Raw genomic sequence first — 72,089 nt, 5'->3', positions numbered from 1 at the left:
ACAGATTTCAATTCCAAACGCAAGATTTCTAGATCCCATCCGTCTTCTATCTTCTAGAATCATATGTCTTCTATCTTTTTAACACTCCATACAAAAGATTTCAACCCATTCCAAGCACGAATACTCAAACATAATTATAAAAGCATCCATCCCTCTTGTTCCAAACAACAGTTAATCGATTCGCAAGTCTTCATAATTTCAAGTATGTTCTCTCTCCCAAATTTATGGTTGAAATGCATGGTAGATGTGAAGGTTTATGTTGTCCTCACATATCTGTGATTCTCTTATAGTTTTTGATTTATCCATAAGAAAACAACATATTACTGAACTAATAAAGAGTTCACATTTTATGAAATTGAACTTTGTTTATTTATCCATAGGTATACAACTCATACCAATTGCTAGAGGTTATGGATGAGTTATCAAACATGGTAGTCTGGATTCAATTACCCATCTATTTTTTGGAATGAAACAGGAACATAAATATGGCCCTGCTAACACGGGACCAATATTTATATTTTGTACTGTTTTAATGCTTTAAATAGTAAGTGACAAAAATTATAGAAAAAAATGCAATTGAATACAGACACAGACACATGTAATCTTACATTTAAGCTTAATATTACATGCAGGGTGTCTGTTGTAACAAAGGAAACAAATCAAGTAATTTTTTTGTCAAAATCTTCTGAACTGAAACACATACAATTATAGCTTTCTTCAGTGGAAGGAAGTGCTTTTTACCAACTGGTTTTATAGTGGATACCACCCTAGATAGTGCATTAGAGGAAAGTAGAATTGTTATGTTGATTACAGAAAAAGATGATGATACTAAAATAGCCAGAAACCTTTGAAACAAGCTCTTTATAGACTAATGTCATTAAGGCTTCATCATGTGAAGCAAGTATTAACTTAGTATTAGCATGGTAAATTATTACTAATAAACAACTGAAGTTTAAATGAGGAAACAACTTAATTTTAATAATGCGGAGTAAAAAATTGATATACTACTTCACCATTTCTGCCACAACATATTGTTATTTATCATTTGTAGACGACATTTCACTCTGAAAATCTATGGAGATACCCTAACACACCGACACAGCAAGGAGACAAATATTGAAAATCACACAACATGAATGTGTTGGTATAATTCCAATACCATGTTAATAAAATGGATATTCAACCTAACTAACACAAAAAACTAACTCAAAAGACATAATTTTTTTAATAACATAGAAGATAAATGTTAGATAACATACCCACGCCGTAACTACAGCTGAAATCAAATTACTAAACTTCAGTAATGATTAAAAAAGTAGTTAGGGGACCTGACCTAGAAAATATTTAATCATAACACATGTTTCCTTGACTCAGCTGTGAAATGAAGAATACAATTGCATTCCCAAATCCTCAACTTGCAAACCTTGAAATAAAAATCTCGAACTCCTAAAAAGTATAGAAACTAAAAGGTCATAAGAAGAGCATCAATAAGCATAGAGTCAAGGCAACACACCATCAATACAAACATTTAACGCTTCCAAAGAGTGAGGAACGATACATATAATAAATTCAAAGTGATAAAATGAAGAGATGGTAAACCTCACAATAGCAAGTAGAGCCAGGGGCACGAACAATATAAACACTCCATTGTTGATCCTTCAGAACAACACATCTCATCGCATTGTCCAAACCTACATATACCCTCTCATTGTTTGTTCTACCTTAATTAAATAGAAAACCATTAGGGTTTCAAGTTCAACAAAAGATGTTTACTAACCATCAATTACTCTAATAAATAAATAGAAAAATCACCCCACATATCTATTTAAGACTTAATATTACAACCTTTAGATGTACTTTTTTTATATTACTACTTATAACAGTTTAATTACAAGTATTAACAGATTAGTTTTAATCTATAATTTAACTTATTTGATTTAATTAATTAGTTATTATTTTTATAATTACCTTACAATTAATAAGTAAGAGAAATAAGATAATCAATTGTCATTATCTCTTACACCATTTTAGGGATAACATTAATAGAGAATCAATTGTCATTATCTCTTGCACCATTTTAGAGATTTTTTTTCCAATTTTCACACCCCCACCCCCACGTTCCTCTTTTACATAGAACTAATTTTTTCTCTCTCACCATTTTCAACGTTCGTCTTCTTCATTAAAAAAGAAAATCAGCAGAACTCACGATTGAGCCCCATGGATGTGGAAGGAAAAAAATAAGATAACATACTTTCCTTTTTGTATGAATTTTTTGTTATGTTTGATAATTGGAAGAAGCGAATGCTTACTTGTGCCCCACTAGAAGTGGATCTGTATTTGTTTTAAAATTAGCACATGTTTTAAAAATTATATGTGCAGGAAAGAATGTCAGATATGAATTCTGATTTTTTCTTTCTATTCTTTTGTTCTCTCTATCAACTCTTTTGTTGTCGGTAGCAGGCAGCTCGAGAAGAGGCGATCGCCAAGGTTTCTGCTCTTGAACTAGAGATAAGTGTTTCAATGCCAACAAATAATGAAATTCCAGTAAAAAATGCTTCTTCTCAGTCGAAGATTAGTCAAGCAAAGAAAACAGTTAGTCATGCAAATCAAAAGGGAAAAAAGAGGAAGGTGAAAATTGTAGAAGCGACTCATTCTGTTTCGGATTCAGATTCAGTTTTCGTAAGTGAGATTAAAAAGAAAAAAACAAAGCAACAAATGTCGAAATTGGTCAGTCTTCAAACCAATCAACAAGAAGAACAACAAGGAAGGAGGACTCAGAAATCCCAATTTCAAAAAAAAGCAAAAAAGTGGTTAGGATAAGTATTTTATTTAATTTATTTTTGAATTATTCAATTTAGTATTTTGTTTGTGTTAAAAATATTGTATTATGATTATTGTTGTTACGAAACTTATATTGATGTGAAAACTGTACGAAATTTGAATAATATTTGTATGAATATGACATTAATATATGATATATGAATATTGTATGAAGTGTGATGAAATGTTGGTATTCAACTGGTATGAAGTGTTATTTGATATTGGTATGAAATTGGTTTGATATCAGTAGCCCAATTAGTTGATTTTAGTATCGTTTGTTAAATGCCACAGTGCACATGAAATTTGGTATGATCTTTGAATAATATTGGTGTGAATTTTTTTTCAAATATGGTATATTGTTTTATTAAAATCTATGTACATGAATATGGAATGAAACATGAATAATATTGGTCTGAACTGAATTTTATATATAGTGTATGAATGTTGATACGAATTTAATTTAATTTTTGTATAAATTATGTGAAATAATTAATTTATAACTACTTATAAAATGAAGTTGGTATCAGAATGAAACATGAATATTGTTGGTAGGCTGGCAAATTCATTTGAGATCTCAATTACACGTTTTTTTCAAATTTTTCAATGGGATATCAGTTCGATACCAAGTGTACACCAATTGGGTACAAATTAACTAGTTTTAGGTTGACTAATTTAGTTGAAATCTCAATTACATGTTTTATTCAATTTTTCCAATGGGATATTAGTTCGATACCAAGTGTACACCAATTGGGTACAAATTAACTAGTTTTAGGTTGACTAATTTAGTTGAAATCTCAATTACATGTTTTATTCAATTTTTCCAATTGGATATCAATTAGATACCAAACGTATACCAATTGGGTATAAAATTAACTAGTTTTAGGTTGTCTAATTCGATTGAAATCTCAATTACATGCAATTTTTTTAATTTTTCCAATGGGATATCAATTCGATACCATATGTATACAAATTAGATGCAACATTAACTCATTTTAGGTTGGCTATTTTAGTTGAAATTTCAATTACAAGTTTTTTTTTCAATTTTATCGCTGGGACATCAGTTGGATACCAAATGTATACCAATTTCATACTAAGATTTGACTTTTCAGTTGATATCAATTGCATACCATCATTATCTAGTTTTTTTACTATATATTTGAAAAACACTTGATACACAAATAATTAACTAGTACACATAATAAATGTTCTAAAATTATAATTCATTAACTTAAAAGACAAAATAAATCAAAACATGAGTTTGTCACATTAAAATAACCAAAACAAAATAAAAATAATTATGTCTTTTTTTTTCAGCAAGGTAATTTGAACATGTCTTCTTGCTGTGTCCCTCCCGACGACATGTACTGCATGTAACCTTAGACCTCTTGCATTTCACATCAGCAAAACCTTTCCAACGTTCATGTTGTGGTCTCCCTACAATTCTTTTTGAACCAGACGACAATAATTTATGCTCCGACACTTTTTGAATTGCATATTTTCCTGCTCCATCATAAATTATTGTGTTAGTATTAGAGGATACAAAAGTACAAAAAACTTTACAAAACTATATATAATATGATAATACGCACTGAAACAATATTTTTTTGTATCAATTTATACTCCGACACTTTTTGAATTGCATATTTTTCTGTTCCATCATAAATTGATTATAATAACAACAAAATTATACACACTCGTCATTATTTTTTCATACAAATATCATTCAGACAGTACACTACAAAACAAATTTCATACAAAAATAATATTTCACATTTCATACTCACTTAATACACATTTCATACAACAATCATCATTGATACCAATTTTATGCATTTCTCATACCAAATAATTCATTACTCTCACACAAATTTATACACAAATGACAAAACAAATATAATCAATTAAATTTCAAATTTCATACCAAATTAAAACACTTTTCATACATTTCTTCAAAAATCTAAATAACTTTTTTACACATTAGTGAACACACTTTTATATCAATTTCATTACATTTATACTACCAAATTCATTCAACATTTTACATTTAATTTATTTTTTCGAAAAAAGAAAAAAGAAATCAATATTACAATTTTACTATACCTACTTAATCTACAACGATAAAACTATTTATATTTTATACATTTATACTCAAATCTTTCATATATTGCGCCTATTTCTCACGAAATCATGGTTTTAACAGTATACAAATTAATCAAACAACAAAAAAAAAGAAACTTACCAAAACGTATTATGAACAAGATTAACAAAAACGTAATATGAACAAAAATTAACAAAAACGAATTTTGACCAATCACTAAACAATAATAAATACCTGAAGGATCCCCTCTTCCACCATGTTTAATTAATATTGATATGTAGTTGTCCATCACAACAAAATCAAGATTTTTCAAAGAAAAAAAAACTTCAATTCCTCTACAGTGAGAAGATTTTTGGCAGAAAATTGAAGAGAGAGAAACGTTGAACAAAAAAAAAAGGATAAAATCAGAATTTTTAATTCATTTTAACTAATTTGAGTGAATTAAGGAAACTAAATATTCTTAATAAGTTTGAATTCCTTAATTCATGCTAGTTATTAATTATCTACACTCAATTCAAATTAAATTAACACCCTTATTTCTGTTTTTTACCTTTCTGCCTTCAAAAATGTTTTTTTTTTGTTTTTTTTTAAAACAAATGTTTTCAATTATTAAAAACAACTTTTTTTTTAATAAATTGCTAGAACCTGAAATTTTTTAATGTTACAACTTGAAAGTTTAAATCTATTGCTATAACTTGAAAATATTAATATAATATATGTCATATATGAAATCTTCACTAAATAAATGTCTCAACGATATATTTTTCCTTCAATATGATAAAGGGATGAAACATTTTGGACATCTTGAAAATATGGGTTATAAATTAATTATTTGTTCACCAACTAATTATATATATATTGTCGTACATTAGAGAACTACTTTACAATAATATGAATTTAGTATTTTTGTGCAAAAAAGAGGAGCAACTATTATGCTTTTAATTATTCAAGAGCATGGATAATAACACTGATGCAAGAAACAAATAATGAAGTTGCATTCTACGGAGGAATTTTTATTTTACTGTTTTAACATGTTAATCTCATTCCTATTGCAGCCAAGGGCGAATTTATGTATAAAAATTAGGTCATCGGAACCCGTGGTCATCCGATTAAACTCGATATATTATTTGTATAATTATTAAAGAAATATTAAATAATAACTTGTGGAATCCATTCTCAAAGTTGTTGGATGGTTCACTGGTTTAATAGCCAGATTTTATCACCAAGAAGACTTCAAAAATTTCCTTCTCACTCACTTTTTAAGTTCCAAAATATTTTTTCTTCTCTCTCTAAATTTGCCTTTTATTTTCCACACAAAGAACTCCAAGTCTCCAACTTCAAGTCAAGAATCTAGAAAAATCATCATTGTCAAAGTTTAAGGTAATTTTTTTTTTAATTTATGATTCCTCGTTTTAATAAACAAACTAACAAAATATAATTAAAAAAAAAAGTAAATATATCGCTTAGTTATTGTTATTATAAATTTTTTGATCTTATCTTTTGAAGTATTGGTGCACCCGTTTTCTTGAAATCTTGGATTTGCCTCTGATTGCAGCAGCGAACAAAAGCCACGACCTGCTTAATTTCATTCTTGAGTATTTCTAGGTTTTTGGTTTCCCACATGAGTATCGTGTATGTAGTTACACATTTATCGAGAAGGATCTAAATACCATCACGGAAGTTGAGAATCTTCAGCAATAAAACATGGATGGAATCCATCTGCAAAGGGGTGATGGAGAACATTGTGCTGATTTCCACTTATGCTCCATCAAACTATGGTACTGACAATCAGCGATGGCAGCCACACTACTTGTACTGTAGTTGCAATTCAGGTGTTTCTGCTACTTCTACTCCTACCCATGATACGTTAATCAAAGTCTCTTGACTGCTCGTAAATATACGAGTGTATTTCAATATATAATAGTGTTGTAGGATATGGTCAAATATCAGTGAACTGAATACAATTTCGTTTGTACTATACTTTGCATCATATTGTTATTGTTGAATCAAAAATCAGTTGATGATCTTATATACCTTGTGTTGGTCGCGCGGTTGTAGTGATTGGTATTTGTAGAATTAGGTAACAATTGAATGCAATCTATTCTTCAATCATGTTCGATGAAGAATTGTGTAACATGAGCTCACTATCGAGTGGAATGGAGAAGAAAATTGAAGAAGAAAGAAAGACAGAGTAAAGAAGAGATAATTTCTTGATAATAGTAATCTGCATTTCAGTACAGAGGGTATATAGTACCCTGATATAATTCATAAAATAAAGACACGTGTCCACTCTATAACAGAATGAGGGACTGCTTAGGAAAAGTAAATACGAGGATTAAATTGACAATACTAAAAACTTAAATGACTAAACATAATTTCAGCAATTGATAAAATAACAGTCACAACTGGTTTTGTGACACTCCATCCCTCTTAAAAGCATGCCTATCTCTTCAAGTATCAGCAAAATCTGGAAACTAAGACCTTAGGAATTAGTAGTCCTCCCATGTAGCTTCTTCAGGTAAGTTGATCCATTGTACCAGAACCTGAACTGCCGGTTTATTTCCCCTCTTCACCATTCTCCTGTCGAGTATGGTAGTCGGGTACACCAACGGTTGTCCATCAGGAGAACACACAGGGGGATCAATTGCAGGAGTCATTTTAGCACCAATCTTCTTCTTTAATTGAGATATATGAAAAACTGGATAAATCTTGGCCGTGGGAGGCAATTCCAACTTATAAGCAACTGGTCCTATTTTCTTCATAACTTGATATGGCCCATAAAACTTGGATGCTAACTTAAGGCTCTTCCTCACAGCTACTGAGGTTTGTTTGTATGGTTGAAGTTTTAGGAAAACCCAATCTCCAACATTGAACTCTCTTTCAGTCCTTCTCTTGTCGGCATAAACTTTCATTCTATTTTGATCTTTCTCCAGATTTTCTTTCAGCACCTTAGCCATAACCTGTCTCTCCTTCAATACCTTATCAATAGCCTCCACTTTGGATTGTGCCACCAACTCAAAAGTCAATTGTGGTGGATCATATCCATAAATGACTTTGAAAGGAGTCATCTTAAGAGCAGAATGATAATTACTGTTGTACCAAAACTCAGCTAATGAGATCCATTTATTCCATTCCTTCGGTTTATGTCCTGTCATGCATCTCAAATAAGTCTCCAGGCATCTGTTCAACCTCTCAGTCTGCCCATCAGTTTGCGGATGATAGGCATAACTATACATCAACTGTACTTGCAAGTTTTTAAACAACTCTTTCCAAAAGTTACTTAGAAATACTTTGTCCCTGTCTGATACTATACTCTTGGGTAATCCATGCAACTTATAGATAGTATCTAGGAACACTCTAGCTACCTGAGAAGTAGTGAAGGGATGAGAAAGAGCAATAAAATGCCCATACTTGCTATACCTATCCACTATCACTAGGATGGTGTCTTGACCTTCAGCTTTTGGAAGTGCTTCTATGAAATCCATGGATATGTGTTCCCAAGCCTTGTTAGGTATAGGTAGAGGTTGTAGCAATCCTAGATATGCTACTTGTTCATCCTTACTCCTCTGACAAGTATCACACTCTTGTACCAACGATTTTACAGTCTCAATCATATTAGGCCAATAGAAAACAACTTTCACCCTTTGATAGGTGGCCCATACCCCAGAATGACCTCCTAATCCATAATTGTGAATGTTTGAGACCAATTGTCTCCTAAGTGATCCATTATTTCCAACCCATGCCTTCCCTTTGTATCTCAATACTCCTTGTTGTAAAGTTACTTTATTACCCCCAGCTTGGTTAACACTTAAGCTTGTGATTGCTTGCAGAACTACTTGATCTCCTTCATAACTTGTCACTATCTCATCAATCCATTTTGGTTGTAACTTTGAAATCATCAGACATTGTGGCTCTATCTTTCTGGATAGGGCATCTGCCACTACATTGGTCAGACCCTTATGCTGCAAAGAGGTAGTGATTTTCTGATCTTGTAAGAACTTCAGACTGAAGTGATCAGTTCTGATTATGAAATGATGTGGGTGAAGATAATGTCTCCACTTATCTACAGCCTGAAGCAGTGCTATCAATTCCTTTTCATAAGTAGACAACCCTTGATGTTTCTTACTTGATGATTGGCTCATATAAGCTAAGGGTTTTCTATCTTGCATCAACACAGCTCCCACTCCAAAGTTGCTTGCATCTACCTCTAGCACAAACGTTTTAGTAAAGTCAGGTAATGCCAGTACTGGAGCTTTATACATAGATTCCTTCAATTTCATAAAGGCTACAGTTACTTCAGAGTTCCATACAAATTCTCCTTTCTTGAGTAAATTTGTCAGAGATTTGCTTATTTGGGCATAATTTTTGACAAATTTTCTGTAGTAGCCTGTCAAACGCAAGAAACCTCTCAACTCTCTCAAGGTCTTGGGTAATGGCCATTCCAGCATTGCCATTACTTTAGACTGATCAGTACTGACCCCATTTCCAGATATGATATGCCCCAGGTACTCTACTTGTGGCTGACCGAATTCACATTTACTTTGCCTAGCAAATAATTTGTTCTTCCTCAAGAGTTTGAGAACAATCTCTAAATGTCTCACATGATCCGGCATAGTCTTGCTATATACTAGTATATCGTCAAAGAACACTAGTATAAATTTCCTCAGTTGGTCCTGGAACACAGAGTTCATCAAAGATTGAAATGTTGTTGGTGCATTGGTAAGCCCAAAAGGCATAACCCTGAACTCCCATAGCCCATGATGAGTTCTGAATGTTGTTTTGAATTCCTCACCCGTCTTCATTCTAACCTGATGGTATCCAGCCCTTAAGTCCACTTTGGAAAATATAGTTGCCCTAAACAGCTCGTCTAACAAGTCATCAATCATAGGAATTGGGTACTTGTTCTTAACGGTGAGGTTGTTCAATCTCTTGTAGTCTACACAAAGTCTCCAAGTGGAGTCTTTCTTTTTCACCAGTAGAGTTGGTGATGCAAAAGAAGACTGACTCTTCACTACTGTTTCTGCCTTGAGCATGTCATTAATGATAGCTTCAATAGCATTCTTTTGGTCAAAAGAATATCTATAGGGTCGGAGGTTGAAAGGCTGAGCACCTGGTACAAAATTGATCACATGATCACAATCTCTTTTGGGTGGTAATTCTGTAGGCTCTTGGAACACATCTTTATGAACTGTTAGCAGCTTAGTGATTTCTGGATATACTTCACGTTCATCCTTGATAGCTAATCTAACACTCACCATAGACAATTCCGCTATAATTTCACAAGTACCACATTGGAGCATCCTTTTGAGTGCTTCAGTATCCATTGTGGTTACTTCAGAATCCTCTGTCTCTCCATACAATGTGACCATTCTTCCATCAGTCATAAAAATTAGGTTGTGTGGTCTAGTGTGCAAAATTACAGGGGCAACCATGTCTATCCAGTCCATTCCCAAAATCATGTCACAACCTCTTACTTTCATTAATCTCGTATTGAAATTAAACTGTTCACTCTGCATCTTCCATCCAAACGATGGACTTTCCAGTTGGCAACTCATTAGTTGCCCATTAGCCACTTTGACTCGCAAGGGTCTTTGCATTTGTTGTATGGGCAATCTCAGTAGTTTAACAATGTGAGGGTCAACAAAAGAGTAAGTAGAGCCACTGTCAAATAAGATTGTCATTGGCAACTTTCTAGCATAGCCTACGATCTTAATTGTAGACACAATTCCACTAGAGGTACTCAGTCCCAACAGTGCGTTTAAGGATACTTCATCTGGTTCTTCTTCCTCTAGAGTATCAGGTACATCCCAAAACTCCTCAGGTTGCTCTACTTCTCCTTCAACTTCAACCCCATCAATAGCATGTAATCCCTTCTGCTTGCACTGATGACTCGGAAAATACTTCTCCTTACACTTATAACAAAGACCTTGTTCCCTCAATGCCTCCAAGTTAGGTGGCAACATGTTTGGCTTGAATGGAGCCCTAACTTGTGGTCTTTGATTATGGTAAGTTATCCTCAATGATGACTGATTTGGAGGAACAATCGGGGGTCTCATAGCATTTGGTTGTGGGTTTCTGGGATAGGTAATGGCTAATGGCCTTAGGTTGGGTACTAACGGAATAAGTGCCCTGAATGACTCTTCATACAACTTAGTGACCTCATAAGCATCCAGCACAGTAGTGGGATTAGCCAGTTTTACCAACGGCTTCAATTCTGGTCTGAGACCACTAATGAAGCTTGCTACAAAGTGAGTTTCATTCAACAAGGGCTTAATTATAATCATGTAGCTAGTAAGCTCTTCAAACTTGTCCTGGTATTGATCCACAGACCCCATTTGTATGAGTTGTTGAATTCATCAACAATGTCTTGGGGCCTAATATTTCCGAATCTCCTGCAAACTTCAGTGCAGAACCTTGGCCATGTCAACCTTCCTTTCTGGTTGACTAAAAAGCTATCAAACCATATATCCACCCTTTCACCAAGGTGGATGGATGCATAACTAAGCTTCTCCTGTTCACCTATATTGTATAGTTCGAAAAACTTTTCACATTTCCTTAACCAGCTCTAAGGATTACTGCCATCAAATTCTGGAAAATTAATTTTTGGTTTGAGAGATCTGTGAGGAGAGACAGATTCTGGAGTATGTATGATTGGAGTGGGGAGTAACGGGGGAGAAGAAGAATAAAGGGGGTTCTGAAACAAAAGAGGGCTCGAAAAGAGAGGTGCTGGGTGGAAAGTGAATCCCCTACCTACTTCAAAAACAGATGTAGTGAATGGAGGTTGAGAACCTACCATATGAGAAGAGGAACTTACCATCGGAGCTTTGCTATGCGAAGTCTGGCCAGTTTCCAAATGGAACTGAGTTCCTTGACCTCCTTCTGGTGTTGCATGTGGAGTCAAATCAGTTGGGGTGGTCATGGGAGAGCTATGAGTGTTCTGCAATCCCATATTCGAAATGATAAATTCGAGTTTCTTGTTTGTCTCACAAATCTCATCCAGCTGAACTTGAAACTGGGAGTGATTTAACTCGAGGGTTTCAAAATGTTTGCCCACATCACCCACGAAAACAGAGAGTTGGCTTCACACCATACAGATATCGTCTTGCAAGCTCTAAAGCTCCGGAGGTGATGACATTCCGGGAAGCGTCGAGGTACCAGGAGGCTCTGATACCATTGTAACAGGAGCTTACTATCGAGTGAAATAGAGAAGAAAATTGAAGAAGAAAGAAAGACAGAGTAGAGAAGAGATAATTTCTTGATAATAATAATCTGCATTTCAGTACAATGGGTATATAGTACCCTGACATAATTCATAAAATAAAGACACGTGTCCACTCTCTAACAGAATGAGGGACTGCTTAGGAAAAGTAAATACGAGGATTAAATTGACAATACTAAAAACTTAAAGGACTAAACATAATTTCAGCATTTGATAAAATAACAATCACAACTGGTTTTGTGACAAATTGCAATTTACTATGAAGAAACCCATCCACGTTGGTCTTCAAGATTATGGTGACTTTCTTGATTTTCAATTTCTTATGAGAGGTATATTTATTAGTTTTATTTACTTCAGTAACATTTCATTATTTGGGTAGGATTAACATCGGCTTAGGAAAATTAAAGAAATCATTTCATACACCCAAAGATAAGCAAGAAATAAAAGGTTCTCTAAAAAAACACTCAAGTATCTATACTAACTGAGTCCTTATAAGTGCACCAAAAGTCACTAGAAATCGAAGATCCCGATATGAACATATTTTCCACACCAAAAGTATGCACATAGCAGTCAATAAGCTACATCCCATTGAACAAAACTTTAGATTACATGCATGCCTTTTATCTTAGGTTTAGGTTTGAAGATTTATATATAACTGTACTTCATTTGTTTATTTGGTAAAGTCATTTTTCTTGTACTTTGTGAAAGATGTAGAATTTATTTATTTGAATAAAAACTTTGTGAACTTCTAAAAGGAACCCTTTTGAACGCTAAGCTTCATAAATTCAAGTAGTTAGAGCAAACTGATAGCATTAAAATGACACATCCAAATTTGCAGATGCTATTCATCACTCTTAGTGGTAATTTATGTAAGTATCAACAAAGAAAACAAACGCTTAAAGCTAATTAGAAAATTTCCTAACTTTTAATTGATAGTGAACGATTCTCATTCACATCGTCGCATCCTTTATAGTTTAGCTAAATTCTTCTGCTTGCTGTGACTTTATTACATTCCTCTTCTCCCTTAAGTCATCGACTTCATAGCGGTCACTAAAAATTTTAATCAATTTTTATAGTGATGATGATGCAGGGCTACTAAAACAGAAGTCTCCAAATTCGGATGGTAAGTTAGATGCTTAGGTAATTAGGGAAACCTAACATCACTGAAGGTTGCTTTTGAAGCTTTGGTCGGTGTAGTTTCTTAATCTTTCATGAAGATCATCTTTAGAATCACAACATCCTTTAATAATACAGAATAAACAACATGTAAATGTGATCTTTTACTTTATTCCAATTTGTTTAAGTTGCCAAGTTTAACATAGTCATTAGTTTAATGATTGTTCAACATCTAGCCTTGGATCTATAGTAGTTTTAACCATGAAACAATTTCATAAACATCTTGTCAGTGGATGCTTTAGGCAGAATGATTAAAAAGGGGATAGTGCCTCCCTACCCTCACAATGTAGGGGACTATTATTCTTCTTATAAATAAATAAGTGTATCTAATCAAAGACAAGATAGTTGTCAACAAGTAGAAGTGGGTTGTGGAGAATTAAATATGGAGAAGAGAAACTCCTTAGAACAAAATATACGGGCTCTTCTAGGTTACAACAATAATATTTATAGAAAAAAAATACATAGAGTGTCCCCTACCTAAGGCCTTAAGATTAGATTTTTTATGACAATAGCTTCGCTTCTAACAAGACAAGGGAGTTGTGGATGCTAAGAAAAGAAAGAAAGCAGTGTGGTGGAAAAAACTTTACATGATCTTTGTGCAATGTCCATTAATATAATGTTGCTAACACAAATCTTGAAGGATAAAATTCATGTATGTGCACGTTAGTTTTCTCTTTTTCAGAAATTGTGCTATGTTTTTCCTTTTTGGCACAATTTGAATTACTCTGTAGTAACTTTCTGGTTGAAAAGAAGGACTAACATGCACATACCAACAATTTTTTCCTTCTAACTTGCACTTCATATCTCTTATTCTACTTGATTTTCCTAAAATCAAATACACGCAAGCATAAAGATTAATGGTATATTGAATTCTCTTCCTCTCAATGCAGTTTCATTGCTTTGGCTAATTTATATTAATTAAGGAAAACGAAAATGTAGAGTGAGTTTTTTCCTGGTGATTACATATTGAGAATATGACTATCAATTGAAAAATCCTTGATAACTTATGTTTGATAATTAGGTTGAACTCGTCATTTACTACACCAGATATTTTCTCGAACAATGGGATTGATCTAAAACACCATCAATAATTAAGGTTTGCATTTTAGGAATTCCAAGAGAATCAACAACATCAAACACAACCTGACACCGATGATCGTCTCACGATAAATGCTAGGATCTTGTGCTATAGATCCACTTGAAATGAAAAACCTACAACTTATTTTTGTACTTATATAGAAGAGCATAACTTATAAATGTTGGGATCTTGAGATATAGATCGGTAGAGAAATGCTTGATCATATGCATAAAATAACTGAATACTTTTTCTTTTATCTTTTGACAGATGCTCTACAACTTAAAGCTAATTATTTCACTTCTTCGAATTTGATTTTATTATTTTAATTAGTTGAGTTGATATTTAGGGTCACTGTATGGATTCACACACTCCTCTTTTTTTGGCTGATTTGATTGCAGGTAGGGTGAGAATTTTGGCTTAAATATGATATCAGATCAGAATGTAGCATTTGGTTTAGGTGTTAACTGGGAAACTCATAAGAATGTGAGATTTATGCTTATGCAAGGTAATCTTTGTTTCTTCACGATTACTATGTAGTTAAGTTTATTTCAATTTAGACAATCTTAGTCATTCATAGCTCATCAGTCATTGGTATGAAGATTGAAGCTTAAAGGTGTTGTCATCCTTTAAGTTTTCGGTTTATTCTTTTGGTGAATTCAACTGCCAACTCCCTAAGGAGTAATCTTGATATTCTCATTTGCTGGTCAGGTTGGTAATTCGCTTTTCACTGGTTTACTGGTTCTTTCTTTTTCTTGTTCAAAGTATCTTTTATAGTTTTGAATCGATATTTAAACTTAGGAATAACTTGCGCCTCCAACTAATGGAGACACCATGTTAGTGATAATTTTTTCCCTTTAGCATAAGGATATTCCTAGGATGATTGAAGTACGAAGTCAATTGTCTTTTGTACTCTATGTAGTACGTATGTATTTGCGTTAGACTATGCTCATGTCTATCTGCAGATATATAAAGTATTTTTCGGCATTGGATGTTTAAAATCATAGCCTACTATTTAATTAGCCTTAAACAATTCATCAATACAAGTTAATATGATTTGGCATGATCTCTATCGTTTGATATGTGATGAATTTGAATGAAATGGGACTTCATGTGAAGTTCAGGTTTTCAATTTCTCTCAACTTCTCTTGAAGTATGCCCTATCCTTCAATTGGGTTATCATTTATTTTGGTTCAATAAACTTTCAAACTTTCTACTGAATATGCCCTCATTTTCATTCTTGGACTTATTAGATTTTTATTTACCAAAAAATACTGCAATTGGTACATTTTCATTTAATTACATGTAGTAGATTAATAATCTAGCAACAATGGTATTTGTGTGTTGTTTTCCGAATTACATAAAATTTACTTGCTTGTACTACTTTTTAGATCAGTTGTCTGTAATATGGTCATTACACATGACTGGTTTTTAGCAAACTCACCAAAATGATGAAACATTTGCGTTTGAAAGTTGAGTCATAGTTCAACTTATATGTGCTGAGTTGAGTATTTATATCAGAATTGCACTGATATGTTCTAAATTGAGTTTTTCCTTTTGTTTCTAGAATAACCATATTATTCAGAATGTTTGGCAATGACCGTGAAGCTTGACTAATAGATATGGTTCCCCTATAAGGAGAATGCTTGCCCTGTGTTCCTTGGTAGCACAAATATAGGTCTTGTATGCCAAGTCCTGTAACTCAAAGTTGAAACTTAGTGTACAAGATAGCTTAAATCTCACAAATTTATAGGCAAAGCATATTAGTCACTTAATGTAATTCAACGTTCCTGAATTGTCTTTTATTTCTCGATGATTATTTCTTATAATACATATGACTTGTCACACCATTGCATGAAACATTTGTCTGGTCTCCTACTTCATCTATGCTAGATTGAAATGTATGACTACTCTATCTGTTCTTTCCTACTAAAACTCGTCGAGAGTTTTCCCCTTCTTCCACTCTGCCCCGAAGATTAGCAATACAGGCTTCACAACCATCCCTGCATCTTGCATTTTCAAAAACGTTTGGTAGTGACTGTCAAGCTTGACTATAGAGATGGTTCCCTTATAAGAAGATGTGTTCCTTTGTAGCACAAACAAAGGTCCTGTGTGCTTAGTTTTGTAACTTAAAAGTTAAAAGTTATTGTACAAGATATAGCTTAAATCTTACAAAATTTAATAGGCAGAGAATATTAGTCACTTGATGTAATTCATTGTTCATGAATCATTTTTATTTCTCGGTAATTATTTCTTATACTTATGACTTGAAGCTAACATGATTACTGATTTCTCTCTAGGATGATGATAACCCTTCTTTGTCAAATGCTTTCGAGATGTCTTTAGACTCTTCAACGTCTGAATATTATAGTTGTTGACACCCAATTTTGGACTTCCACAATATAAATTAATCACCGAGCTTCTTCAATTTCAAACGATTTAAAATAATTAGTTTTATAAAATTTCAAAATAAAATAAAATAATATATATATATATATATATATAGTTTGAAAGTTATTTTAGAATAGTTTGTCACTTTTGTAATTTTTAAATAATAATATGTTCTACACAAATATGTATATAATTACCATATTTTATGAATATTCAAAAATCGTCTCAAAAAGAGTTTGTTTTAATTAAATATTCAATTAAATTAATTTGGTTTAAAGTATACTCATAAGTTATTTATTTTATTAGTTTAATTATTCTTATTTTATGTTATTTTATCTTATTTAATTTTGTTGATTTGAAAAGCGCATTTTATTAATTTACGTTATTTAAGTTATGGCTATAGTTTTAAGTTGATTGGTTTATAATCAAATTAATTATTTTATTTCGTTAACATTAAGAAGCTCATTAATTAATTTATATTAATTCATCTTATTTAGTTTTTAGTCGAATCACCTAATGAAACTCAATTTGACTAAATCAATAAGGGAATTCGTTTAGCTATTAAAGGGTCAAATTGTGGGCCTTTTCAGCAGTCCACTCTTTGTTTCTCAATTCCCAGCCCACTCCCTCAATCCCCTTTACTTTCCAGTGGCCCAACTCTCCAAGCCTCAACCCAGTATAATTAAAATCGCCCCAGCCCACATCTTTTTCCCTGACCCGGCCCACTCCTCTTTTCCTTCACAAAATAACCCAGCCCAACACATACAATAAACAACAGCAACACAATACCAAAATCAAAATCAACTCCTACACTGTTCTTCTTCTCCAACAGCGCGTGCAATTCCCAGAAGAACGCAGCAGCTGGCAACGAACCGACAAACCAGCAGTCCAACGCGTGAACAACAGGGGCAGCGGCCCTTTTGCTGCAGTAGCACGCGTTTCTCCCCTTTCCTCTTTCGTAATGGAGCGAAAATTTTAGAAAAAAATATGTCTTCTTTAAATGGTGAAAGGTTTGGGAGTTTGAATTTTGAATTGGGTCTTGTCTCATCCGAATTTTCATCCTTTTCCCTCCATTTTCCGAAACCTAATTTTCCCTTCTATATATTTGCTCTTTATTCACTGTGAAGAAGAGAGGAAAAATTTTTGGGAGTAAAAAAAAAAGACAAAAGAGATACATAGAGCTATATAGGTTTTTTTTTAAAAGCAAAGATAAACTTGAGAAATCAAGTATTGTAGAGTGTATTCAGGAGTTGGTTTCTTTTTCCGAGACATTCTTGTTGCTCGTCGGAACTCTCGAAATTCTGTGTGTGGTGGTGAAGTCATCGCTCCTCAGTTCGTAGCCTCATTTCTCTGGTCCGAAGAAGGTAACCTCTCCTCCTCTTAAATTTGTTTTGCCATTTTGACTAAATTTAGATGTATGTTTATGTGAATTTAATCCACTGTGGGAGTTGATTTGGTAATTTGGTGGTTCCTGCATATGATCTGTTTCTGCTCCTTTGTGAAAGATATGGTTATGTATTGTTTTAAAATGGTGCAAAATGGCAATTTGGGATCTTACCACTAGCTATTGTTGCTTTCCCTTGTTCTTCACGGTGTAAGGCATATTACTAAGATATAAATCGATTTAAATGAAGCTATAATAATTTTGGTTGCTTGTCTTTTATTTGTTTCTTTCTTTTACTTGTTGTTGTAGATTCTCATTAACACTAGCTTAGTCCCATGAAGTGTAAACTCTACTTTCGTTTTGGCTGGAATATTGTTCACATATTTTATGTTTTCCACTCTCGATTTGAGGTTATTACAGCTTCCTGCTTTACTCTTGTTTATAGTCTTGTAGTCAAGATTTCTCACTCATTCCATGTCATTGGGTTTAACTGTCATTTCATTACTAATATATATCTCTCCATTCATTGGAACTTGTTAGCCTAATAGTTATTAAAATGCATTTTGTTGCTCTTAGTGGCCATGCTAAATTTCGAAATTTCTGTTAGCCGTCTCATGTTAGCATTCAAATTAATGTGCTTTACTTCTTTCATTTATTTTGTCATTGTTGGGTTTGTTTATTTATTATGGATTTTCTTCATATTTATTAGTAAGTCTCTTTCCAAAAAATGACCATATCAACTCTATGTTGAAAATATTGTTTCTTACTTCATCATCTTCACCTAATGCATAGAAACTATATTTAAATTTGTCTTCTTAGATTTGTATAATAATTTTAAGTCAAATCGCCGGTCAACCGCAAGTTAGCGGGCATTCCGAGGGCCTAACACCTTCTCGGAATGTACATTGAACTTCAAACCCTTTTGTTTTCAATTGATTTTATCTGTTAAAATCTTTTGAGAACCTTAAGTTTTTTCTTGATTTTTACTAAAAAAATTAAGTGGCGACTCTGTTCTTTGGAAATTCGATTTTTCTTAAATCATAAGTTTAATCGATTTTTCGAAAATTCAGTCATTTTTCTTTTAATTCTCTTTTCGAGTAAAACAATAGTTATTCTAGCATTTATAATTGCGAAAAATTGACTTGAGGCTCACTGCATTAACATGGGAAGTGGCCAACATGTTTAAGCAAACTGTTAGCAGAAAATGCTCTATCAAAGATATCATAAACAATGAGAAGTTCTCTTGCCATTTTGGAGTTGTTGACTTGAGGTAAACTAATGGACAAGAAAGGTACCTGAAAGCTGAAATGAAGGAAAGAAATTTGATGTTATTTTTCAATTCTTTGGTTTTCATGGTTACATAGCTATGTTTTGTTTCTAAATTGGATTTTTAAAATCAACCATTCCAATAAAATCATGTGGAGGTACTTGGTCATGTTTGCTACAACATTTTGGTTGTTAATTTAATGGTAACATGGCTACTGTGACCAATTTGAAGAACACGTGTCTCAATTTTCTCTAAAGAAGCTTTTTAAGTTCGAAAAGAGAATTACTATATGAACATATGTTGAGATTTGTGTAATGCACAAAGCAGATGCATTTGCTTTCTTACATATATGCAATAATATTATCAACTTCTTTCATTGCAATGACATTGTACTACTTATTCACTAATATGAAAATCAAGTCTTTTATATGTTGGCACCAATTTTTCTAAAAATGATGATTCTTTGATGTTGACGGGCCCTTTCATATATAGGACGGATATACATTTAATTTATAACTTTTCGGTTCTTGTACACAAGTTTGTAATTATGATCCAAGTATGAGAACATGAAGATAACTTTTGAATGTGCTACTAAAATAGCTTGTGTGCAAAATTAATTGTATTGGGCCCGTGCATAGCACAGGCTTGCTTATCATAAAAATATATAATATAGAGATTTTGTTTACCAACCGAGAAATTTCTTGAATTAATATAAAGATTTTGTTGAGCAATTTATGAAAACTTTGAATAATTTGGGTTTCTAGGTTTGCAGAAAAACGTGAAGAAAGAGAAACTGGGAAACATGAAAGGTGGGGTTTGAAAACGTGAAAGATGTGTAAAGAATGGTAATGGATAGTTTTGTATTTGTTTTTTTTATTTTTAATAGATTATTGGTTTAGAATTTGGTCCAATGTTGGACTCTTTTGATAAATAAAAGGAAATATAACTAATAAAATCTGGATACAACTTATTTTTGAAAATATTGATATTCTGACATTTTAAATAAATATTTTAAAGTGTAGTTATTTTGACTAATTAAATTAGATATTATGACTAATTTACTAATTTTCCCTATCCCTATATCCCTATATATAAGCCAACAAGAGAGGACCAACACAACAATGACTAATTGTACTAGAAGATTCAATGCAAGTTGTACTATGTATTGGGCCCATTTCAATTTAAGAGAGGACAAACTCTGCATTGTATAAGCAACAAGAGAGGAGCAACACAACAATGACTAATTGTACTGGATTCAATGTAAGTTGTACTATGTATTGGGCCCATTTTAATTCAAGAGAGGACAAATTATGCATTGTAGTATTGTACTAAAGAAACATTAGGATCGTTTGGTAGGCCGCATTAAAAGAAATAGTTCATTTATTATGTATGATATTATCTAGTATTATGTTTGGTAGGAATTTGAGCCTATGTATAACTAATTCATAGATTAGTTATACATCCTACATGATATTATAGGAGGTATTACTAATACCTTCCATTTGGAGGTATTAGTAATACACAAGATATAATACCATGAGATAAGTTTATATAACGACAAAAATATCTCTCAAATTCTTTTAGTGATTTTGTTTATTTTCTTGATTTTATGTATTATATTTGTACTAGTAAATTTATTTAAATAAATTAGCTTACAAATTATTTAGAGATAGTTGTTTGTTATTAAATAAATCCAATACAAATTTGAAATGTGAGTTATTTAACATTTACTAATTAAAAAGGCAAATATGTCACTACATGACGTTTGCGATCTTAATTGAATGTATTATATATATAATTGTGTAGTTTTCTAACTATTTGTTTTGAACAATTTAAAAAATCACATACATTTAAATTGAAAATTGACACTTTGTGAGTGATCAATTTATTAAGATGACAATTATTTATCTTCAAATAATTTAAGTGAAAAAATAGGAAACACGACAACAAAATTGCTCTTCTCATAGCTAGTTAGAATGCCATAAAATAATAATATTGTCCGACAATTATCTACCTTGACCCAGTTACATGATAATTCAAGGGTATAATTGGAAAGAAGATTCTTAAAGATTTTTAATCCAAACGCAAGATGAGGTTGGAAACAATGAACCAAACACTTGATAAAAATAAACTCTGCATTACTAATTCATGCACTATTAATTCCTGCATTACTAATTCTTGCACTACTAATTCCTGCATTACTAATCCCTACGTTGTTAATTTTTGTACCAAACGACCCCTAATTATACTGACAATTGCTAAAACTACGTATAAACATTTTATCTAAGTATTTTTAATCCTACCTGCAAATGGATGATTTTTCTTTGCTCTAAATTGGTTTTTGGGCATTGTTTGGAGAGCTCTCAATCTTCTGTTTAGCTGTTGGTTAGGTTTTTTATTTCATCAATTTTGTTTCTGAAAATTTTATGGGTCCTCTATCTTAGGACGATTGGAGCGGGTAATGATATAGAGAGTTTCATGTCTTTTTCTATGTTTCCGTCTTCTGTTTAGCTGTTGAGGATCTTTTGTAACCAACAATGGTCTTAAACTAATTTTCTAAGAAAGCAAAAATGAGTGTTGAGAAGAGTTTTATTCATGATTGAGAAAGAACATAAGGGAACTAAGTATTCCCAAATGTAACACTTTTACATTGAAAAAAATAAGTTTTGATTTCTAAAAAAGAGTAATGAGTTCAGAAATTAATTCAGAGCAGTTACCTCTTTTAAGAAGACATTTTGAGTAATTACCTCAAATTGAGAAAGAGTATATTTTACATATTTGAGCATGAATATATACATATATTTATTGGGAGTAGTATTGAACATCGATATGGGATGAGTTCAGATAACCCACACTCCTCATAAAACATGTAGCCAACATGGGTAAATGATTATACTTTTTAGACGATTCCTTATTGTTTTTGAGCATAGCTTAGTGGATCCACTTAGTTGAGGTGTTCTATACCCCAACAAGGTATAGGACAGTGCTGAAAGTGTGGGCAAGACATTGTATCATCACATAACTCATAGTGATGGTTGTCGGTTAGAGAATCTCTCAAATAAGAGTAAATAATAACTTATTGTATTTTTATATACACCCTTGAGTTAGTATCTCTTAATTTTGAAGCTTTAAACATTTCATTTTTTGTCATTGCTTTGATATTGAGTTGAGGTGAGAATCCTTTCGGTCTTGTCATTTCAATTATCTATGCCTTTCAATTCTCCTTACATGCTCGTACATCCAATGTACTGATGTCATTCGACTTACATCTTGTTATGATGTAGATACAGGTGTTTAGAATCATCAACAGACGTTTCGTTGAGCTCACCTTACATTCATAGACAGTAATTGGTGAGGCCTCCTTGCTTTTGGGAGACTCCATTTCCATTTCAGTTTTAGCATCATTTGAGGTGTCGTGGGTCTTGTCCCGACATCTATCTTGAATTGTTAAAGGCTTCATATATGGACATAACTATATGATTTTCATTTTTCCTCAAGATGTTGATTTAACTTACGAATTATGTTAAGTATTTTCAAAACAGTGTTTTAGAACTTTTCTTGAATGTCTAAATGCTCATCTATTTTAGCTTCCGCGTATCTTTTAGAGTCATGTGAGTTATAGTTAGCCATGCCAAGAATTCGCTTGGGGATCAAAAATGGTTCTCGAGTGTCGGACACGTCAAAGGTGTAGACCGGGGGCATGACAAATTTATTCTCACACAAGAAACACTTTTTTTAAAAAAATAAATATATATTCTAAAATTAAATTATTTTTAGCTAGTTGGCCAACAATTTGTTAATTTAGTCAATAGATGACCACTAAGCGAACTTTTGGTTACTGGTTAGAGTTATGCAGGTATTAGTTATGAATGATTTAATTATCCAAGTATTAGTTATGCAAGGTTTAGTTATGCAGAGTTTAGTTATGCGGTTATTAGTAGTGTAGAGATCATGGACATAAATTATTAACTATTAAATATTAAATTTGTTGTAAATCAATATATATTATTTACAAATAAACAAATAAGCAAATAGTATATATTCTCCCTCTTTTTGAATAAAAGTAAAGAAAAGAAAAAATCTCCCTCTATACTTAATTGGGACTTCGCTTTTTCTTTTTCTTTTCATTTTGCTTTTTTTTTTAATGTTTATAACTTATAAAAATAAAATACGATTAATACATTTGAAGGACATTATAATATACTATTTCATATAATGTAAATATTCTATCAATATGTTGTATATATTGTTTATATATTTCTCATATACCAAATATACGAATAATGTATAAATTCACATCCCAAACAAAATAATAATACATGTTAATTAAATATGTAGAATATATTTAATAATGTGTAACACTAATATTACTATATATAATAAGTGAGAATATCTACTACTTAGCACATGACAAGTGTTGGATGATATGTGCTTGATAGTGTTGTACATTCTTCTTTTATGGTTGTACCTTTAAAATTTATATTATTGGACAATTTAACACCATTAATTACCTACTACTTTATTAGCCAAAAAGTTTGACCTCATTTGGGCCCATTTATTATTTATATGTTTTCAATTTTCAATATATGTTGTCTATCTAATTCTTTTTTTCAACCTTTTATTTTAAACTTCTTGAAATTTAATTACCTATTTATTACTCTCTCTATGCACTTTTAATTGTTATGATTTCCTTTTTAGAGTCAAACTATAAAAAATTTAACTAATATTTTACAATGTGTTTTTTCATCATATTCGTAGGCAAAAAATTACAATTTATAGTACTTTTTGTATAGATTTTGCATTTTTTTTTTAAATATCGAATTAATACAATCTGATTTAACTTTGAAAATTAGTCAAATGGACTTTCAAAAAGCGCAACATGACAAATACAAGTGGATGGAGATAGAGTATATTTTAGCTACAAAATATATTAGAGGTACAACTTTTTAAAAAAATTAAATTTTTATTGCGTTGACTCTTGAAATCTTATCATTGTCATATGAATTTGAACAAATTATATATTATTAAAAGTTACATAAAAGATGCTATATAAATCACAATAATTAGTAATTAAAAATATTTTTAAATCATATAAGAAATTTGGTTGACTAATTGGAATAGAATAAGTAACATGTACTATTTGAAAATAACGTCAAAATTTCTAGAATTCACAATAAATTAACAACTGAAAATATTTATGATTATTCACGTGAATTGAAACATGAGTAACCTATATTATTCAAAACTAACACAAAAATACTATAAATCACAACAATTTAATAACTTCAAATATATTTTAAAGAAAACATATAAAAAATCAACTGATCTTCAAATTTCATTTATATCACATAAATTAAAACAAAAAAATTAATATTTATTGGGCCCGTGTTGGCACGGGCACCAAATATCTATATATATGTGTCACAAATGGAAAAGTCCCAATCAAGGAAGCAACATATATCATTTACAAATGACTTAAAAAGCATTAAAAATTATAATAATTACTAATTTAAAATATTTAAAAGCTATATAATACAATACGTTGACTCTCAAAATTCTATCAGGCTCACATATATTGGGACAGAAAAAATAACACATATCATTTTAAAATTACCAAAAAAGTATTATAAATAATAATAATTAACAACTTACAATATCTGAAAGACATTTTAAAAGGGTTAATTTTGTAATTTTATCCATATCACATAAATTAGGACAAAGTGACCAGTAATGTACGTTATTTGAAAGTTACATAAAAATATTATAAATCACAATAATTAATAACTTAAAACATTTTAAAAAAAAATATGAAAATTTGGATGACTCTCCAAATTTCATTTGTGTCACACAAATTGAGACAACAAAAATAACATATATTGGGTTCATTTTAATTTATTTGTCTTATTTTTTATTTTTTTATATTTAAAAATTGCATAAAAATACTATAAATCATGATAATTGACAATATAAAATATGTTTTGAAAAAAATACAAAAAATTTCACTGATTCTTGAAGTGAATCTATCGTAAAAATGCTATAAATCATGATAATTGACAACATAAAATATTTCAAAAATGTTGTATGTGGGTAGTCTTATTATGCCTTAAATAGCGTTAAAGAAAATACAGGTTTGTGGTAAAAAAACTTATTCCTTTATCCACGCAAATAATCGCTTCAAAAACTTGGTTATTTGCCCCAAAACATACCATTTATATTATTGGGTCCGTGCATAGCACGGGCTACATTATCTAAGTATGATTAGTATATGCGCCAACAAAATATATACAATCCAATTTGTAATATTATTACATTTGCATTTCAAGAAAACAAAAAAAAAATGGTTCTTCGTGTATTAAAAAAATAAATAAAAAGTTAGGAAAACTTTTCAATAAACAAATTTAAAATAAAGCAATAAGGATTAATGTGTAGTTTACTATTTTAATACATGTTAGCTAATACATGCATAACTTATACATATATTCCTTCATAAGTTATGTTGATATTCATTATGTAGGACTACAAAAAATACAACTAAACACCATATGAAATTAACTTTTATATAACATTGAAATCCTACCAACCAAATATAGTATAAGTTGTGTTGACTTTTCTACATAAAACTTCTGCTAAATAAAACTAATGCAACTTTTTATACATGAATAAAATATAACTTATACATTAATCAAACGGCCCCTAAGTTCTTAAACTTGCTCCGTAAAACAAATGCCGTAAAACACATTTGTTTGGGCAAAAAGTAAAATATAACTAATTTAATTGATTTTAAAATTATTAAAATCAAATATAATATATACTTATCGATTTGATTATTATTAATTTTGATTGAGTTTGGTTAGATTATTCAGTTATTATCTATTAATAAAAAAATGATTCATTCATAAAAACAAAACAGTTAATTCAAAAGAAAATGAATTGTCTTTATGCTATTTTGGATCTTATAATTCTTATACCACGATTTCAATTATATTTAATTTCCTACCTATATTGTTAGCTAATCTAATATACTAAACAACATAAATTTACTAAATAATGCATAAACTATCGATATTGTTGCACAAATAAAGAAGGAAAAATTGTGCATTATAACAAACTATTAATTCAAAATAAATATTCTAGTTATAATTTTATTTAATTCCAATTCGTAACAAACTTTTTGTCATTTGCCTCTCTCCCCTCTCTCTGGAATCTCGCTCGCCACTCTCCTCTTTTTCAGCCATCTCTCCCTCACCTCTTTCACTTTATACAACACACAAATGTATAATTTGTGTTGTGTTTGTATAAAGCGAGAGAGACTGTATATACAAATACAAATACATATCTCTCAGTCCTATAAACTTATAATTATACAAATACATATCTCTCAGTCCTATACACTTAATTATACAAATACAAATCTTCCCTACCCAGTTCTCTTTTGGCTTTCTTTCTGTCGCTTTATATAAACACAAATTATACAAAATACACATATAAAGCGAGAGGGATTTGATATTCAAATACAAATGTTTTAACTAGATTTAATTGTATATGAATTCAAATTTTATGCAGATATACAAACACAATCATTGATACATATACATATACAATTCACCTCTCTCCACTCTCCATCCTCTCTCGCTCACTTCTCTCTTGTCTCTCCCAATATGGCTAGCCACTCTAGCCTAAAACATATGTCATATACATATACAAACACAATTTTCATAGACACAGACGAATTAACACCCGATTTATACAAATCACCGCACTTATACAAATTAAATGCTCCATAACAAACATATTTTGACTATAGAGTGTAAATATCAAAATTGTAGCTATGAAACACTAATATAACTTTTTATCTTTGCTATTCATAAAATTTACTCATAAAAGAGACACATCACACCTAACTCGTTTTTATTAGAATATTGCACTTCGCATGAAAAATTATACATAAATGTAATATATTATTTATATATATAATTTATCAGTTCAATTTTCTCAAACAAAATCAAAATAAATATCATCAATTTTTAAAAAATTTCAAATCAAACCAAATAAAAATAAATTTATTTAATCAGGTTGATTCAAATTTCAATTTTTATCCAAACCATGAACCGTCGTTATCGCCCAAATCAAATCATATATAAAAAAGTCATAAATTAATCAAGACACCGACACTTTATGCTAAATTTCAACTCTCCGTGCAGCGCCAACGGGTCGCTCTCATTCCAGTAAAAAATAGCCACTCAATCGAGCGATACGTTTAAAGTAAAATATCCCCAAGTAAATAAATAGTACCAACTATTTCCATACATTTTTCTACTCGAATGCTTTCTCGTCTCAGCAGGACTCCTCCTCCACCACTCGCCATGGCGGCGCGTGCTCTTCCACGCTCTTTCTATCCTACCGCCGCGTCCGCCATGATTGTCTCCACGAACTCGCATTTCATTCTCCCTCCGTCACCTACGGTGGCTCATATTTCCTTCGGCAAATCTTTGTCAATTATTGGTCGGAAGTTTCATTATGGATTGAATTGCAAAGAGGACAGGAGATGGAGTGTTGCAGGATGGAGTGGCAAAGTGTTTGCTTCTCAGAGAGAGTATAGGAAGTCTCGGAGAAGGCCGTTGAAGAAGAAAGAGAAAGAGTTGGAACTTAGTGTAAACATTTGCATTGAAGAGCAATTGCCCGATGATCCTGAAATTGTGGTAATATACCTTAGTTTGCTTTCTGATATACACTAATTTTGATTCGTGTGACATTTTATTGCAGTGTGTAAAGTTTTGAACTCTAGGTGTTGTTTGATAGCTGTATAAGAAACAAATTATTTCATGTATTGATTTTCGTATAACTTGTACAACCTTGGGTAGGTAGATAGGAAATAAGTAATTTATAGATAAAATTAATAGTTGATTGGTTGACAATTTGGAAACCCCCATAATTAATATATGTATAAGTTATGAGAGAAAATATGTATTAGAAGGTAGAATAACTATTTCCTGCATAACTAATACATGCATAAAATAATACATAGATTCACTCATAATAAATCCCTATATTATTGATACATGTATAAATCTAATCAGCTACCAAACGACTTCAAGTGCAAATGGCAACAGGAAAAGCATGTGCAACTCAAATGTATGCACATTTTGGGCACCTATTGACCATTTTATGTTCCTCATGCATTTCTGTGGATAAGAATTTATCACAAAATTTGTGAAGTGAAGGCTGCCTTCTAAAACGAAGTGCTAACCAGGGAAATAAACTGAGAATCATGTGCATGAGCAATGTTTGAACTTCTTGGCAAAGTCATTTTTCTCTGGGAAGAATTTCTACTTTTTGTTTAGAATGTCAAAACGAGTTTCATGAGCCAGGGAAGAGATATGACCAAGAAATTAGTCCTTAGCGGATAATAGCTATTGATTTTTCAAAATCTTCAGTATCAAAAATGCCAAAATCAGTAAAATAAGCAGGAAGATATATGCATTTTAAGTATACTAAACAGCCTCCTCTTGAGCTAGCTGAAAATTTCCAAACAAAAATTTCTATCAAGAAAGTTTCAGGCACTACTTTGCAGTGACTCTAGTTTGTAAGTTCATTTCGTTCTATTTTATTCATTCCCGATTCTGGCACTGCAGGATATTTCTGAAATGCTTCGTCTTAATGTTCCAATGGCTATGAAATTTGCATTTGATAATTTGAAAGATTCAGACTATCAAACGAGGGATAGAGCAATTAATGACGTTGGTTGCTTTGAAAGTGTTGAATTGTCAGTCTTGCTTTGCAACGATGAGTTCATCTGCGAACTTAATAAGGACTGGAGAGATGTGGATAGCCCTACTGATGTCCTTTCAATGTCACAACATATACCTGAACTTGAGCTGCCAATTGTAAGAAAATGCTTCATTATTCACATGTCACGCCTCATGTAACAAAGCTGACTAGGTCCATGTTCAACAGTTAATGCTGGGAGACATTGTGATTTCGGTGGAGACAGCAGCAAGGCAAGCAGAGGAAAGGGGACATAGTTTACTGGACGAGATACGCATCTTACTGGTAGGTTTCACATACTTCTGAACAATCTCTATATACTTCTGTTAAATCCAATATATCTTTATGACTCATTCCTGTGCGTAATTTATGGTGCAATCTGTGGTTGTCTCTGAATATTGTCCCTGAAAGAAAGGCTGATCCTCAAATTTGGATGTCAATAATATTTTCCACATCTAGTACCCTTGACAATTTTTATACTAGGTAGTCCATCCATTAGTGTTCATCAAATATGGACATGCATAGTTTCTATCACTCATTTATTCCGGTTGTTCATTTTTTATGGAGTTTCTTTCATGTGGTCATATGGTTATAGATTTAAAGCCTTTTGGATTGTCATTGTCCTGAAGTAGGAAGGATGACATTAGTTTGAACCAAGTCACCAACTGCACTAGAATTTGATGTTGTCTTACAAATGAGACCATCATTGTTTGTCACCTCTGCAGGTTCATGGTTTGCTACATCTTTTGGGGTTCGATCATGAGATTAGTGATGAAGCTGAAGCTGAAATGGAGAAAGAAGAGGAGCTCCTTTTAAAAAGTCTTGGGTGGAAGGGAAAAGGATTAATTCAGAGCGCATATGATGCTGAGGCTGCTGGAAGTTCTCCTTTGGAGAACATTGGTAATGTACCAAATAAGAACTAAAAGATTGTGGCCTTCTTTGTTCAATTATTCTCTTCTAGTTATGTTATTTTTCTGTATTGTAAGTTTACATTCCTGATTAATGGGATTGAAGAGTTAATCTTACTAGTCAACTGTGTAAAGACAGGAAGAAAGAAGGGAGTCTACGATTTTACAGACCAAAGTTTAGCTACATCTTCTGTGATATGGATGGTAAGGAAACAAGTATGATGCTTAGAATTGGTTCGTTTAATCTGTTTCACCTGTTTATTATCTCGTTGTTTTCTTTTCATTGTTGGTGCTAGGTACCCTCCTGAACAGCAAAAGTCAGATTAGTTCAGTAACTGCTGAAGCTCTTAGAGAGGCCACTTCTAGGGGTGTAAAAGTGGTCATAGCTACTGGAAAAGTGAGGACAAACTACTTTTTTCCCTATATCCTGCCTAGTTTCTCTGATTTCCTTTAGATATAATAGTATCTCTTGATGCGATATACTGTGTTTTTTTCCTGCTTCTGTTCAATTATCTTAAGCTTTGTATTTTTCTTGGCGAACAGACTCGTTCTGCTGCCATTACTGTGCTCAAGAGTGTAGGTTTAGCTGGAAAAGACGGCATTGTTTCAGAGGTTTCTCCAGGAGTATTTGTGCAGGTTTAACTTATTCCATTTCTATCCCTAGCTAATAGGATCTTTTGTATAATCTTTCGAGCCATTCAATATGTACAATTGGATATGGGTAATCGAGATTCACTTACAGAATTATATAGAGATTCATTTAAGATAATCATAACGTCTTGTACATCCTCCCAAAACTAGGGATTTTTGTTGATCGCTTACCACCCTTACCCCTCCCAAAAAAGTAGAAGTGAAAGTTCTTCATGTGTTGTAAATAAGCTTGTATGTTGAATGATAGTTCGGAAACAAATGTAACCATTTTGGGACTACAGAAAATGGAAAGTGGAGCAATAAGAGATAAAGGGAGTAGCCTATTTGTGAACCATATCTGATGATGTTATTAAGGACAATCATATACTTAGGAAACAACTGCTTGACAAATTCTTTTCTACAGCCTGATTTATTCAGTTTATTTCAGCAGCTATATCACGGCATGTTGACATCAAATGGTCTGTTAGTGTTGTGAGTGAAATTGGGGAGAGTTGAATGAGAATTAATGATTTGGTGATTTCCTTAATAAGAAGTTTATGAAGTTGATTTATACAATCTTTTTCATTTTTCTTGGAAATGCTGAAATTTCTGAAACAATTTAAATGATTATTTTTAGAGAGAGGAGGATGAAGTGATGAATACCTGAAAGGCATGGAGTTGAAAATACAAGGAGGTTGAAAGGTTATCAAGGAAAAGAATTGCCTAAGATGGAGAATTAGAAGGATAAGCTTATTGGAGTTTGGACATCTCTATTCTTATGTCCTGTTGTTTTCTTTTAAACCAAAATGAAATAAACAAGTATGAAGTAAACTGATACTCCTACTTTTATTGGTAAGCATATTAATTAGACCTAGAATTTATTATATTTGAATATATGGTGGTTTAAAATGGAGATGAAGTTCCTCTTTTTAAAAAACAACCCCTTCTCAAAAGGAATGGAGATGAAGTTCACTTTTTTTGAAGAATGTTCTCATTTTTAAGTTAAAAGTTGTCCCCATTTAAATTTTCTTGGTTATAAGATATTGAGTTAGAACTGATCAGTCAATAAAAAGAAAGGTTCTCAGGAAAAAGGACACATTTTGGAACATCCCAAAATATAAAGTTGGTCAATAGTTTGGGCTAAAAGGAGTAATTATGTCATTTGATCGGCCATTTAATAGCTTTTACTTTTCTATTTTTTCCCAATGCTAGGGGTTGCTCGTTTATGGCAGACAAGGCAGGGAAATTTCTCGAACAAACTTGGATCCAATTGTGTGTAGAGAGGTAATTTTCCTTTGCTTGTGTCAGTCTTAGTTCCCTTTCATTGGTTTACAATATTCTTCTTCTTGTTCTTTCGGATCATGTTTGTATATTCTATTTTATGGTAGGCAACATCTTATACAACATCTATTTTGTCCATTACTCCCATATCATTATTCAATCTCTTTGATTAAAAGATATAATTGCACCGCAAAATGTTGTGATCTACTAGGAGTCAATTCAAATGGAAGGATATAATTCATATATTTCACGTGTCAGTTTATTGGTTCTCTTCTTTTTAAATAAAATACATAACTTCAAAGAGTGCATCAAGATGCGCCTACTGGTCAATTAAGTGGGTGCAAGACAATCTGGCAAAAAAAAAAAATACTAGGTAACTTCTTTTCATTTGCCTAAGCTTGGATAGACAAAGTTTTTCGGTATCTATGCTAGCGGGAGGTAGCAAGTACCAGGTGAAATAATTAAGGTGTGCGCTAGTTGGCCTAGACACCACACCATCATCAGATATGACTCTTAGAGTACCTACCTTTCCTTACTTGTGTTGGTGGGATATATCAGGTACCTCGTGGAATTAGTCAAGGCTCGTACGACCTAGCACGGACACCATGATTATAAAAAGATAAAAATATCACAACTCTAATGTCCGTACTGTGGATAATATGGAAGGAAAGGAATCACAAATATTTCGATGGAAGATCAGAGACACCTTGTACTACAACTACTCCTTAATTTCAGATTAATTGGAATAAGCTATATGAATCTTCCACATCATTTCACTAATTTCATCATGGTACTCAATAATGTGTGTTTTCAAACAAAATTAGGATTCTCTAAAGTTAGTGCCTTCTACATCTCATACTTTTTTTCCCTGACATACAAATGTCTATTCAGCGACATATCCATAGTGACGTGCCTTGGTGTATGTTATTCAATGATGACATAGTGTTTATTGACGAGACTCGTGATGGAGTTAATACTAAGCTAGAAGTTAGAAGGCAAACCCTAGAGTCTTAAGGGTTCAGGATGAGCAGAACCAAGATTGATTACTTGGAGTGCAAGTTTAGTGATGCAACCATGAGGTTTGTGTGGAAGTGAGGCTTGATACCCAGGTCATCCCCGAGAGAGGATGTTTCAAGTATCATGGGTCCTTAATTCAAGGTAATGGGGACATTGATGACGATATCACTCATCGTATTGGGGCGGGTGGGCGAAATGAAGGCTCGCCTAATTAGTCTTGTGTGATAAGAAGATACCACCTAACCTTAAATATAAGTTCTATAGAGTGGTGGATAGATTGACTATGTTGTATGGAGCGGAGTGTTGCCAGTCAAGAGCTCTCATGTTTAGAAGATGAAAGTTGCGGAGATGAGGATGTTAATGTGGATGTGTGGGTATACTAGGAGATATAAGATTATGAATAAAGATATCCAAGACAAAGTGAGAGTGGTCTCCGTGGTGGACAAGATGAAGGAAGCGAGGTTAAGATGGTTTGGACATGTAAAGAGGAAAAGCGTAGATGCCTCAGTGAGGAGGTGTGAGAGGTTGATAGTGGTGGGTGTTCGGAGGGGTAGATGTAGGCTGAAGAAATATTGGGGGAGGTGATTAGACATGACATGTGCATCTTGAGCTTTCCGAGGACATGTCCTTAAATTAGAGGTTTTGCGGGTTGCTAATTGGAATAAAAGGTTAGTTAGTAATTCTCTCGCTTTTCGGCGGGGTAGGATAGGTGGTGGTATCGGTACTTACTCTCTTACCAGTATTTTTAGCACTATTCACGTAGTTTCTTGTTAATCGATTATTGTTATTATTTGTGTTTCCTGTGCTTCGGTTATCACACTAGTTCGTTGTTGTTATTGTTCTTTTCTGTATGCTATGTACTGCTTTTCATAACGCTATATTCCATTGTTCTTACTACTTTCATTTCCGTGTTCTCTTTTTCAAACTTCTTGGATATGCTTTACTTGAACCGAGGGTCTATCAAAATACCTCTATCTTTATGAGAGGTCTGCACACACTCTACCCCCCAGACCCCTCTTGTGGGATTACCCTGGGTATGATGTTGTATGCAAATATCTATTCAAATTATAAAAGGACTTAACGCACACACCGGAACTAGGTAAGCGTCCGAACAATGACTATATCTTAATCAAACTAGTTGGTCTTGCCTATTTATATGATTTTTGTGTATTGTTTTTTGTTCTTTATTAAGTTCGCATGAATTTAAATAGATTTAAGGTTGTTTGACACAATTTTTTCTCCTGTAATTTTAAGTCCACCTGGTCCGTTTATGATATCAGTGAATTGCTTTTTCTTTTTAAACAAATTTGCAAAATTTGACATAACTTCTTCCCCTGTAATTTTAACACTTTGAACTAACAGACTATCAATCCTATGGAGTATGGACCAAGGCATTTGAAGGTTTACGTAGGATATGATCAATCCAACTTAGACAACCTTTTCTCATCTTATCCTATATTTGTGTTGCTTGTACCTTTTGTCGGATGTGGTAATTTCGTGTCAAATATTATATGTGTGCACATCCATCTTAGCATCTGCATCTGTATGACACTCATCTCGTGGATATAAATTAAAACCCAACATCATTTTCATATAACAACACTGGCTTACCATTGTGTTTAATCTTGATATGTTAGTTAAAGGAGTTCAAGTCCTTTATATTTTGTGAAGTTGAGCATTTTCTTGTGTTGATTTTTGTGAACTAGATTCACTTTAATTATAAAAAAGGACTCAATAAATTTATTTGTCCATATGAGACCTGATTCTGACCATTTTTCTATTTACAGGCATGTCTCTACTCTCTTGAGCATAAGGTTCCCCTTGCTGCATTTAGTGAGGACCGGATCTTAACATTGTTTCATCACCCTCTTGTGGATTCACTTCATACCATATATAATGAGCCAAAGGTACCATCCCTATCAATATTTTATATCTTGCTAGACATTGTACAAGCATTGGGATTTGTTGCTGAATGCTTCGTATCTAATCTATTTTGCCAGGCCGAGATTATTCCTTCAGTTGAGCAACTATTGACTGGGACAGACATACAGGTATGTAGCTGAAATTAGCTGCTAAGCATATGACTAGTACTTTCCAAGTATTGAAGGGTATTGGAGATTAATTGTAGGTTTATAGTGTTGCCCTGAACATGTGCCATTTATTATTGAGAAGGAATTGTACTTTGCACTAGTATTACACATTTAAGCTGAAAGGAAAACTGCATCTGAAGTTGCTGGAAGAGTCCTTATTTTTCAAGCTGGTGGCTTGCTTAGGATGCAGATGGACCACATGATTAGGTAGTTGGTTAAATTCGATCATAGACTTTTTAAATTTTGTTTTTGGGTGGGGGTGGCTTACGTCTTGTAAGCACATTGCTATGTTGTGGAGGTGAAGCCTCCCCTACCCTACCAAAGTTTGTCTAGATGTCAAATTCCTCTCCATATGCTTGAAATAGTCCATTCATGGTTTTTGTTTACTAATGCAAGTTGAGCTCAGTTTTTCTTAAAAACAATCTTTTCTCTTATTGGTTTTGAAGTTGATAATTTATGTATTATAGTAATCACAGAAAGTAAGAAAAGGTAATGAGCTAGAAATCTGGAAGATAAGAAATAAAAGACAACCTAAAGAGATAAACTTATCTACTATGTGTTTTTTGAGAAAGGTAAAGCTGTATTCCTCAGCAATGAGGGTATGCTGACAACCATAATAAACTGACAAGGCAGGTAATCATAATTACATGGAGCCTAGGAAATCTACTAATTGTTCTACCTCATCTATACCCTCTTCTTTACACCAAAATATAAAGTATTAATGCAGTTTTCTTTTACTTTCTGCATTGGATTAGTAATATTCTCAAAACATCTATTATTTCTTTCCTTCCAAACTGACCACCATATGCAAGAAGGAACTAGGCTTCACCATTTTTTTTGCTTTTTACTCCCACCTCTCCTATCCAGCAGCTTGGAAGATCTGAAGTATGTTCAGGCATCACCCATGGTTGTTGAATAAGATTGTGGAACATATGCCATACCTGAGTAGTCACTCTTTTGATCTGAAGTATGTTCAGGCATCACCGATGGTTCTTTTGAGGGTCGCTTGTTGGCGAAGATACAGATGCCCGGTTTGCTGGTGTGTTGAGATTTGGGTTGTTATCCTTTTGACATTTTCATGGTCATGGTTATTTTGTGTATTCAAGGTCGAGGCAAAAGGGGACAGTTGCATCACTGTATGATCTTTTTAGTTTTCTTTTTCCTTGTTGGGGTGTGGATGGGAGGTTCGTCCCCTTTTTAGTGGTGGTGCTTTAAGTAAACACATGGTATACACTCCATTTGTAGGGAGGGGAATTACTCCTCCCTAAATGGTAAACGGTTCTATCAACCTTTTTTGCTTACTTTCAATTGTGTTTTAAATCTTTTCTCATTTCTTCTGTTTATTCTTAAACTAGTAAAATTACCTGCGCCTCGCGCGGGAATTTAGTATCATGAAATTTATAAAATAATACTTAAAAACTACCCGTCATTAAAATTAAAACACTATATTATTTTACATACAAGATTACGCAGTAACGAACATTAATAATGTAAAGGAAAATGAAAATTATAACATCTTATCATTTATCCTTAATAACATAAGCATAAATTAATGACTGAAAAAATAAATACCAGGATTTGTAACATAGGTGTTAGTGAGCCACTCAACAGGAGCAAAAAATGTTTAATTGTGCAAAAGAAGAAGATGAAGTAGTTCAGAATTTTCGTTGTTTTAAAATGAGAGGAAATCCCTCTATTTGTAGACAACAAAGGGTAGTATGAACAAATGTTTATATCGGAAAGGTCATGACTATTTGGAAAAGTTGCAACCCTTCGAAAAGGTCGCAACCTTTCATAAAAGTCTCAACTTTTTATGAAAGGGGAAGGCTAGTTTTGGAAATAAATAAATTAAAAGGGAATCTTGTATTTTGGTGGCGCCACGTAGGCGGGCCTAGGGTTCTCTTTTAATATCGCACGGGAATTTAATATCACGGAATTTTATAAAATAATACTTAAAATCTATCAGTCATTAAATCTAAAACACTATATTTATTATCTTACATACAAAATTACGTAGTAACGAACATTAATAATGTAAAGAAATCATTTATCCTTCAATCAATCTCTTTAATTTGATTTTATAATTTATCCTTTTACTTCCAGGAAGTGTTACTATTTGATATTTTTGGGGAATCAAATGAACATCAACCTGAGATATACAAATATTCTAATTCTAATGTGTAGAGAAGTTCAGCCCTACCTTTTGCTTTACATATATCATTTTAAAGTTCTCCATCTAAATGTATCATAAGTAATTATTAAAATGAAAAATTAAAGGGAGAATGTATCATATTGGACAACAATTCAACTTATTATATATACTTGAAAGGGAAAAATATTACACAAAACTATTCAGTTTGTTTGGGTGTTTTTTAAAAATCAACATACCAGAGTGATGGAGTACTACACTTCTATTCCAATCGCAATGTCGAAATACTCATCTATTACTTCAAGAAAAGTATTTACAACTAGAAGTAAATTTGAGAATTTGTCCATACTTCATATTGAATATGAGCAAATAATTGATTATGTAGTTATCTATGTCTTTGGGATTAAAAGAGGCTCCAGTCTAGTCATATTCCTCTATAGGTCATCCGACACATCCTTGAATCCATGTCAAAAGTTTATTAATTCGTCTTCTTTTCCTAGTTCACTTCGCGCATCAAGGTGCGATAATGTTTTTAATGTCTTTGTCCTTTCAATGTCATACCAAATTTGAATTTTGTCTTCAAGAGATGGTAATATAGATCTTTAAGAATTTTTTTATCGTACCTTCAACAATTTCAGTAGAGAAAACTTGCGTGAATACTCAACTAATGTGTGTTATTTAACCTGTACTAACAAATAGTTATAAGAATAACTTTGCAAAAAACATAAACAACGAAGTTTAAAACATATACTCAAGAACAATAATTAATAACATAAGTATAAATGAATGACTGTAAAAAAAATACCAGGATCTGTAACAGTAGAATGAAATAGAATGGAAAAACTCGAGCCCACTAAATGTACAATGTCCCCCTTAAGAAAATTATTCCCCTTTAGTACCCGGGGTTTAAATGAATAGATCCTCTCAAGATAGAACGATTCTATTCACCAGTATATTGATACAAAAACAATGGTGTCAGCGAACCACTCAACATGAGCAAAGTATACAAATATTTAATTGTGCAGAAGAAGGAGATCAAAATTTTCGTTGTTTTAAAATGAGAGGAAATCCCTCTATTTATAGACAACAAAGGGTAGTGTGAACAAATGCTTATTGTGCCTTATCGGAAAGGTCACAACTTTTTGGAAAAGTTACAACCCTTCAGAAAGGTCACAACCTTTCATAAAAGTCACAATTTTTCATAAAAGTCGTAACTCTTAATAAAAGTCACAACTTTTCATGAAAGAGGAAGACTAGTTTTAGAAATAAATAAATTAAAAGAGAATTCTAGTTTGTGGTGGCGCCACGTAGGCGGGCCTAGGGTTCTCTTTTATATATGATATATATGATATATGATTTCACTTTTGGCTTTCTCCCCATTTTTATTTGCTTGTTTACATTCCAAGTTTTTCATCTGCAGATGGCAGGGGATATTTTTTTTCATTCAGCACCATATTCTAGGTTTGGTTGTAAGTAATCCTTTATTGTCAATTTGCAGAAGGTAATCTTCTTTGATACTGTGGAGGGAGTGAGTTCTACATTGAGACCATACTGGACGGAGGCTATTGGAGATAATGCCTCTGTTGTCCAAGCTCAACCAGACATACTTGAAATTGTTCCTCCTGGAACTTCTAAGGGCAGTGGAGTAAAGATACTTCTTGATCATTTGGGTGTTAGTCCAAAGGAGGTGAGTGCTATCAAACTTTTTCCATAATCTCTTATATTACCTAATATCTCAAAACAGTTGAATTGAAGATTGCTAATGAGAACTACATTGACACAGTTTTTCTCAAAGAATAAAATAAAATACCTTGACACAAGTATTAATATTTATCTTCCCTATGAGTTACTCTTAGCATTTAATCGTCACGGTACACTTAAGTTTACCGAAACTTGCCTTGGGATCCTTTACTCTGCAAAAATGTTGTGTCATCAGTTTCGTTCCTGAAACATGCTTCATTCTCTCTGATACACCTGTGCTGAAGAAGTTACCATTAATGGGATTTTTAACCCAAGAATTTGTGACAATAGAATGCCAGAAAAAATCTACCATACATATCTGAACAAATGGGGTTTTATGTGCTAATAACTTTTAGTTTTTTTTTGAGCTGCTTAAGATTCAGGGGGCATTGCTGTATACATGTAAGACACACACACACACACATATATATATATATGTATTTTTATTTTTTTTTCAATTGTTTCAAATGTAAAATTAATATCACAGCGGTTAAGTGTGAGGATGGAACTCCCAAATGATAGACTTAATTGAAAAATGTCATCATAAAAAGTTATAATTTTCTGAACAATTGGTGTTCCTCTGGTATAGACACATTCTTTCACTGAATATAGTGCAAATCTCGCGATGATAAGCTGGCCTGGACACCACGATTATCCCAAAAAAAAAATGAAAATAGCCTATATGGGGTGAGCAGGAGATATCTATATTGTCAACCCTCTCAAAATCACGGAACATTTTTTTATTGGAAGATCTGTTTATGTCCCTCGTGGAACACCTATGTTTTGACTATGACGTGAACCCAATAACTTTTACTCAAACCCTGTATATGTATTAAGAAATCCACAAAATACCTTTATATATGTGACTGTAAATCCAATTATTATTGTTTATTAACTTGAACCTACAGTAGGAATGCATGAACTTCAAATCCTAGATCTGTCTCTGGACTAGGGAGCTTTCTGTTGTTTCTATAGATTAAACATTTCCTTTCTCTACAGCCTTAATGGGGCCATGCCTAGAGGGGAATAGTTGATTTTCCCATTGCATATTTTGCACGACTAGTCCAAGATGGGGCAGAGATGTGATGAAACTGTATCAATTTCGTTTTATCCATACCATTTTTAGATCTGCATGAGCGTGCACAATCTAAAATTTTGTAGTCTAGTTATAGAGTTTCTCCAACTCCTCTTCCACTTTTATTTTCAGATAATGGCCATTGGTGATGGAGAGAATGATGTGGAGATGCTTGAGTTGGCTTCCCTTGGTGTTGCTCTCAGCAATGGATCAGAGAAGGCAAAAGCTGTTGCAGATGTGATTGGTGCCAGCAACGATGATAATGGAGCAGCTGATGCAATCTACCGTTATGCTTTTTGAGGTTATCTTCAGGAACGCAAGAATTGGAAAACGGGAATTGGAGAGGGCTATGCATGCTTTCATAAAGTACTAAAGGTTTAGTTTTCTAACTTATTCAATTTGAGTAAACTTCTCAGTAGCCACCAATTAGGCTGAAGTGGATCAAATCACTCCCTTCTCCATTCATACTATAGGCCATTTATAATGAATTTAGATTAAGAAAACCCTATTTGTTGTCATTTACCTTTTGAAAGAATGAGGGAAGAAGCATATTTTGTATCTGCATAGAACACCATTTTTTCCCTGAACATAGGGTATGTCAATGACATCTTATACTCATTGCATGTAAGCCTGAGTTCTTATATATTACTGATCGCGATTCGTTTCTTTTAATTCCACATGCAAGATAAATAGATAATGCTCTTGCCCAGTGTTTACACCAAGCATGTAAATACATATTACATGTTTATCAATAAATCATGATTGAATATGCATTCTTGCTTCAATGTACATATGGTTTGATGTAAACATTGGGTGTGGTTAAGTTAGCTCTCCTCATTTTGGAGTCGTTACAAAATAAAAAGTTTTAAGTAAATGAAAAAGGATAGCATAGGCATCTCCTTCAACTAAAACAAGATTTACAAAATTTAAGGGGAATATTATCAACATAATTATTAGTATAAGAATTTTTTTTATTTCTCAAAATTTAATTTCTTGATTATATGGGAATCATGGTGAGTCCCACCTATCTTGACCACGATGCTTCTTCATTATAGACTGTTCAGCACTGAAGGCAAAAGAAGCTGCAGTCACTGGAAAAAAAAAACACAAAACAAAATAATTGAATTTCATTGGGGAGAATGAAATATTTTAATCGAAGATAAATATTACTATATAGTTTTGGATTACTTACATGCAGATATGATGAATGTTTTACCAGCATAATTTATATTTGCCTTAGCCCATGGACAATAACGAGTAGAAGCAAACTGAAAAAAAAGAAGATACTAAAGGACAGAGAACAAATAATTGCTCAACTTTCATTTTGTTGTAATTAAAGTTGTTAAATTGTTTTTTTATCAGAAAAATCACTAATTTTTGTACCCAAAATGTTATTCAATTTTGCCTACGTATCATAGGAATCGGTAGAAGAAAATAAGAGATATTTTACATGATATTTAGACAAATTGAATTTGAATGACGTTTTGTTTAAAAGAAATTGTTTAGTGCCACGTTCTGATTCTTAAGTGAAATTGAATGAAATTCATGTTATAAAAATAATAATTTTAGTGGCTTTCTGTGATAATTAATCGAAGTTAGTGATCATCTATAATATCAACCTTTTTTACTATTCCCTCTATCCCAATTTATGTGATTTACTTTCCTTTTTAGTCAATTCAAAAAAGTATGACACATTTCTATATTAAGTAACAATTTAATTATAAAATGTCTATTTTACACTTAATTAAATGATTTACAGTCACAAATTTCTATCATTTATTTTGGACCACAAGTTTTAAAAGTTTTCTTTCTTTCTTAAACTCCGTGCCGAGTCAAACTACCTCACATAAAATGGGACGGAGGGAGTAATATTTATTACTTAACCATGATTAAAACGATATGTACCTTCACATTATTTTTAACTTTTCCTACTAAGATTAAGTTATTTGATTTGATATAAATATCGAATATGACTAATTTCTCCACTTATTCGGCTCACTCCGGAAAAAAGAAAAAAAGAACTTTTTAGAAATGGAGGGGATAGATTACCACAACTATAGAAGTAAGAGCACATGTAGTGGCAGCTCCTTTAAATCCATCTTGAATGATGTCTGCATAATCAAGCAACATTATAAATTTCTTAAAAATTAATGAGAGGATTAGACAAACAATAATTAGAAATGATACAATATACTTCTCAAAAGGAACAACAAATGAAATAACTTTCTATTAACCACTTTCTTTGACGAAGAAAATTGAAATAAAAAAAAGAAAATTGACTTTCTAAAATAATAATTATTAATAAGAAAAGAGGGAAGAAAACACCTTGAACGTCTTGATTTTTCTGTTCTTCTGTAATTGGTGGCATTTTTTTTTTGTCTCTAATTACAATGATAATAAATTTGAATGTCAAGAAAGTGATGGTAAAATCAAATTTTAGTTGTGAAACTTCAATTTTAATGTTTTTCTAGAGAAATCTTGATACTGTCCCTCTCTTTTCTCAAAATAAGGCTAACCTTCTCTATAGTTGTTTTAACAAATTTGCCAAAAATTAAGGGAAACTAATAAAAATTAAGTGGACAAAATTTTGTGTTGTTTTTTCTTTGTAAGAAGGGAAAGGGATTTTTCATCATTTTTACATTGATAGTCTTTTAAATTAATCAATAAATTTTATTTATACAATCAAATTGTCTATTGTTTTAATATTTATTTTTAATATTTGAGCATCTGAATACATAAAAAAATATTCCTATTAGATATCTTTGAATTGAATTATGTTATTTTTTTGCTTGTATTCTCAAGTGTCAATTACGATAAATATGTCAACCAATTAGAATATATTACCTTCATTAATTATGCGTATTAGCCTCAATAAGCCGTAAAACTGCAAACATGTTCCACTTCATTTTCTACCTATTCTCTCTCTAGTCCATGTTAACACCTTTTTTGGGTGGTTGTTATCTGTTATATTGTTAGTCTAAATACAATGTTTGTTTTGATTATTGCTCAAATTATATTGTACCGTATCGTATTGTTTAAATTCATTGTTAAGTAATGACGAAAAGACTTTAACAACCGACTTGGTATGATCGCGTTGTTAGGGTATGACACACCTCTTAAGAAAAATATTTAAGGACATAAATAAAGACTACTTTCTACTATTACCTTTTGATTATTCCCAAATTATTTTTCTAGAAAATATAAAGTAGTTAAGAATCTCAAGGAAAGGTCAATATGAAAAAAGGAAAAAAAAATTCCAACAATTCTCTTAAAACTTTAAAAAATTCACTTGTTTTGAAGTATGATTTTTTCCCCCAAATAATCTAGGATTAGAGGGAGTATTTAATAGACCCATTTTCCTACATTTTCTAATTCACACTTCATTTAAAAAATATACCCAATAATCAGCTTCACTCCATTACACTTTTTTTTCTATTTTCTCAAGTGCACATTTGTATTAGTGTCACTTCTCCTATCCAATTTTAAAGAACTAAGTTAAGTTTATTTAACAAGTATTTTAACCATAATTATAAAAATAAATTTTCGAAATGAATATAAATTGAGAAAAAGTGAATGGCAGATGAAAGATTATTATCCCACATCTAACTATCTGTCCCAAACCAAAATTGAGAGAAAAAAATGTTCTATTTACTATGATCATCAAGACCAAATTAATCTCACAAATCTGATGCTAATATGCAGATTATTCAATCTCCACAAGCAAAGATGTGTACTAACAAGTTGGCTTCTTCTAGGCCATCCATGAAGGAAGTAATGCAAACTCTTCTACTCTTTGCTTGCTAGCTAAAGCTAACTGTTCAGAAAAGCTAAATACTCACCAGAAAATCATTATATCAGCAGTTAATAGCTTGTCCTCTGAGAATAACACAGACATGAATCACTCATATATGATGCAAAAGGAAGAACAAGAACAAAATTACTCATATATGGTGCAAATCCAAACTAAGTACATTTGTGCAAAGATGAAGAAATTCATAAAACTTTCATAGATATCCTTTTAAGAAAAGAGTACATAGTAATGGAGCACACACAAAAAAACACATTAGGATCTCCCGACCAGTGTCTTAAGCAGATTTATCGTAGTGAGTGTTTCTCCTTGCACATTCCAAGATTGTCTTGTCAGCAGTAATGAAGTATGCAGCAATTGAAGCTGTTCACAGAAAGAAAACAATAGAATATAAACTAGGGACTTCGAGAAACATGTTAGGAGCTGGCAGAAAGAAAACTAAAGCAAACAAACAGAGAAACTATTATTACTACGATTTACATAGAAGTTGAAGATCACCTAACATGCTATGTAATTCTAGACGTACAGTACATGATATAATGTCTGGTGACCAAAAGCAAAAGGTGGTTGCGACAAAACTGAAATACTTAATACTCATAAGTGATAGGATCAAAAGATGATTGTGGTAAGAAGAAGCTCTTGCATTGAGACGTCCAAACTGGACTTGTAAGATTAAAGGAACCGGATAATGAAGTTTCTCATAGGAAGATAACTGAAGCATTCAGGAACTTAAAGAAACTACCGCACTTCACGAAAAATTAACACAGGGTAACTGGAGATTAGGTACCTAACCAGCATTAATGCCTTTGGGTACGAATACATGATCAGAATACGGAAAATTATCACTAAAAAAGGATAGTGCAAATTATCCTAAATTAAAGGTCTTTATGGTGCATCTGAGTTACTTTTAAGAAATTAAGTTCACAAATTGCGTTCTTCATCAGAACAATGCATCCAAAAGTGTAATATTTTGAGGAGGACTTCACTTCCTCTGCCTTCAGAAAGAAAAGGTGCTTTTATGCTCAAATCTGTTCTTGATATCGACCAACACTCTAATAACTTTTCTATCAAATCTTATAACCATTTCCACAACGTTTAGTTAATATTTGTTCACAAAGTTTTGCCATAAAAGAGTAGCACCCTCATGTTTACATATAAAGATATTAAATTCTTCCACATTTTACACGGATGATAGAAATTAGAGCTCTTCAATAGAAATTAAGGCTCTTCAATAGAGATAATTAATTTTAAGCTTACAAAACGTCATCGAGTGGACTATGTGAAGTTAAAATAAATTAAAGGGTTAAGTATATACTGGAATAAGTTGATATGCTTAATCTCATGATAGATAGGCATTAACCAAAATATTGTTATTTGATTTAACATGCACGATACTCATGCACAATTGACATGCTCATTTCCGTTTGAGGAAAAAAGATGAAACAAGAAGAAGATGAAGATAATAATTCACATAAAATGTAGTCAAATGAGATGGAAGATTTTATGTCTTCACCTGTATATAAGCCTAATCAAAATCACAGATCCCTCACACAATTAACAGTTGAAGGACTAATCAATAAAATATGTGAACATATGTGTTAAGGTCATACCAGCAGATATGATGAGTGCTTGAGCAGTATAATTGAGATTTGCCTTTGCCCAAGGAATTGTCCGCACAGCAACCAACTGAGAATCAGAGAGTCAAGATTTATAAGATACAGGCAACTGAGAGTCTGAGACAAGAAAAATAACTTTTCCCTAATGAATATATCTGCCGTCACAGCAATGGTCTACAGCATCAAAGTGTTGGAAAGAGAAGAGTAGCTATCAATAAAGAAGGGTCGTCTGTTTCATGAAATATAAGATTAAAGTCATACTTATCTAGAGCAAGATCATTTTTACTATACAGTTAAGCTGACAACTGAAAAATAATTCAGACATAAAACTGGTATACCATGACGTCTCATTTTTCCCTTTTCATGACTGCGGGAGATTCTTGGTCAAAAATGTTATTTTCTTCATATGAGTTGCAGTCAGCACTATCTAGCTACTTTTTGACCATCAATAGCTATCAGAACCAGAGGACTGCAGATACATGGAACTGTTGACAAACTAAATCCAAAATGAAATTTGGATGCAATATTGTACTTCTACAATAGCAAGAGTATAGTCTATAACTTCAAATGCTTGGCAATGATAAGTTTTCTAACAACTTATCTCTTCTTTCTACTTAGATTTTTGTGATGAATAGTGAGAAAATTAGTGAACTTACGGTGGTTTACAAGTTTTATATGTTTGACAAGTGAATTGGAAGAAACCGAGTGGGAACAAGCCAAAAGGGAGTTAAACAGAAGAAAAGGAAATTCTGCTCAGTCACTGCCCTTCGCGTTCACATAGAGCATTCACGCGATCGCAGAGGCTCAAGAAGTTACACACGACAGCGACGTGATAGATGCAACCATGAAGGCTGGGAAAACATTGAACCATGATCACGATGGTTAATGCCACGCGAAAGAGTAGTTCTGAGCAAAAGCTGGACAGAAATGGAATTTCAACTTCGGGAATTCGGAATGTATAAATTCAAACTTAGGAAGATTTTCAGAGTAACTTTGGCTAAATTCCAAGCTTAGGGAGAGAGGATCCATCAACCAAACCTTGGAGATCGAAGATTTGGAGCAAAGTTTATGAGAATTTCTTACTCATTTCTTTAATTCCTTGCATTGTAATGATATGTTTGGTTTTAGTTGTTGTATTTTCAGTTGAATAATGTTACTAGAGATTAAAAATTATTAGGGTTTTGGTTAGTATCTAGTCGCTTTTGTATTAATTGAATATTTGTGATTTTATGAATGGATCTTTGTTAATTTAGTTAATCTAGTGCATCATTTCTTTCCAATGGGAGCGAACAGCCCTAGGACATCCCCTATTAGCCTTAATGAAATTCAAGAGAGGGATTTGAGGTAGGGCTAGATTAATAAACCCAACTTTGGGCTTTAAACCTTATCTAATAGATTTAACCTATGGATAGGAAGAAGCAAAGTGTAGCCTGAAATTAAAATGTGCTTAATGCTTCTTAGTTCGATTCGAGAGAACTAGCTAAGATAGACGCACTAAGGTGCTAAGAAACGGTTAGTGGGTAGTCAAGAGTCCATTAGTTGTTGAGAAACACTTTAGGCTAATTGATTTCCAAGACTAATTGCTAGACCTATAATTAAGTAATGATAGTTAATTAAATCCAATGGATTAGTCTTGATGTTAATTTATTCCCTATTTTCCGAGTCCCTTGATTTCCTTTGCTTGAGAGCGACTCCATTGATCACTTTATATGCTTTCTAGTTAGTAATTATATTTATTAGTTTAATTAAAAATCAAATCTTAATTGGGTAAATTATATTGCATGCGACTCTGTACACTTCCTATTTGAATATAAGTGGATTTGGACGTTAGCAGACAATAATCAATCATCAGAAGAACATCAATTCACGAACCGTAGGAATAGCACTAGCAACACAAGCAACTGCGGCTGCTTTAGTTCCTGCACGGACACCCTCTGCAAGTTCAGCAAAATGCACAAACAAATCAGGTATAAGACATCTTTTCCACTTAATGGTACTAGCCAAATGTATAAAGAGGCAACCTTCCCATATAATATGTAAATTAACTAGCAGAGCAAAAGAAAAATGAGTAGCTTCGGCTTAAGTCAGCAGCCTGAATCCACAATTCATGAAGGGATCATCAAGTTTGGAACATAAGATTTAGGAGACTTTTAAATGACTGGGAAGGTACCAGAGTAGCTGAATTTCTTCAAAAGTTTAGAGCCAGTCCAAGGTACTACAACAAGTGAAGATAAAAAGGAGACTGCACAGTGAAATCTTCATATGCAGCACTCAATCACTATGGACAGCAGACCAATAATTGTCCCTAGAAGCACATCTAGAAAGTGAAAATACCATGCAAGGTGGTATGTTTCTCATGGTTGATTTCAAGGTAAGCATGCCTAACTCAAGATAACTTGATGAGAAGGAGAATGAAACTGTGCTCAATATGTTATTTGTGTAAGAAGGGAGCAGAGAGCATTAATCATCTCCTTATACCCTGTCCGGTCACTGACAGATATGGCAAAAAAAATTCAAATGAAAGGCATCACATGGATTATGCCTAAGTTCTGGAGACTTTTAGCTTGCTGGAACGATGTTGGCGGTCCTGATTGGCAGAAAATAGGTGGAACTGAGTTCTTGCTTGCATATGGTGGACTATTTGGAAGGAAAGAAACACAAGATGCTTTGAAGAAAGATCCAGCATTGTGCAGATAATCAAAATGAACTGTCTACAGTTATTTCATTTTTGGTGTAAAGAAGAATTTGTAGAAGATGTTGATACACTGCAAGACATCATAGAGGTCTTGTAAAAAGAACAAGGACCTATTTTTTTGCCTTTTGTAATGTTCATATGGTTTCCAGAACTTGCTTTGTGCTGATGATATATTATACTATACCACTCTCAAATAAAAAAGAATGAGAGAACTTTCTTTTTACATTGTCAACATAGCAGAAAAGTTGTTGAAGTAAATATCCATACCATGACTAAATAAAAAGACAGGACATTCAAACTTTTGAATGCACTAAAATATTTTTAACAGGAATTAACCTAAAACCAGGCATTACAAATTTTCAATCAATTTTAACATGATAGAACTCGAGCAACTTTCTAACAGCGGCTGTTTTTTTTTTTTTAACAAGTCTTCATAACAACCTACAGAGAGAGAGAGGTGAAATAATGTAGACTTACAGAACTTGAAATTAGCAAGGATATCATTCACACAAAGTTTCTTTTCCTTCATGATCATGAAGATATTTATCTCCAGCATACCAATTTCAAAACCAAGTCCAGAAGAAGCAATCTAATGTAAGAAACCTGATCACTTTGACCAACCAGAAAGCAGAAGACACTTTATAGTTTCTTAAGAGGTAACAAACAGTTTTTATCCTTTTTTTTTATAAGGTAGGCAACAATAGACTTTTGGAGGATCCAACGTGCACCCGTTGACATTTTTGAAGCGTCCGAACAACATATGTGGATATTCCTAAGACCATATTCTAGGTCAGACACGCCAAGTATGTAAAAGCAACAAAAAGTACCAAATCATTGGTATTCATATTTTTATGCTATTTTATATTACAACAGGGCTGATTCGACCCTACTAAGTAAAAGTATCTTCTATCTCTTCCACAAGAAATCACAACACAAAATGTGCTGAAATCGTGAGCAAACAGCTTCATAGTTTATTCAAGTTATCATAGTACATGAAACATGATAAATGGTGATCCAATAGGCTGGTGCATTTTATTTTTTTCAATATTTTTGATGCTTTCCAACATCAACCTAGAACATAAACAACAAAACCCTCTTACGAAATGAGGTTAAAAGGTGCTTCCCGATATATAACAAAACTTGCTAAACAAAGCTGTTTTAAATGGAAGCTTGTACCTGCAGAAGGATGCCAATTACATATATGATCAAATAATATTTCATTGACAGAAAAACTAGACTTCACCTGTGTTTGGTATAGAGGAGGAAAATGTTTTCTTATTTTCGCATGTTTATTCGAACAAATTTTTTGAAAAATATTTTCTCAAGGAAAACAAGTTCCTTAAAAATGACGAAATGACTTCATTAATGGAAGTAGGGAAAACAAGTTATGTAAGTGATGTTATATGTTTATGGTATCCTCCCCACCCACTCGACATCCCCAACCCCTACATCTTGACCATCCCAGCCCCGCCACCCCTGAGGCGACCACCCCTATAGTGTTTTGCTAAGATCAATGATGTAATGATTTGGAAACACAATCATGATGGTATGTTGTCAGTCAGCAGATTGTACAATAGGAAAGTGAAGGAACTTCCAGGTGAAATCTCTGGACCACGGAGTAAGGTATGGAAAAATAAAGTGCCAACTAAAGTGAGGTGTTTCTCATGGCTAGTGGCTAGAAGGGCATGCCTAACTCATGAGAAGCTGCAAAGAAGAGGCTTTGAAATAGCTTCCTGGTGTTCACTGTGTAATGAGACAAATGAGACTAATAGCCATCTATTCCTCCATTGCAAAGTCACTGCTCAATTATGGGCCATTTTTCTAAGCAGAACACATACAAACCGGACAATGCCAGAACACACTACAGACCTTCTTAGTTGCTGGGTGAGAAGAGGAGGGAGTAAGAGCCAGAAGAAATGGTGGAACATGATACCCTCTTGTATATGGTGGACTATTTGGAGAGAAAGAAACAAGAGGTGTATGGAAAATACTGCAGAATCAGTACAAAAGATCAAATGGCGTTGTATGAAGACCTTCTGTTTTTGGTGTAATAAGGAGGGTATAGAGGATGCTGGACAGATTTTAAATTTCTTCTCTTCTTTATTAGTTTAGTAGCAATTTCTTGAGTTGGTCTTTTTTGGGTCACTGATGTAAATCTTTTTGATGGCTGCCAGCATACCCTCATTGCTGAGGAATACAACTTTACTTTATCAAAAAAAAAAGAAAAAAAGATTACATATAAATTCTCTTAAGCTAACATTTTTTTGCTTACTTACCATTACCAAACACAAGAAAATAAGTAAGAAACTCACTTGTTCTCAAAGAAAACATCTTCTAGGAAAATATCCTCCTTCATACCAGACACAGTTGATCCAGCAAAAAATCTCCATAATATAAAATGAGGTCCATCTAGTGTTTCCAGAAAGGCAAATTAAAGTCTGCAGAAGAATTCTAAACTAGAGGCAAGAACCATCAAAAATGCTACTTAACATTAAAGTTCCTAGCTTTTCTCTAGAACACAGTACAACCAACATGAAAAAGTAACATTAATCTGAAAAAGGAACAGATAAGAAGAGGAAAATCTATTACAAATAACACCCAATCAAGCAAAAAAAAAAAACTCAAATCACAAAACAAAGCTAAAAGTCCAATTTTTATTCCTCCAAATACCTAGAAAAAGTAGGAAAAAAAAGTTGTGAAAATTTGTAACCTTGAGTACATTCCCTAGACTTGCGAATTCTGTCCTCTTCATATGCAGAAGCAATCAACAAAGACTCCCTTCGCTTTGCCCATGAGTCCTCCCTTCTCATCTCTGATGAAATTCCCATTTCTCTTTTTGACAAATTAAGAAGAATCTGCTTCAGAAAAAGCACAAGTATTCAAAAAGAACTAACTTTTAAATGGGGAGGTCAGCAGAGAGATGGATCAAGAAAATGACATGGGGTTGCAGATTTATGGTGGAGAAAGCAAAATGGAATATTGATATACTGCTGCAGTTGAGGGCGGCGAGTTGAATAAACAAATGCAGTCAGCACACAGAGATGGCAGCAGTTTTGGCTGCTTTCTTGCTAGTATTTTTTATTGGCAGAATGGTCTGGTGGATCCTTGTACTTGTATCTGTTTGTATTGTGAACCCTTCTACTTACCTTTTTGTTATTTGAACCCCTGAACCCATCCAAACCCAATATTTTAAACACTTTTTTTGATGTGGTATGGAGCGTGTTGCACAAACACGTACACGTTGGCCAAAAAGAAAATAAAAATTAATCCACGTATGATATTATATTTCACGTGGCAAATGACTCACCTTAAACTAAGAATAGTCCTAACTTCGGCGAAATTTTCCAAACCTTCGCGACTTTTACACTTCTCCTCTTCTCTTCTCCTCTCCGCGACGTTCGTCTGTGATTTTTCAAATCTTCGCTCAGTTGAAGCTCAGTTCCACTCCGATTTTCGTTGTAAGTTCTTGCCTTTTGCGTTAGTTCTGATCTTTTTCATTTTCTCGTGCGTATCTGTTTGATTTTAGGGTCGATTGTCATTCGATTTTCTGAAATTTTTTGGGGATTTTACTTTGATTTGGGTGTAATATTAGTGTAATATGCTATCTTAGTTGATGTATGACTTTGAGTGACTTCAATGACATATTTCGTGAATTCGAGTAGATTCTAGGGTTTATTCGTAAAATCCCAATTTCGACTAAAATTAATATTTTATTTCTGATCAATTGTCTTGGGTATTGATAGTGTTAGTGGAGCATTATTACATCAATTACAGTCATGGTAAGTTAATGGCTTTAACTGTTACAACAATTCATTATTTCCTTAAAAAAATTAGGGATTTTTGTGTTACAGTCATGGTAAGTTTATGGTTTAACTGTAGTTATTTTTTTTTTGACTTTAACTATAGTGACACTTCAATTTCACTATGGGGGTTGTTTTGTATCTAATCCTACTTTAAGGCATGTCAATGGAATCACTAGTGTTGAAAAGGTTAATAAAAATGTAGATGAGTTGCATATTATGTTGTTTCATAAAATAGCAATGAAATTGAGTGTTTGGATGTAGAGTCAACAAGAAGGGTATTTTTTACATATTAAATACTGATTCTGATGTTTTAAACTTTCTTAATGGTTTGAAGGGTGCTGATTTTGTTGATGTATATGTTGTACATCCCATTAGTATACCTTTAGTTGTAGAGGAGATACTTGTATTGCCTAGCACTAATGCTGATGTGTCCTCATCTCCACAATAAGATAATGTTGATGTGTCCTCATCTCCACAACAAGATAATGCTGATGTGTCCTCTTCCCTACACAAAAACAGGGCTGATCTGTCATCCTCCCCACAAATAGATAAGGCTGATATGTCTTCGTCTCAACCATTTGATGAAAATGAAAATAGGGATTTAAACCAAAATCAGCCCCCTTTAGTTGAAGAGCAGTCCCCTTTAGTTAAAGAACAAGCCCCTGCCCCTAGAGTTGAAGAACATTCTGATTCTGATTCACTCTATGATATTGATGAAAATATTGATGATTTGAGTGGTTTGGATGAAGAGTTGCTTCAAGCTAGGCAGTCTAATGTTCAAGAACAAGTTAAAGAAAAGACTCCTAGAGTAAATCTAGATGAGATACCATCTGGTCCGGTAGGTCTATATGCTGGTTTTGAAGACATTTATAAGGAGAAGAGGGGGAGATTTGAAGGCAATTTGGGTGGTGATGGCCTTTATTTTGATAGCTCAGGTCCTGGTAGTGACATTAGTGAAGATAAAGGGGATCCTGTTGAGAATGATGAATTGGTAGATCCAGCACCTAGGAAGGAAAGTACAAAGATCTATTTTGATCCAACTGCTAAAAAGGTTTTATTTCAACTATATATGGTATTTTTGAATCACATTGAGTTCAGAGAGGCACTGCAAACTTACTCTATTCAGAAAGGTGTTAATATTAAGTTAAAACCTAATGAGAAGGAAATGATAAGGGCAAAGTATAATAAAAAAGGTTGTCCTTGGCATATTCTTGAAAGTATTGATGGTAACACTGAAAATTTCAGTGTTAAAACATATTTTCACAAGAAACAAACTGTGTACCCCATTTGGATTAGTAAACATTACAAGGAGAATAAGTGAGCCTACCATCAAACTATATCAGATTCAGCCTTTGATACAAAAGCAATATGGTTTGTATGTTAGTAAGACAAGTTGTAGAAAGGCAAAACTGAGAGTTATGAATGAACATATGGGAGATTTCAGAGAGGAGTTTGCTAGGTTGTATGATTATGCTGAGCAATTAAACACCACAAATCCTGAAACTACTGTATCTATTAGGACATTCAAGAACACAATTCCAGGAAAAGACGTGTTTATGAGCATCTATATTTGTCTTGGTTCCTTAAAAATTGGATGGAAAGAAGGGTGTAGAAGGATTATTGGTTTAGATGGTGCATTTCGTAAAAGTGTATGTAAAGGTGAACTCTTATCTTGCATTTCCAAAGATGGAAATAATCAGATGTACCCTATAGCATGGGCAGTAGTTGATAAAGAAACCAAGGACACATGGTCTTGGTTTCTCAAGTGCATCAAACATGATTTGGAGCTTACAGAAGGTGAAGGACTAACAGTGATGTCTGATATGCAAAAGGTATTACTATATTATTTGTTAAATTTATTTCTTCATTTTTGGAGTAATTAATATTTAACATTGTTGTATGTCAAATGTTCTTTGTTTGACAAGGTCTTCATCTTGCACTTATTGATGTATTGCCAAATGCTGAAATTAGATGGTATGCTAGGCATATATGGGCAAATTGGAAGAAAGACTGGAGGGGTGAAGAAAGGAGAAGAAAATTATGGCAAGTTACCAGGGCATCATTTGAGGTACTTTTAGAGTCCAAACTTGATGACTTGAGTGAGTTAGAAGTAGGCATTGTAGAAGCTTTGTTAAAGTATAACAAAGAAACATGGTGTAGGGCATATTTTAAAGAACATAGCAAGTGTGATGTGGTTGAGAACAACATGTGTGAGACTTTCAACGGTTGGACTTTAGGTGCTAGGTTCAAATCAATAATCACTATGCTAGAGGAAATAAGAGTCAAAGTTATGGAAAGAATGAATCACATGAGAGAATTTTCAGAAAAATGGATTACTAATGTAGCACTAATGGCTATGGATATTCTTAGAAAAAAATACTGAAATTGCAGATAATTGTGAGGTAAAATTTAATGGTGATCTTGGCTTTGAGATTCATGATCCACCATATAAACATGTTATTGACCTAAAAAAGAAGGTGTGTAGTTGTAGGTTATGGCAATTAAAGGGAATTCCTCGTGGTCATGCACTTACAACAATTCATTATAAGGATTGGGTTGTTGATACATTTGTTGATCACTGGTATAAGAAGGAAACATACCTGAAAGCATATAATAGGTTTATTCAACCTATGACAAACATGAAGATGTGGCCAAAAAGTGATAGACCAGCCATTGAACCACCTGAAATTACAGCTATGCCAGGAAGACCAGGAAAAAATAGGAGAAAAGATAGTGATGAGCCAGTTAAGAAGAAGTTTGAAAAGGCTACAAGGAAGGGAAGAAAAATGAAATGTTCTATGTGTAAGACTTTTAGACATAACAAGAAAGGATGTCCAACTCTGGTAAGTTGTGCTTTAATGTCTCTTTGTTATTGAATTTTACTCTTATTATACTTTTGACTTTAAAATATGTTTGTAGAAAAATGTTGTTGCTGGAACAAGTGTTGCAACTTCAAATGTTGCTGCTGGAACAAGTGTTGCAAGTGCTGCAACTGCTGGAAGCCAGTCAAGTGTAAATGCAGGTCCAAGTGCAGGTTGCACTCCAAGTGCAGGTCTAATTAGTGCTACAAGGCCTATAAATGCTTCATCAAGTGGTGTGAGGCCTGCAACTGCCTTGGCATCTGGTGGAAGGCCTACCAGTGCCACATCAAGTGATGTGAGACAATTAAGTACTCAACAATCAACTTCTAGTGCAGGCGGCCAAAAAAGAAAGACAAGCACAACTTTGAGAGGTGGTGCAACTCTTGCATATAACAAATCAAGACCAAAAAAAGCAAAGACAACTGGTTATGGTCTCTTATTTGGATCAGGTGGCAGTGTAACTGCAACGGTGTGTATTTTATCATTTAAACACATTAAATTGCTTTAATTGATATTAGTTCATATTTAAGTTAAGATTTTTGTTGTTCTCTCAGTCTGGAAATATTAATAGGGTATTACATAGTGGCTACATTGTCAAGTTCAACTCATACCAATATTGATCTTGGTTACAAACTCAATGTACTAAGGTGGAAGGGAAGAGCCGCAATTACTCAAAGGCAGCTACGGGAGGAGAGTTACAAAAGCACTCAAGGCACACATTAGATTTCACTTGGTTTGGCTTAATGACTTGATCCCAACTAACTTTATTTTGATTATGACTTGATCCCAATTGTTTTGGTTATGCTATTAGGAAGACTTTGTTTTTGTATATGAATGGCGCCTATATGAATTTGTGTTATGTTGCTATTAGGAAGACTTTGTTTTTCTGTATGAATTTATGTTTGAATGAAGTGCTATTTAGATTTCTGAAGCAAATGCAGTCCATTTCATTATCAAATAATACCTAGTACAAATTAATATATCTTAAAAATAACGGCTACAAACAAATAACAACAATCACAATAACAGTGATATCAATACTAGTGTTTGATCCTTGTCTTCCTTGCCTTCCTTGTCTTCTATGTCTTCCTTGTCTTGCTTGCCCTGAACTCGTTGATGGATTCTTAATGTTGTATTGTTCTTGGCATGTTGAATCATTTGCATCAGCCCATCGAAAAAATCCACACCCATTACCGGATGAATATTTTTGGCAACCCCAAAATATTCTTCCAGGATTAGTTGGTGTTCTTGATGTCTTTAGTTCAGCATATATTCCACAGTAGCAACATCGAACCGTCATTGTGAAGACCAACAAAATCAAACCAACAAAAATACAATAGAACCACACACAAAAAAAAAGATGAAAAAAAAATACAATAGAATCACACACAAAAAAAAGATGAGTAGATCGAAGTAAAAAATAAAGGCACCAAAAATAAAAGAGAAAAAAAATTGAAGAGACAAAATCGAGAAAAAGCTCAAATTTGTCCAACAATGGTGTTTGAGTGAAAATAAAGAAGAAGAGATGGCCTTTAAAGGTCAAAATCTGACCGTTAGTGCCTTTTTAAGGCGTCTCACACTCTTACCTTGTGTGTATTACACGCTCCATGTGGAGTCTTTCCACATAGGATGCCACATCAAAAAAAATGTTTAAAATGTTGGGTTTTGATGGGTTCAGGGGTCCAGATGACAAAAGGGTAGATAGAAGAGTTCACAATACAAACAGATACAAGTACAATGGTCCACCAGACCATTCTACCTTTTTTATTTTCCTTTTTGGAGTGAGTGACTACTCTAATTTATTCCTTCCTCCCATTTTACATGAGTTGGTTTAGATTATCACCAAATTTAAGAAGGAAATTTTTTTGAGTATTTATAATTTAAAATAAGTAATAGATTTTGTATTGCTATAGATTATTTCATAAATACTAAAATATATATTTTAAAATTAAATTTATGAGTAGATCTGTCACATATGGTTTGACTAATGCGATTTACATCCCCTATGTTGTTTGCAGATTATTACACGGTGGGTAGTGCACATAAAGTGCTACGGTTGTAGCCAGAGGCGAACTCAGAATTTGAAGAATTCCGGTGCACTAATATTATCTTAATTTAGGCATTAGCAAAAAATGGGTTTGTTCTACGGAATGATTATAGGTTTGAATCCCTTATCCAGCCATTCGAATGTTATTAATAAGCCCCCTTTAAATTCAAAACTTATACTAATAAATATGGAAAAGGCTTAAAAATGTCCTTAACCTATTAGAAATGGTTCAAAAATGCATCTATTGGTTTAAAAATACTTTTTTCTATAAATACAACAATAACCCTTTAAAAGGACAATCAAACTGTTGCTCAACATTATGGAATCAGAGACAGCAACTTGAACTTCACGATGTTCTATAGGCATAACATAGTTGCAACTTCTTGGCCAACGATACAAGATCCAAACCCCAGGAATCCATATAGAATGTAAGCAGCAATTCTATGATTCTATGAATATATGCACCCTAGACTTCTGGGTTCAAATACACTGCTGTCCAGAAGCAATTTGCAGACGACCAGTGTTCCCTTTATATACATCATATTGATGATAGCAAGACATCAGAAAAGGTACTGTGACCATTGTGGCTATATTGGAAGTAATTTCTGTAGAAAGCATAGATCCAAGACATGGTAAATATCCATAAAGACCATCTTGCATAGTAGTAGTAGCACCCTTAACTATTGGAGCCGCCATTTTGTACAAATATGCACCATCCCAAAAGGAAAAAGTCCCATTGAGCTGCGGCAATGTCACATAAGTCCCACAAAATCCTGCAATAAAAATGCAGATCACAGCCATAACCTCCTTCAATTGACCAGCCATGATAGACCAGTCGGCAATGCCAAAAGCAAGCTATGCAATGGCCCCAAAGCTTCTGTCAACTTCGTTGATGAGCAAAACTTTGTAAAAGGTTAGCAACCACAACTTTGTCATCATGACAGGAGAAAAAAAGACCAAAGTACAGTTCATGATAACGAAGGTGAAGATGGAAAGATTTGTGAGCGAAAAGCACAAGATTTCCCACCATGCAAGACTCGAAAGGGTAACACTCAGTAAAAGGGAATAATCAAGCCTTTGACTAATACAAGACAAAGTAGGAAGTCTTAAGAGAGTAACCAAAAAGGACATATGCATCAGTAAAGTAGAATAACCATCACTTCCCTATCCACGTACAGTCGTGCATCCTCTTCAAGATCATGTACATGCCGCAGAAGTTCAGGCAATACAGGAACTTCACCCATAAACTGTAACCTGGAGCAAGAATATCACGAGACTGCATTGAATTGAACACATCTTTTGTGGTATAAAAAACATCTAGACAGACATTAACAATATGACCCATGTATTCAATGAGGAACAGGACCATGGTGAGAGCATTCTTGGCTTCAACTAATTGTCACTCCAAGTACACTAGCTCCCTCACTAGGTATAAGTATTGTGATCCTGTGGCAATACCAGAATAAGTTTATACACATAGATGAATACAATAGAAACAATATCAAGAGTGTGGTACGGAAGAACCATCCATAGACCAACAATATTTGCTAATTCAGTTGTAAACTTAGTGACCATAGCCAACTCGGAGAGCGCACGAACCACAGGACTGAAAATTGAACCATTGTCATGAACCTGCCAACTCCTTTAGGAATGCACGGTCATCAAAATGAACCAGAAATGATGCCGTATTACCACTAGTGTTTGTGATAAGAAAAGAACCAAAAACATCAATTGTCATCTGTAGAGTGAGGAAGGAAAAATTAAAGAAATTACCAATATGATCCTTTACTTGAGACGTAGAAATAAAGTTCCAATTAGCGAGGAAGGGTCATATTTGACAAAAATATGGGTGTGCCAAGAAGTGTGTTGCCTTTGAATACCACACCAAGGGGCAAGAAGGTTATCAGGCAATATAAACTCCACCCGCATTGCACCAACAAAAGAATACATAAGGGAAAGTTTGGAAAACCATCCCAGTAGCTTGTAAGGTGCAGAAGCAGTTCACTGCCTTCAACACCCATTTTAAATCCACCTGAATCATCTATAAAGTCCTGCCCAGTATCAACCCACGCATCCACAACACTATCAAATGGTAAAATACCTAGTATTGGTTCAAGCTCAAAATGGAGATCTGGGCACATCCTCATATGATAGCTAAAACAACTTATAGACTAGATAGACGAGGAGGAGAACTGTACTTTATTTATACACTAATGAAGAATATATAGGAGTTGATACAACAATGAGTCCTAAAGTGATGCAACAACTAATCCCAGCTGTACAAGCAGATAACTGTGAGATAATTAAAAAATATTCATGTATATCTGTTTTAATAGCAACATGAGGTATCAAGTAGTAGACCAATAGGAAGCTTCTCACCTGAGAGTTCATATGTGTTGTGTTGTACAGTGCCAAATGATGGAGCAGAAGCGTTGAAACTAGTGCATAAGCATGAGCTATGGCTAATAGAATCGGATGCGCATTTGGATAGACTCCCAATTGTAGAAACAGGGACAGTTAACTGAACATTCGCTAAGATTGGTGCAAAATTGTCTAGAACAAATTCTTAGTCTTTAACAACCAAAATTTCTTGAACTGCACTCATTGAACCTTCAAATTCATCTTGAAGGTCGCACACATCCTCTGATTTTTCATCTTCTAGAGCAGAGTGACTCTCTGAGCTAAAAACTATTGCATCAGAACGCTCATCGACGAGCACCTTGTGGTTGGTTTGTTGGGAACATTCATTGAACAGGTGGGCTTCGATAGTGCTGCATATCCTTCTGTAGACACAAGTACCTCATTATCTGAATTAAATGGTGAATCCTCTGTCTTTCGCATTTCATCGAACAGTTGTTCTGCGTCTAAATTTCCAACTATGGAAGTTGATTCAAATGCACAAAGGTAGGGGTATTGCTCAGATTAGCAAACAGAAACCAATATAACAAAGTAAGTTGTATTGATCAATAAAAGGAACTCACAATCAAATTGTTCATCAATTTAGTAACCAAAGAACAAAAGGAAACTAGAAAAGGGAGATTCCAGACTGCTATTACAAAATAGCTAATGAAAAGAAAATAACATGTCTTGACATGAGTCCTCATAGATTATTTCTCTCTTCTATATGTAGGCATCTTTCCAGGGTCCCAAATGTAATTCGACATACTCACACATGGTTCTTCCACCATGGCAAGGTTAATAACACCAAAGGCCCTCAAGCTCTCCATTCTGAAAGGAACTAGACAAATATCTAGTAATTCATTGCTCCGTGGCCAAAAGATACTTGGAAAATAATTAATTATTTTAACATTCAAGGGAAGTTCTTATGTAAGCTAGTATCAGATGGGAAAAGGGATAAAGAATTGTCCAACCCCAACAGGTCGTTCCAGCATCTCAACAAGGCTCAAGTGAACTAAAGCATTAAAACCCGTATCTGGGCTTCTACATCTGCCCATGGGCAGGCAGTTTAGTAAAATGAAGATAAGAGACAATAGCCATGAAAGGAAAGAGTAAAAAACAGCTTGCAATTACTAACTTCAATCATATTCAGAATGGTTACAGCAGAGATGAAAAAAGCTTCATGGATGTATAAGCAAGCTGATCGTACTGGTCTTTCTTTCAGAAAAATGCATCTTGATCATGGGATGCATATATCACCAAGAAAATTACTGCATTTACATTTTTTCCGCTGTTGAACACATCAGAATCAACCTGCTAACTCTCATGTCAGCTTGAATCATAACCCCTCTCTCAATTTGACAAAAAAAGAACTATCTGAATTTCAGCCTATCCAATAACTCAATTCTTCCCAACCCTATATCCTCTTTTATATCCAACTGAGAGGACAGTCACCTGCCACATTTTCAAAATGAGACTAAATTACTCCCTCATTATAGCTTTCTTATACAACTTCTGACTCTCCATTGACCGATGTTGCCGCCACTTATGTTTGATTGGGGCTTGTCTGGTCCATCTTTTTATGGACTTACTGATCTCTTGGCTGCTTCTTTCGCTGGGCTTGATACGTTGACGGGAACTGTTTTCTCCTTCAGAGGATTCTCACTCTCCTTTGAGACAGTCGCAGCTTTCTTTGGTTTACCCTTGTCTGAAGTTTTCGGTGAAACTACATTGTCATTTGAAAGGCTAGCACTGCGTGGCTTTGTACTTTGTTTCTCGGTCTCGGCATCTGGAAGTAATGCACGTCGGCTTAAGCGAAGTTGCCCCTTGTCATTGATCTCTATGAGCTTGACATCCAGGCGGTCTCCAACTTTGAAAGCATCTTCAGCCTTGGCTAGCCAATTTGCACTCAGCTCACTGATATGGCATAATCCCTCTCGTCCAGGCACGATCTCCACAAAAACACCATAAGGCGCAACAGATTTAATTTCACAATTCTTATAAATGTCACCAACAGTTGGAACCATTGTTAGATTACTTATGATGGCTTTGGACTTTTCCAGGCTTAACAAATCCTTTGCAGTTATTTTCACCACACCATCATCTTGTGTTTCAATAGCTTCAACACCAGTTTCCTCAATAATGCTCTTCACCTTCTTTCCACCGGCGCCAATTATAAGGTTTATTTTTTCTGGTTTAACCTTCATAACATGGATGAGCGGAGCATATTTTGACAGCTCTCTTGAAGGGGGTGGTGAGCATTTTGACATCTCAGCAAGAATGTGCTTTCGACCATCTTTAGCTTGTAAGAGAGCTTGTTTCATGATTGGCAGTGTAATTCCTCCAACCTTTATGTCCATCTGAAATGCTGTAATACCAACATCATTTCCAGCAACCTTGAAATCCATATCTCCTGATGCATCTTCAGAACCCAATATGTCTGAAAGGATGAGTGGAGTTCCATCTCCACCAAATTCCTTTGTGTCCAGAACCATACCCATTGCAATACCTGCAATAGAACACTTAACAGGAACACCGGCATCTTGCAAAGCTAAGCACCCACCGCATACAGACGCCATACTCGATGAGCCATTGCTTTCAGTGATGGTACTTTCAACACGAACAGTGTAAGGGAAGTCATCTTCAGGGGGCAGTATTGGTTGTAGTGCTCTCTCTGCCAGCGTTCCATGACCAACTTCTCTTCTAGATGGGGCCCCTACCCTCCCAACTTCACCAACGCACGAGGGTGGAAACGAGTACTGAAGATAAAATCTCTTGTATTCATCTTCATCCACAAGGTTGTCTATCTTCTGTGCCATTTGCTTATCTCCAAGTGTTACCACCGCCAATGACTGTGTTTCACCTCGAGTGAAGAGAGCACTCCCATGTGCCCTAGGAAGCAGTCCACAACGTGCATCAATCAATCGTATCTCCTGAGGGCTCCTTCCATCACTTCTCTTACCCTTGTCCACAATCTGTTTCCGCAAAAATTTGGAAGTAACTTCCTTAAATACCAGCTTCACATCAACCTCAGAGAACAGCAATGGCACAGATTTTCTTGCAACTGGCTTTATGTGAATATCACCCTCATCAACTTCACCATCAACCACCACTTCTTCATCTTCATCCTCCTCCTCTAGCAAATCAGGCATCGTCTCAGTTGATACAAAAGCTTCCATCGTACTGATATAACCTTTCTCAGACAATATGCTTATTACATTTTCTTCCAATGATGATAACGCCTTTCTTCTTGGAATCTTGTTTTTGATTTGTAGAACTTCCACTAATTCACTGCCAGCAATTTCTTCGACTAGCTTATACAGCTCCGTAGGAGGTAATCTGATTGCATCGAACATTTTGGGCTTTCCGCATTTCTGCACTAAAGCTTCCACCTCCTTGCAGATACCCCGCACAGCATCCTGCCCAACTTCTACGGCTTCAAGCAACTTATCCTCCGGAAGAAAATCACAGTACCCCTCAATCATCAATATTGCATCTTTGGTCCCTGCTAGTAACAAATCCAACGTGGAGTTTTCCATTTCCTTAATGGTTGGATTCAGGATGAACTTATCACCAATAAGACCGATTCGAACTCCAGCAATAACTTGTGAATTCGGTACTTGTGACAAAGCCATAGCAATTCCAGCAGCAGTAACTGACAATGCATCTGGTGGATGCACACCATCATAACTTAATACCCAAGAAAGCAGTTGAGTTTCATAATAAAACCCCTTAGGCATGGTTGGACGTAAAGGCCTATCAATCAATCTACAAATAAGAACCTCATGATCTTTCGTCCTCCCTTCCCTTTTAAAAAATCCCCCACTAGTCCTACCAGCTGCAGAGAAACGTTCTTGATAATGTACAGAAAGTGGGAAAAAATCAGCAGGCTCACTTGGTACATCAGCTAAACAAACAGTTGTATAGATAATAGTTTCTCCATCTCTAATTGTAACAGCCCCACTAGCTTGCCTTCCTATAAGACCTGTCTCAACCGTTATATGTCTATCGCCAACAGGAATTCGAACAGAGAAAGGGGAAGGGGAACCTGGAACTCCTGCACTATCCGGAGGTAAAACATACACTTCCTGAGGGTCAACTGAAGCTCTTAAGGAGAATTGCGTAGAATTTCGTCTTCGGCTTCTGTTCCTCCTGTTTTCCAGTGTTGAGGAAGCAAAAAACTGATAGGTTGTGCTGTGAAGCTGTAGAGGGAAAGCGTAGGACCTGCATAGTTCATTGCGAACTGTTGGTAGGAACTGTAGAGGTCGGCCATGGAAGCTAGGGTTGGCGAACATTGCTGCTTCGCCACAAAACTATAGGTGCTAAGTGAGACAGGGATTGGTGATATCCCTTTGAAATAAACGAAAAATGAAAATTAGTTAGATTATAAGATAAGAAAAGGAAAAGAGAAAGATTTGACTGTTTATTCACCATCTATTTACTAAAAAAAAAATTGTACTTATTTGAAAAGTGAGAACCTACCAAGTGAAAAATTGAATTTATCAAATTATTCATTAAATTTATAAATACACATATAAAGGAAATAATATATTTAATAAAGATAATAACAATAAAATAAATAAAAATATGTTAAATATTGGTCGTTTAAATTAATGGTCACAAATAGGGGTGTACAAGTCAAACTGAACTGACAAACCAAATCAAATCGGAAAAAAAAAATCGATTTGTGGTTTGGTTTGGCGGTTGAAAAAAAAAACAACCACTCTTGGTTTGGTTTGGTATTAAAAGAAAAAAAATCAAACCGAACCCAAACCAAACCGACATAATATATATATATTTGTTAATATATTTTTAGTTAGTTTATAGTTTTCAATGTTTATATATTTTATTTCAAATTTGGGCTTGTAAAATTTTGTAAATATTATATATATAATTTTGTTTTATTTATAGATAAAAAAAATATTATTTATAATCTACTTTGTTAATACATTTTTAGTTAGTTTATAGTTTTCAATGTTTATATATTTTATTTCAAATTTGGGCTTGTAAGATTTTGTAAATATTATATATATAATTTTATTTTATTTATAGATAAAAAATATTATTTATAATCTACTTTGTTAATATATTTTTAGTTAGTTTATAGTTTTCAATGTTTATATATTTTATTTCATTGGGATTTGTAAAATTTGTAAATATTTTATTTTGTATTAAGATTTGAAGTTATAATTATATTGTTATAGTTTTTCAAATTCAATGTTAACAATTTATTTTGTAAATATTTCGTTTTGTATTCAGTTTGACTGTATCCTTTAATCTTATTAAGAACGTTGATATTTCAAAAAAAAAAATTGTACTTATGTGAATTTTACTGTGTTTACGAAAATTTCTATTCATTTAACATTTCTTAAGTTTAGCTTATCACACAGATAAGTGAAAATATATTTGATCTCTTTTTCAAACATCGTATAGTTGTAAAAAATCGAAAAATCGAAAGAACCGACTAAAACCAAAATCGAAAAAACCAACTTTGTGTGGTTTGATTTGGTTTTTAGATTTAATAAACCGACATAATTGGTTTAGGTTTTTTTTAATGAAAAACCAAACTAAACCGACCTATGTACACCCCTAGTCACAAATATAAAAGATGTATTAGAGAAGGGTCAAACTCATATGTGGCCCCCTTGGCACTAAGTTTCACTTACACACCTCAACTGAGTGATGTTCATTTTAGATACCTCATGTAGTGTCCCGTTGTGTCATTTTAACACTTTTTGCTGACATGTCAAGGTGAGTGTGATACACTCAACAATAGAGCGCGAAAGACTCAATTTAGCTATTTTTTAATTTTATTTTATCTTCTTCTTTTCCATTTTTCAAGCTACCACCTCCCACCATTTTTTGAAGCTTAAACTCCTTCAATGGAGGTCGAATTTTTTATTCAAATCTATTTTCAAGTCATTTTTTTCTTCTTAATTGTATAACTTTTCTTAATCTACAATCACCCCCCCTCCACCTTTTTTACCGAAAAAATGGATACCAACACTCATATTTCATATTTATTTTCTTTCTTTCTTCCTCACCCTCTTTTCTTCCCACAAAACAACACTAAAAAAAAGAAGATCCGAAACAATTTAAAAAGTTGATAAAAGAAATAAAAAAATTGTTGGGTGTAGTAGAGAAGACAACTACCTTCGGGGAGGGAGGAGGTTCAAATTGATTTTTTTAGAATAATATTTTTATTTTATTTACTAAATAAATTTTAAAATAATTTTTAACTTAAAATTACACATGTAATCATTTAATTGATTGTTTGTCACATCATCAACGAGTATATTACATTCTCCTTCAACTTTTTGCTTATTGTCAAACAAATGTCAAAATGACATAGCGGGACCATATATAAGGTGTCCAAAATAAATATCATCCAATTAAGATGTCTAAATGAAATTTAGTACCAACTTTAAAGAGTCGCTAATGAATTTGCTCTTAAAGAAAACTTGCTTATGTCATGGTTTAGTAAGAGATGGATGCATGGAGACGATGTCCGAAGAATATACAAAGACTCAAGAAATTAATCCTTTTAGGAATGTAGCCTTCGGAAAAGGTTTAGGGGAAAGCGTTTATGCCCTTGATGACATGGAAGAAATGACAAAAGACACGGTGGCAATGGTACATTTGCCGAGACAAACTCGTATAGATTTGAGCGGTCAAATACATATGCAGACCCTTAAATTTGTACTTAAATTTCATTTTGACACTGCAACTCAACCTTGTTCCACTCCAATTTTTATATTCTATTTAGACATTTTTTTCCAAAGAATCAATAAAGTGGGATGTGTGTACTTCACACTCCATGGCATACCACAAAAGCCAATTAAAAACACATACACAACTCCTCTAACTTTCCCCCATTTTTCATTTTGACATGCTAACTTAGTCTTGTTCCATTTTAATCCTTCACCTCTATTTCATATAGTACCATTTAAATAGAAAATATTAAATTTATGATTTCTTCATTTTTTTTATTTATGTTCTTAATTTCCACTTTTTCATTTTAAAAATCAACGTCATATCTTTTTTTTTATTAAAAATAAAATAAAATAATGGATGAACATCAATTTTTTAAAAAAATATTTTTTATAGAGTTTTTGTACATTATTGTGTGAAAAAATAATCGACGAAAGTGAGTTGGTTTTCTTTTTAAATTAATTAATTAAATTAAATAACACCACATATTTTTTTCATATCTAGTCTATTTGGACTAACTTAAACACCATCTTTCTAATTTTTCATTCAACTAAATACAATTAAAAAAAAAAACTCATGCTCATTGCTAATTAATAAGACTATAAAAAATGTTGAAACTCGATAGACTTCATTAGGTTGTCATTGATTTTCTTAAGAAAGAAAATCGACGCACTTTCGTTGGTTATTTTTCACACAAAAATACATGAAAACTCTCAAAAAGAAATTGTTACTTTTTAAAAAAAAAAATCAATTATCATCCGTCAATTTAAATTTTTTACAATAACTAACGGATGAACGCCGATTTTTAAAATACAAAATTGCAGTTGAAGAGCATATATAGAAATAAAGAAATCATAAAATTAATATTTTGTGTTTAAATAGTTACATAAAAAAAATAGAGTTGAAAGGTTAATCTTTTATTATTATTTTTAAAAATATATTTTTTGGTCTTTCACTCTCTTAGAGAAAGTGTGATGCACACACTCTGTCACATCACTTAAAAGTGCCTAAATGGAACATAAAAATTGGAGTTGAAGAGTTAAAATGAAACAAGATTGAGTTAAAATGCTAAAATGGGACAAATTTAAGAATTTGCATGTGTTTGACCATTTGAGCATGACAGAAATATTTGATGGTATATCCACATACAAAACCGTTTACTTTCGTACTAGGATTATGGTGGAATTTTTTTATTGTTTACAATAACCTATTAATAGTTTACTTTATTCATTTTTTGAGACATTCTGATTTCAAATAATATAATGACAATATAACAACAACATACTATTTTCTGGAGTTTCAAGTTTACTTCGATTTTGATTTGAATGTTTGCTTCATATATTCATACGAGGATGCGACTCGAAGTTGAGGCTAGAGCTTCTTGACATGCTTGCAAACATTCTAAGTGCAAAAAAAAAAAATAGCTTTTAAGTTAAAAATAAAAAATCAAACTGAAATGATTTTTAAGTCAAAAAATAAAAAGTAGGGGAAGACCTATTTTTGATTTCAGACTTATTTTAAGTCATTTTTGATTTATTTTAAGCCATTTTTTACCTTGCCAAACACTTCATAACTTATTTTAAGTTATTTTTTATATTTGTCAAAAATTGACTTAAAAGTAGGTTTGACCAACTTTAAGTCAATCCAAACGGGTACTAAGACGTGTGTTCTTGACCTCATATAAATTAAACTTTACTATTTTAAAGATAAACAATTTAGCACCCATGCACCATGAATTCAGAACGAAATATATGTTGGTTTAACTTTTCTCATGCTAGCTTAGTTAGTTCTTGTTTCTCAGGAATTTGCAATGACGAAAAGAGAATAAACGACTTAGACAATAATACCATACATACACTTAGACAAGACAAGATTTTTGTATCAAAAAACATGTCTGCTCAAAGTGAGGGCATATTAGAGTTTTGACAGAATTGTCAATCAATCCTGCCTTCTTTTCCAACAGTCATTGTTTTACCGTCTTCTTCCACCTTCTCTTTTCTCAAGCATAAAAATAATAGAGATGATTGTGAGGTAAATATATATCATCTCTATTTTCTTTTTCTTTGTTTTGTTGCTTTCCGCTTTAAATTTATTCGTTTGTTTGTTTTCCCACCTCTGTTTCTACATGTATGCTTGAGAGTATTGGATGTTGTCACTTAGAGCTTTCAGTAGCTGTTTATATATATGGTATGGAGATTTTGAATATAGCCAAGTCTAACCCTATCAAAGCAGTCTGTCTCACCTTGAACCAACCAATAGAAGACCTTGAAGGGAGCTATATATCTGAATGATGAAACGATAATTGTTATTATAAGAGGTAGGTAATCATTTCAATTACCTATAATCATTTGAATGGTGTGTCTGCCTGTCCATCAATCTATGTGCCTAAACCCTTGTGAAAAAGACTGAGCACTTGATGATTACAAACTTCTCGCTTCATCTTGTACTCATTTAATTTACGATTTGAATAATAAATTAATTTCACCCTTCACGTTGGTATATTTATGGATTCACAAAACTGACTTACAATAAAAGGTTAAAAGAAAAACTCAAAATCCGCTCATTTTTACTGAAGAATCGAGATCCCACCATATATAAACACAACGACCAAGCAAAATGACAACAGATCAAAAATCCAAATCCATTATATATAACCAACCAAGTGCTCAATGACAAAATCTTATATCACTAAAAACATAGAACAAAGAAATACAACGATAGAGCAGTTGATGATTACAAACTTCTCCTCAGTAAACAGCACACATGATGACTTGTTAACGGCCACAACTATGTAAGGATGACAGTAATACACTGCAAAAATATTCAACTCATTATAATTAAAGTGTGGAATTAAAGAGACAAATTAAAGCCTACCCATGCCAATGGCAGAAATTTGGAGTCAACTTACCAATATGCCTAGAGACCTTGTTCAACAAGATAGTCACCCAACCTTTCAACAATCATATTGCACTGTCCAGGAGTCATCGGCTCATCATATATTCCAATGATCAAAGCCTGGTTGGTCTTCTTAATGGTGATACCACCTGGACCCTGAAAATAACAACCACATCCAGACTGAGTCACCACTCACATTACAGAGAACAAATTAATTTGTTGGTAAACAAACACTCCCTTTGAATAATGAACATTAAAACAGAAACCAAAGGCCCTCAAGCTCCCCATTTCCAAAGGATATCATTTAGTTCATTACTGTGACCAAAAGATACTTGGGAGGATGATTAATTATTTTAACATTCAAGGGAAGTTCTTATATAAGCTTGTATAATCAAATGGGAGAAGGGATAAAGATTTGTCCAACCCCAACAGGTCGTTCCAGCAACTCAACAAAGCCCAAGTGAGTTAAAGCATTAAAACCTTTTTTTGAAAAAAACAACGATCATGTACCTTCTTCCCTCGGATCACAGCTCCTGGCTCTCCTTGAATCACCATGTATTTTGTTCCCCCAAGATACAAACCAGTTGGAGCAAGTGTTCCAGGTTCCGCAAAGTCATTCATGATGCCTGTTATTTCTTCGGGCTTGAACTGCCATAAAACATGTATCAAAGTTCAACAAATAATTCAATAATAGACAATTTAAAAACAACAAATGATCATGTGTCTCTGAAAAAGAAAAATTAGCCTCTTCCACCCATCCCCTCATTACTCACCATGCTTCCCAAGGGAAATGGTGGTGGGCATAGAGGGAGGTGGCTCTACTGCTAGGATTTCAACTTTATCGGTTTTAGAATGAAGATAATTGGGTAATTAATTTTGATATTTGTACATATTTAATGAATTTCTTAAAAGAAATATATTGTTTGTGAAAGTCACTGGATTCGGACAAACCCATATTTGGACTTCTACGACTGACCTCAGGCACGCAGTTTAGTAAAATGAAGAGGAGATAACAACTATGAAAGGAAATAGGGAAAAACAGAGGAAAACACAATTTAAATTTTCTACATTAGAAGCACTTAATTTACCATTTAAAACAACCACATTTATAATATGTAATCTTCACACTAGCATAAAACAAATCGAGAACAACAATCATCATGAACGCAAAGTTTCTAACTATTTAGCTAAGCTGCTATAGCTGTAACCTAAAACTTCATCACAATTAATCAGAAATTATATCCCCTTTCTGAGATCCCCATTGTTCCGAGCCAAAAGTAAAGGGGGAAATCTGTTAAGAACTGGAGGTTTTCGAATCAGACTGGCCCTCACAATAAAAGTTTAACTGGAGAGAAATAGTTCTCGAGTTCTACCTTTACATTTTGTTCCCTTTGGCTTGCTATTCTCTTTCACATCGATCTTCTACTCTTCTTTGGGCCACATACTCGCATCTTCTAAATTAACCTTTCAGACAGGTAAAGTTCTCACCATTTTTTCTAATTATTCGACATGTTCTTCATGAGACCATGCACTCTCAGAAAAATAAAAATGGAAAACCAAGGGAAGATAGGTTCAACACCTTGTTGGGGACACCACTAATAAGCTCCACCAAATAGATATGGCTCTTAACAGTAGGTTCAACCAGATTAAAGCTCATAGAAGCTTTACTAACTATAGAAATAGGAGTAAATGAAAAGCCTGAAGTTTTTTTACCTCATTCAAAGTTAATTCCTCTCCATATTGTACACAATTTTACATCTCAGTCTTCACAGAAGGTCACAATTCCCATACATTTCCTGATTTCCTTTGATAATGGTGGTGTTTGGCAACATACGCATCAATTATTTCACCGATAAATTGTTATCCCTCACTCGCACATATACCAGGTAGTTATATCCACCAAGCCATAGGCTGATGGGAAATTTACTGATTTTCTTCTATAGGTTTTAAGCACCCAAGGGCTCTAGAAGAGCCAAATAATCCAATATTCCTCCTTACCATGCTTCCAAAATTCTGAGGTACACAAATATCAATAAACTATATGAATCCTCTCTATCCATTCTGTTCTATTCAGATCTATTTAATTCCAATATAAAATAATCATCTAACACCCTTCATTTATCCTATCTTAAGACTCTCCCAAAAAAAAATTAATAATAAAAACACCAAAATCTTCTCCCATAGACATCGGGATATATCTGTTTTCATGCTAAGTTCACCAAATATACAACAATTCAACAAAACCACGACTTCCCACTTCATAATTCTGACCTTACAAAGTAAAACATCAACAAAATTCTGAAACCACTTGAATCTGAGTTAGAGCAAAAAACAAAAGGAACCCAGATGAAATCTAGCAAAATTAGAGATGGGTATAGAATAAAACCTGAGGGAAATTGGCAGATTGAGCCCAAACAGTTCCGTCCTGGCCAACAATAGCAGCAGAAGTGAGATGATTACCTTCAATCTCACAAAGCAAGTGCTCATCAACATATGTTTGCCAAGACATCTTTGATTCAACCCAAGTTTCAGCTTCAGTTGCTTCTTCAAAGTAGCTCTGAATTCAAGATCTATGGTTCAGTGAAAATGGTTGATAATGGCTTTTTCTAGAAGTTGCGTTGATGTTAAGCTCATTAATGTAAATGGTCAATATTTTTCTTTTTTTCGTGTAGATTGAATAATTAGAAGATTCGGACAATTATAAAAATCTCCTTTTGACTAAAGTATGACTATTGTTTAACATGTTTTGAGCATATACGGTTATTATTTTAGTAAAATGTAACATGAAAGTTGTGAGTATAAGAAATTTTTTATAAAATAATATATTGTGGATGTCCACTACATTTAGGGTTGCGCATCGGTCGGTTCGGTTCGGTTTTAGGTGTTATTGGTTCGGTTTATCGGTTTTCGGTTTGTAAATACTTCAAACCGATTATTGTGGAATCTATTTTATATATTACTTGTGAACAAGGTGAATGATTAATATTATTGTTACTGTGCATTTTTCAACTATGCCTATATATACTTTCTTTTGTATGTGAAATTTGTTTTATATTTTATTTATGATTATGCTCATTGTTTTGGTTATTACATAAGCTTTTAATTTATTTTGTTTTGTGTGTGAAATATTTTGGGTTCACATGGAAATTGAAAAAGAGGTGGTAAAATGTT

General features: G+C 33.4%; 5 protein-coding genes across 6 annotated transcripts; 1 reads left to right on the top strand and 4 right to left on the bottom strand.

Moving 5' to 3' along the window:
• The first annotated feature begins 27,686 nt into the window (after positions 1-27,686).
• LOC125838515 (endoribonuclease YBEY, chloroplastic) lies at positions 27,687-40,697 on the top strand. Of its 2 annotated transcripts, none has more exons than XM_049517563.1 (12): positions 27,687-28,129; positions 29,063-29,314; positions 29,385-29,480; positions 29,921-30,095; positions 30,239-30,307; positions 30,400-30,500; positions 30,647-30,739; positions 31,946-32,017; positions 34,819-34,938; positions 35,032-35,082; positions 38,769-38,957; positions 40,218-40,697. In XM_049517563.1, the coding sequence occupies exons 1-12, from the start codon at positions 27,752-27,754 to the stop codon at positions 40,383-40,385; spliced, it is 1,764 nt and encodes a 587-aa protein (XP_049373520.1). In that variant the 5' UTR covers positions 27,687-27,751; the 3' UTR covers positions 40,386-40,697. The 2 variants fall into 2 exon arrangements, 1 of the variants encoding a protein (XP_049373520.1); XR_007443581.1 differs by lacking the exon at positions 40,218-40,697 and adding an exon at positions 35,160-35,328 and having other exon boundaries at positions 27,723-28,129; positions 38,769-38,827.
• Positions 40,698-41,089: 392 nt separating this feature from the next.
• LOC125838541 (early nodulin-93-like) lies at positions 41,090-42,470 on the bottom strand. Its single transcript, XM_049517587.1, has 4 exons — positions 42,411-42,470; positions 42,135-42,196; positions 41,278-41,353; positions 41,090-41,176 (listed from the first exon to the last, which is right to left on the bottom strand). Exons 1-4 carry the CDS (start codon positions 42,451-42,453, stop codon positions 41,094-41,096), a joined length of 264 nt encoding a protein of 87 aa, XP_049373544.1. The 5' UTR covers positions 42,454-42,470; the 3' UTR covers positions 41,090-41,093.
• A 1,539-nt stretch (positions 42,471-44,009) lies between these two features.
• LOC125838537 (early nodulin-93-like) lies at positions 44,010-51,274 on the bottom strand. Its single transcript, XM_049517584.1, has 5 exons — positions 51,143-51,274; positions 50,915-51,059; positions 47,382-47,443; positions 45,504-45,579; positions 44,010-44,256 (listed from the first exon to the last, which is right to left on the bottom strand). The coding sequence occupies exons 2-5, from the start codon at positions 51,030-51,032 to the stop codon at positions 44,171-44,173; spliced, it is 342 nt and encodes a 113-aa protein (XP_049373541.1). The 5' UTR covers positions 51,033-51,059; positions 51,143-51,274; the 3' UTR covers positions 44,010-44,170.
• Positions 51,275-60,419: 9,145 nt separating this feature from the next.
• LOC125838506 (probable polyribonucleotide nucleotidyltransferase 1, chloroplastic) lies at positions 60,420-63,668 on the bottom strand. The gene has a single exon (XM_049517553.1). It carries the CDS (start codon positions 63,605-63,607, stop codon positions 60,893-60,895), a length of 2,715 nt encoding a protein of 904 aa, XP_049373510.1. The 5' UTR covers positions 63,608-63,668; the 3' UTR covers positions 60,420-60,892.
• Positions 63,669-68,663: 4,995 nt separating this feature from the next.
• LOC125838536 (profilin-2) lies at positions 68,664-71,556 on the bottom strand. The gene is made up of 3 exons (XM_049517583.1): positions 71,305-71,556; positions 69,429-69,566; positions 68,664-69,074 (listed from the first exon to the last, which is right to left on the bottom strand). Exons 1-3 carry the CDS (start codon positions 71,425-71,427, stop codon positions 68,940-68,942), a joined length of 396 nt encoding a protein of 131 aa, XP_049373540.1. The 5' UTR covers positions 71,428-71,556; the 3' UTR covers positions 68,664-68,939.
• Positions 71,557-72,089: the final 533 nt, after the last annotated feature.

This window comes from Solanum verrucosum, unplaced genomic scaffold, assembly GCF_900185275.1.
Source record: "Solanum verrucosum unplaced genomic scaffold, falcon-dt-bn FXZP01000182.1, whole genome shotgun sequence".
Lineage (NCBI taxonomy): Eukaryota > Viridiplantae > Streptophyta > Magnoliopsida > Solanales > Solanaceae > Solanum > Solanum verrucosum.
Note: the sequence above shows the minus strand (reverse complement) of the source record. Positions and strands in the feature narration are given on the sequence as shown.

Excerpts from the sequence above, each read along its gene's own strand:
- LOC125838537 (XM_049517584.1), bottom strand. The coding sequence starts at position 51,032 with ATGGGAATTTCATCAGAGATGAGAAGGGAGGACTCATGGGCAAAGCGA. Across the intron at positions 45,580-47,381 it reads TTGCTAGTGCTATTCCTACG|TTGGTTGCTGTGCGGACAAT; the intron begins GTTCGTGAATTG and ends TCTGATTCTCAG. Across the intron at positions 44,257-45,503 it reads AGCACTCATCATATCTGCTG|CTTCAATTGCTGCATACTTC; the intron begins GTATGACCTTAA and ends TTCTGTGAACAG.
- LOC125838515 (XM_049517563.1), top strand. The coding sequence starts at position 27,752 with ATGCTTTCTCGTCTCAGCAGGACTCCTCCTCCACCACTCGCCATGGCG. Across the intron at positions 30,501-30,646 it reads TGGTCATAGCTACTGGAAAA|ACTCGTTCTGCTGCCATTAC; the intron begins GTGAGGACAAAC and ends CTTGGCGAACAG. Across the intron at positions 35,083-38,768 it reads TGACTGGGACAGACATACAG|AAGGTAATCTTCTTTGATAC; the intron begins GTATGTAGCTGA and ends GTCAATTTGCAG.
- LOC125838541 (XM_049517587.1), bottom strand. The coding sequence starts at position 42,453 with ATGCCACCAATTACAGAAGAACAGAAAAATCAAGACGTTCAAG. Across the intron at positions 42,197-42,410 it reads GAAAAATCAAGACGTTCAAG|ACATCATTCAAGATGGATTT; the intron begins GTGTTTTCTTCC and ends TTGATTATGCAG. Across the intron at positions 41,354-42,134 it reads CTCTTACTTCTATAGTTGTG|TTTGCTTCTACTCGTTATTG; the intron begins GTAATCTATCCC and ends CTTTTTTTTCAG.
- LOC125838536 (XM_049517583.1), bottom strand. The coding sequence starts at position 71,427 with ATGTCTTGGCAAACATATGTTGATGAGCACTTGCTTTGTGAGATTGAA. Across the intron at positions 69,567-71,304 it reads AATCTGCCAATTTCCCTCAG|TTCAAGCCCGAAGAAATAAC; the intron begins GTTTTATTCTAT and ends GTTTTATGGCAG. Across the intron at positions 69,075-69,428 it reads CTGTGATCCGAGGGAAGAAG|GGTCCAGGTGGTATCACCAT; the intron begins GTACATGATCGT and ends TGTTATTTTCAG.
- LOC125838506 (XM_049517553.1), bottom strand. The coding sequence starts at position 63,607 with ATGTTCGCCAACCCTAGCTTCCATGGCCGACCTCTACAGTTCCTACCA.